Genomic DNA, 63,225 nt, shown 5'->3' with positions numbered 1-63,225 from the left:
GATTTTTTAAATTGTCGATATACCATTTTAAGATATTTTATGGTCAAAAATTAATTTGGATTAAATTTTTCATAAGTATATTAATTTAAGATTTTTCATGATATTAACCCTTTTTAAAAGGGACCTACTTTTTTCTCCAAAAAAAGGATTTACTTTCCAATTCCTTGTCTTTTGCACTCCCCCTATACATCTTAGGAAAATATATGCTTTGTCTAAGGATTATAATTCAACAACCAAAATCAAGGCAAATATCACACCACATATCCCAAAACAATACTTCATATTATATTTATTTTAAATTAATTTTCATATTACAAAAAAAATCGAAATCGACACAATCCTACTGCATTAAACTTAAATTAATTTTCGTGTCATAGGAAATTTTAAATTGCTATAGGTACACCCATGACAAATCTAACAAAATCTTAGCGTAAAATGGAGGCAGAATTAGGAATTTTATTAGATTTTTGAAATGGAAGAGAGATCTTAGGGCAAGATTCCGATCTCAATTCATCTTTTTTTCCAAATACGGTTTCCATAGAACGACATTAGTTATTTGAGACAAAAAGTTGGTTTCTTCGAGACTTCATTTATTTGGTGGAAAATATATATTATTAAGAATATGTTTTTGTAAAAATAATCTTTTATATCACTTAAAATAATTAGTCAATGAAAAATACTTTTATTATCAACAACAATTTATATTTAAATATTTTGATGGACGAATTTTTTGTTTATTCATTTTTTATGTAACACAAACAACCATTTTGATGAAAATATTTTGGAAAAATAAACAGAGCATTAAGGTGCGTTTGCTTGTCGAAAACAAAAATCTTGAATATACTTTTCTGAAAATGATCGCTTTTACCCCTCGCAAAAATAGAAAATATATATTTACCACCACGAAAATATTTAGATATGAATTATTATTTATGATAAAAACTTTTTTCGTCGGCTAATTATTTCAAATTATACAAACGATCATTTTAAATTATTCATTTTTTTGCAAATAATTAAGGCCGGCACTATATTCGCCATCGATCATACCGGCCTCGCCTTAATATGCACATAATTAAGGCTTTAGATGAGCTTGGTCACATAATCTTTATGCAGAAAAATTCTTATATGCACTCCGATCCTGTGAACCAACTCCATCTTAAATCAAATAAACCTTGTGAGTTCTATTCGGATCCAAATGATTCAACGGCCGAGACGAAACGGGTTCCGATGCTCTCGGCACACGCGATATTCTTCCCTGGGTGGTCGGGCCTCGCACGTACGTGGGCGGTCAAAGTAGTACAACCTCGCCTCGAATCTAATGCTTCGCAAGACATCCTCCCCGTGCGTCGCAGTAATTATCTCTTTTTTCCACCTTTCCCACCAACTCCGGCTCTGTCCAGTAGTCCCCACGAGTTTCAACATCGCAAGCAAGCGAGATGGGCAAGAAGCCAAAGCAATGAGCAGCTTCCTCGTTGCGCAGCACGACTCCTGTGATGCTCGCTGATGGGGGCTGGATCGGTCAGCATCATGTAGCAACTGGGTAGCGAAAAGGGTCGAGAGAAAGAGAAGAGAATAGATAGAGAAGAGAGAGAGAGAGAGAGAGAGAGAGAGGATGAGCGCGTCCCTCACGGTGATGACCTTCAATCTGCTGGATGATCAAGGGGAGGACAGCCCGAATTCGTGGCTGAAGAGGAGGGAAATGTGCGTCAGTGTCATCACCAGCTACTCCCCCATCATCCTCTGCACCCAGCAAGGTCTGCGTATGTCGGTGGCGCGAGAGTGAATCTTGAGTTGGGCTATTGATTGTTGGATCTGGGTCTCTTTGATTTTCCATTTTCTTGATGTGCTTCGCCATGGGAGTTCGTAAAATGGGCTGCTTGACAAAATCAAGAACGAGCAGCAGATTAAATTTCACATCGTCTTACTTCTTTTTAGGAGGTTCTTTGTTCCAAGAATCGAATGGCCAGCTGCTTTTTCTATTTTTGGATCAGAATGTTGTTTCTCCCTCCTTGGTTTTTCTTCAATTTCTGTTCTGGTTATTGATCTTGCAGGTGTAAAATCGCAGCTTGATTATCTACAGCAGTTCTTGCCTGGTAATTTTCGCGTCTTCTCTATTTCGAGAATATTAGATGAGTGAGCTAAAATCTTCTGCTATTACTTACATCCGTTAAGTTGACTAACAATAAGCTTGACAACGAGTTTTCTCGAAATTTCTCTGAAATTCTATCGATATAATTGCTCCGCTGAAGTGATATAATTTGGGCTAGCTGTGGGTTACATTCCGCATTACTATCTCAATGTCTTCCTGAACTATGGAACTCGTTTTGGCTGAAGGTCGACTTCCATGAGGTCATGTATTTTTTTCCCAAATTACCAATTTCACTGATCTTTAATATCTTTGAACATCTGAAACCTTAATGGAGGAGAAGGCAGGCTAGGAGGTTGAACAGAAAGCTTAAAGAATGTGAGGTTTTGATGTTTCTCCTGACTTAGTATGGGAAGAAAGGATTGGAATGTTTGGTTGATTTTACAGATAGAGCGCGCTCTATCCAGGTGATAGTTTGATATGATACTCTGCATAACTTACGTGATATATCCCTTAAAAATGGTCATGTGTCACCAGTAGACCTGTCAGTTTCAATGTTTAGAATCATTCCTCCAAGCTTTAAAACAAATCAAGTGCATTTATATGGGAGTACGTTTGTGGATGGTCTGGGTTGTTGTATAGACTATGATCCAAGTTGCGCATGTCATGCCCTCCGTATTTGGAATATGCTGTCTACGAAATCTTAATGGTATAGTCCATCATTCAAAAGGCTTTAGACTGCTTGTGAATGCACTGTTCACAGATATAATGGACAGGTTATGATCAATTTGGAATCTCAAGGAAAGGGTCCCAAGACACTATAGATGAGCACTGCACCATTTTCTACGACAAAGAGAAAGTACTATTTTCTTCCTCTTCTAATCTTACCATTAGAAACATAATTGTTTGGATTGTTGTAGCTTATTCTCTGTCTGTTTCTTTATCACAAAAGGTAGAGCTACTTGAAGGTGGAACTTTTTGGTTGTCAGATTCACCTTCTGTTCCTGGAAGCAAATCATGGGGTTCCGCGGTTCCTTGTATTGCAACATGGGCAATATCCTTCTCATAATGAACTTCTATTTTGACTGTCAGCCTTCTTCCTCCTCTAGTATATGCTTGACAAGTGAAAGATGAAAAGTTATTGAATGAATGAAGAAAGGTGTTTCCTTGACGTAATGCCCCCACACATTCCAATTGAAAGGTGTCGAGCCTCCGGGTTTTTCGTTTCAGATAGTAAATACAAACATGGACGAACTGATCCCACGTGCCCGCAGGAGAGGCGCATTGCTCACTTGGCAACATATTGCGTCTTTACCTCCTAGCTTGCCAGTTGTGTATTGCGGAGGATTCAACACCCAAAAGGAATCAACTACGGGGCGTTTTCTTCTTGGAAGATCTAGGTACCATTGATATCTGGTGCATTGATTTGGGCAAAGCTTTGTCATGTGCATCACTTCTGTCAACAGCAAAAGCTTGATGCTATGGCTAGCACTAGCTGTAATGTGTCTACAGAAATGAGAAGTGCCTTGATTGTTCTCTTCTGACTTCTGAGCTCCGAGTCTCCATTAGGATTGTAGAAGTGACATGCTGTGTGGAAAATTTCTTTGCCTTTTTTATGTAATTCTAATCATTCTGAAGCCTAAGCTAAATACTCAATAAACAATCGTAATTTTGAGGTCAAAATTCGTGCACCCATTATTATTATGCTTTCTTTTACAACAAAAGGCTAGTTTGTGTGAAATACATTTTCTAAGTTTATGTGGACAGATGGCGATGTATGTCTGATGCTTGCTGCTGCAGATATGAATGAACAAAATTTTCTTTGTGCAGCATTATAGTTGGCCTCAAAACACTTTTATAGATTGAATAGGTGCAATTTTGGTTTCCTTTAATGATGATGACTTCTTTTGGTGGGTTCTTTCTACTTGCTGCAGAGAGCATGGTGTGGTAGGAGATATGCGGGATGCATGGTTTAATGCACGAGTGCGGAAGAACGTTTCTCTTGTTCGCACTTACCATGGATTTAGAGGTATAATTTTGGCTCTCAAGTGAAAATGGGGCATAGTCCATGTATACTGCAAGTGAGTTTGTGGATGTTTTGAATAATTTTATCTTTGCCTATTAGGTGACAAGCAGGGAACTCTTGAGTACATCAAATTGATTTTCAGGGCACTCTGCCTCTGCTGGGATCGCCAAACTCAGGATCTGCACATAGACTGGATTCTTTTCCGTGGTAGATCTCTCATACCAGTTTCTTGTGAAGTGGTCAGTGATAACATTGATGGATGCTATCCATCATCCCACTATCCCATATTTGCCGAGTTTATGCTGCCTCGTAATATAAGGATGCTTGAACCTCCTGCACAAGAAGACTCATAGTCCCTATCTTCGATGGTTGAAATCTGTTTTCACCTTTCTGACTTTCGTGTGTTCCATAATTGTTGTCATATTTTTGGGTGAGGCCAATTTCTTCAGCGGCATTGTTTATTTAGAGGGTATCAGAACAGCCAAGTTGTCAAATTAGATGACTAGAACTTTTTGACTTGAATAGATGGAATGCGAGTCTTTTAAGAAGAAGGGAAAGATGAACTTCAGTCACTTGACTCCAGGGCAGCTGTTTAGAAGTCATCAAGTTGGAACTCACCCATGATACATAAGGGTTTCTCCCTCCTCTTGAGAAAAATGCAAAAATAGAGATGTTTATGAATAGAATGAATAGTACAACAAATGCCATGTCTAATAAGTCTAGCTAGATGCAACAAGTCTGTCTGGAGGGCTGATGAACTAGTCATTAAAATGAACTCCATTTGAAATTTCCACAAATTTCTCTAATATGTATACGGTACTTCTAGTTCTTTGTAGTAGATAGCTCGGTTAATCGAGCATGAGATGATAATGTTTGTTGTTTCCTCGTCTATCCCATCTATTGAACTTACTTGGAAAGTCTACGTTCATTAAAACACTCCCCAATATCGTAGGTACATACTGCTAGAACTTTTGTTTTGCACAAAGGCAAATGACATCAACGGCTGCTGAATTTAGCAATGAATTTTGACCCCAAAAAAAGTTACCAATGAATTGAAAAGTTGAAATGCCAAGACTGTTTCAAGGCATTTGCAACTCCTTTCATGCTTAATTTCAATAACTGGGACTGATAGCTTTATATACAAAGTAAATACCTTGTGATGGGGCAAACGACATGCTATTCTTGGTTGGGAAGCTCTCCAGGTATTCGTAGAATCGTAGTGGACGCTCATTGTCAGTGATTTTAGCATGATCTTCGGGATCTAACTAGGGAGGAGCCGGCGGAAGTGGCAAGCCTATGAAATGTGCGCGGCTCCTGGTTCCTTATGTAGAAACCATGATTGCTGGAACTAAAACATCCGTTAGTAAACATCTTCTAAAATCTCAATTTATGAACCGTGGTAGTTGTTGATGAGCCATTTCTAATTTTCTATGATGATTCTCCATAGAGATTGTGGTTACGATGAACTCGAAACATCACTTTTAATCCGTGTACCCAAACCGCTGGATTATCTGAAGGACACTTTCGTGCATTTTCAATTACTCCCTAGTAAAAAGGAGGAGCCGTTTGTGCATACTCATTTCCCAGATGGAACAATTCAGAGCAATGGCGGTCAGAGCCCGGCCTTGAGTTTCCAAATGTGAATTTTCTCAGGGCAAAGAATGCACAAAATCACCTCACTAAAGCAGATTGGACAGATAATTGAACACTTCCATTGAGTCTTGTCAAAAATGAAAAGCCCAAGATTACTAACAAAGTCGAATTTCTCTAAGTGGTCGACATTTTGCCCATATCAAAGAAGATCCTAGCGTCCTGCACAATCACTTACACAGATATTGAGCATGAAAAATGCGCGATCAATTGGCTGTCCCTCTCCACATTCATGCTTTTCGCTTGCTGTGGTATTTCGCATGGCGGACACATCGAACTCAGGTAAGCGTCACTTCTTTTCTTACAGGGTAGGAGGCACACAGGCCGAGGTCGACCGTTTCACCAAGCTCAAGACATTGCGATTTCTGGATGTTGCATCACGATCTTTAACTGATATACTCTGACGATGAAATCAAGTCCCGCACCAACCTAGAGTACAGAACTCTGCAAATCCACGCGCAAGATAGCACACAGGCAACAAGCTTCCCATTTTCTTTAGGCTTTGATAGAAATGAAGCCTCAAACAGATAATAAGCTTTGATTCCAGATCGAAAGACCAAAGGATAAACCTAAATTCAACCGGCAATCCATTAAATACAATGCCAAGCTATAACTTATGGAAGCATAGTTATCTTGAGCCTTCTGAGCATATAAAATCAGATACACAATCAGCATCACGTCTCGATCAAGTAGTTATAGTACAACAAATCTAATCTGCATCTTCGGCAGTGAAGTCAGGTTCGGGAGGCTTCTGCAGTTTCACCAAGTCCCTTGCACTCTTGGCGTTCCGATTCCGATGAACCCCGCGGAGTGCATTTGCCGCGAATCTGGAAGCTAAGAAGGTTGCACCAATGCTATAAGAACCACCAGTACCGGCATTTTTGCGTGTCCCATCAGACCCTTCAACTTCTTCCTCCTCCTCCTCCTCCTTTCGACGCAGTTCCATGCTCTTCCTCTTGGAGTATCGCCGCCATGCTGCCTGAATAAAGCAAGCGGCCCAAGTCCTCCATTGCTGTGAATAGAACCGGAATGTGTGTTGAACCTGCCTGCTATGGAGCCGACGAAATTGACTAGCCACAAACTTCAGCTCCTCAGCTACTAGGGCAAAAGCCTCCACTTCAGTTATTGCCTTGACAGTTCGTGTGGAGGATGGGAGGTTGGAGCCAGACTTGGGATCTAGGGCCCATGTTAGCAACTCCTCACCGCAGAAATCCCCTTCTTTAAGCAAGCTGCGATTGAAAAAACCACTCCTGCCACCATCGGTAGTTACACTCTCAAGGCGGCCACGAATTATAAAGAGCATCTCGTCAACAGGATCCCCCTCCCGAACTATGTATGTGCTTTCAGTAAATAAGCTGGGCTTGAGTCGCTCGCAAATTGCATCAAGTAGCCTTTCATCCATATTTTCGAAGAGAGGAACCTAAAAGAGTTGGCAAAGCAATAAATTGTATGGCAATAGGAGAAAAATTGAATATATTTTCATTCATTCCACATGGATAATATGAAAATAAAGTTTCAACGCCCTATATGATGGAATAGTTTGGCAATTAGCAGATGGGCAAAGACACACTAAAAGACAGTTTCCAGATGAGCATCAAAACCTCCATATTTTCCAAAGATATTGTCTCTCGCACCAGCAGTAATATTTGCAATGTGCCAAGATAAGACTCGGGATATCAGAGCAACACATATTTAAGATGACAGGAGCACTTTTAAACAACGCATCCTTTAAATTCCACTCATTTCACAGTTCATTCAAACATAAACTAATGAGGAGCCCCATAAATTACGTGCAGTATGAGTAAGGTGAACAAACTGTGATTCACAATGCATAAAAACAAATTTTACCGTGCAATACAGCATATTTTGAGCCCCAAATGTTCTGGTAACTGGAGACACTAGTAGCAACAAATAATGCAACATCCATCTAAATACATTATCACACTGAGTATATGAATGGAAGTAGCAAAATAAGTTAAACAGATCTTACCCTCCTAACCAGAGCCAGACAAAGATGGCGTTTGATATCTCTCCTGAGATCCTTTGGTAGACTTTGAACCAACGCTTCTTCATCCACCCCTCTTGTCTCCAACCACTTATACTGGTCATAGCGTCTAACTCGTTCCTTGAGATCTTGTGGTAGCAGTCGATGATGCATCCACTGTTCTGAATCTCGCCTCTTGACTCTCATCTCTTCAAGCCGGATAGTAAGAGACTGGAGATAGGTCTGTCACAATAAAAACAACTCACAATATAAGCATGTTGAAGAATTTGACACAAAACCAAAGTTCCGATTTTTCTTGAAATATAAGCATCTTCAACACAATTGTAGGAGCGTGAGTCACGCTACTTGTGTGCTGAATTCAGCTCGATTCCTTTCAAGTCCAAGTAACTCAAGTACTTAATCGAGTCGAGCTCTAAGTTAACATACTTCACTTGAGTAGCTTGCAATCCTAATCGAGTAAATGTATGTTAGATATTTTAATGACCTAATACATCAATATATATACAAACAAATACATATTGTTTAATTTTGGGAAAATGATATAAAATATAAATGGTCCCTGAACTTTGGCCCATTATATAATGTGGTCCTTCAATTTTTAATTTGTTCATTGTGGTCCCTAAACTATACCTCAATGTACAATGTGGTCTCTAAACTTTTGATTCGTTCAACGTGGTATCTGAACTTTTGGTATATGTGCAATCTAGTCCCAAAATTATATAAAATTGTTCAATATTGTCCTTATATTAATTCAAGTTTAGAGACAACATTGTACATTTTCATATAATTTAAGGATTAAGTTGAACATATACCAAAAGCCCAAGGACCACATTAAACGAATCAAAAGTTCAAAAACCACATTGCACATTAGGCTAAAGTTCAAGTTCAAGGTTCACATTACACATTAGGCCAAAGTTTAGGGACCACTTATGTCATCCTTTAAATTTTCAAGCATAGTGCATATACAAAATTCAGATCAAGCACATGCTCTAGTTTGAGTTTGATTGGAGCTTCAACTAGAACTTGTTAAATTGTTGAGGTGAGTTCGTACTCATTGAAAACTTACTCCAATCTGGCTCAAGCTTGAAAAATCAAGCTCAAGTTGATTATCAAGCCTTGAATATTCAAGTTGAATTGAGCTCAAGTATTAAACTATATCAACTCAACTCAACTTAATTATACTCCCACGCACAAGTTCAGCAACTCAGCAAGGATATCTTTTATCTTTTCTTATGTGAAAAGCAAGAAGAAAATGACCTTTTCCAATTCCTTTCACGATTGACTTAGAAATATTCCTAAATGAGCATAGTGGATATAGTGGTGGCACATAACAGGAATTAGCGGAAGGAAGACGAGTTAAATTGTCAATATGTCATAGCCCTTTACTGGGCATTGCAAATTAAAGTTTGCCTTCTATAGGTAAAATACACATTGTATCTTGTGTATTCAAATCATCCCCGCATCCTTTGTTCTTAAAATAACAAAAGCTTTATATCCTATGCTAGGTACCATTATGGGACATCATAACCTAGTTACCACAATGCCCCTACAAGCTGCAAGACTCCCAATAGTGTTCTTTAACTATTGAAACCATTCTGCCCTGAAGTAGGAAATTGTTTCAGGCAAATGAGCTGATTACTATCTCTCTCCACACTGTCAGACAAACAAAAGAGTGTTATTGTTAGTGTGCATTGGAGAGGTGGAGGATTTCTGCCCCCATCTTTTGGATCATGGTTTGTGGCATAAAAGCTAGAAAACTAGAAGACAGAAGCTATGTTACCCTACCTTTGACTAATTAGCTAAAGGATTTTTCATCTAAAAATTTTGTAGTGATTTTTAAAGAATTGTAAATCACTATAGCATGACTTTGAATGCAGCTAAAGTCAGATCAAGCTTTGCATTGATGGTCTGAGAAAAGTGAAGTACCTAGGAGGACACGTTACCAGTGTTCCCTCCAGTAATGCACTCCTATCACCTTCTCAGAGGGATATATTACTGTTTTATCACACCTTCTATGATATCAACAGGCAATTAACATTTTTTTTCAGCTAATTGTGAAGCTTTTAGTACAACAAGAAACAGAGGTATAAAGGAAACAAAGTTCGAGGATTTTATATGCATATGAAACCACGTATGGACTAATCAACCAAGAGATAGATCTTGTCAATTATTTCTCCAAAAAGAAAAAAAAAAAATCTTCATTTCTCTCTTCACTTCTCCAGAATTAACAAGCACCTTGCTAGTACTTTTTAGGATGCACATAGAGCCAGCAAATTCAACTGCATAATCTATAGCAGTCATTTAAATGTCCAATGTACCAGCCAGTGTCGCATCAAACAGACCATTACTTATCCTTAGTAGGCAGTAGGCACATGAGTAGCTGTAGTGTCCTTAATAAAAACAGGATAGGGAATCTAGATTGACAGATAAGATGAACCAACCAAAGCCTAAGATCAGCACCTACCACTAAAACAGACAAGTTACGAAAGATCCACAGTTACAACTTTCGAAAAATGACAAAAGAAATTATGAGTTTACCTGCATGTTACCAATCAGGAGAGCAAATAGGATGAGTCCCAGAATTGCTAATGAAATCGAAAATATCACTTCCCAAGGGTAGGTACTAGTCTGAAGCCCCTGCCCCAGTGTACTGCAAGTAATAGACCATCATCAGGAGGTGGTTTTATACAAGATATACATACAATTGACCTTCAGAGAACGGATAAATGCTTCGACTTTCTCAGACAAATCTTTCGTATGAAAGAAAGAACCTCAATAGGAAACTAAACGTCGGTATATTTGACAGAATCCAATTAACCAATGCAGATGGCTAAATGCACCAGCTTCATACATGTTGGCAATTTTTATCAGGAAAACAAGATAGATCTTCTTGATCAGCTTATAACAGAATAAAAAGTGGTTCTTTGATAAACTCCAAACTAGCTCTCCCTCTGAAAAAGCCACAGAACCTACAGAGGCATGGTAGCAGGTAGAGTTATTTCTTCTTTATTATCAACAAAGCAATTCAAGATGCCCAAGATTCCTCTGCACAAATACTGTGCATCTAGAAATCAACCAGAAATCTTAGCTATTGACATGGTAAATCATAGTCCCTTAGTTCAGAATTCGCCCGATTCATCTTTATCTGCAGGATAGTGCATATTTTAAATCTGGTTCAATGGCCAGATCTATTGTGTAGTCTATGTGCCACATCAAAGAGGTCATTTCATAATGCAAAAATGAGCAACATCAGAGAGAGAGAGAGAGAGAGAGAGACGACAGTAAATTCTCCATTTCTTATTGGAATGCAAGATTCAGATCTCTCGTGGTCATTATGGTTCCTAAGTACACAAATTCCAGAGACGTTAACATCATCTTACACCATAGGATTGCATTAAATATGAGGACTGCTTCCTGGAACTGAATGAAGGAACTAGGTTTAGGAAGAGACATTTAGATCTCTTGTTCTTCTATTCTTATTTTACAACTTAAATCAGACAGGAGAATATTAGAAGACTTGGAGTTGACATGTCACAGTTGAAAATTTTTCCTCTAAACTTGCTAGTAAATGGATTCTACTATAGTTAGGAATGTTTTCTTCCAAAGTATGCTTCCTCCGTCTCTTTACTCTTCAATTTCTTTTATTTTGTCTCTTTGGTTTTTCCTCAGCTGTCATTTTCAGATGTATACAACAGGCTAATTCCATGACTCTTTCTGACAACCACACTACAGTATAAAGAGATGCCTCCAATTTCTTTTCGTTGGCCAAAGGCTAGATAGAAAAAGGAAACACTATCAACTTAGAAATGAGACCTATTGAATATCTCGGCATGAGCATATCATTTCTGTGACAAGTCAAAACTACTCTAGCCTCGTTTTAAAGTCTTCTTTTTAATTCCATAATGAATGACATTGCATGATAACACAAAGATATGTGATACATATTCCAACATAAGATCACTGGAAGTCATCTGTTACAATAATTAAATAGAATTATGTACCTTAAATTTTGCAGCCCCCACCACAAACAGTAACAGTATTTCGAGATAAAATTCATGGGCGAAACTATTTCTGACGAAATTGCCGATTGGTAGATGCCATAATCAAATATTGGGTTGTCACCCTCACAATGAGGAGCGACCACGCTTTGACTTATGTTGCTCCAGGCACTATAACCAGGCATTCCTTCATTGCCACAGTAAAGAAAACCCTTCATGCAGCTTCCAGTGCACTGTTGCTGCCAGCATGTATCATTTCGTTCCACAGCCAACAAGTACCATAATGCCCCAACTATCTGAATAACTTTGAGAGTGAGTCATTTCCACCAACTGATGTTTTGTTAACATATAAGGAAACCAGATAACATGTAAACTAAGACCAATTTCAACAAAAGGTAGAATGATGGCCCAAAAATAAAGGTAGAGATATAAAGCAAGTAACATAGCAACAGCTTATCATTTCTACCAATTGAAGTTTCTTTCACAAATAGTGCCAACATCATAGTAGAAATGTGAAATACTTTAAATAGCAAAAGCCAGCAGTCAAGCTAAAAATGCACCAAAGAGTCCTGGCTAATCTTGAAAATAGATGAATTTTCATAAACTCCAACAATGGGAGATAAGCCAGTTTCACTGAAGTACAGCAAGCCATATCTGTTCATGACACTGTCCAAAGAGTATCACTCAAGAAATCAACAATCCATAACTATGTTTTTTCTTTTAATTAGTAGGAAGATTTAGCATCTTTTAAAGAAGATAGGGACATAGGATTGGCATCTCATCCTTGTAGTTTCAAAAAATGAGCATGCCTCCCTGTTTAGCGCGAGAGAGAATCCTGTTGTCACCCCAGGGTGTTCCTTCAAAAGCCCATGAAACAAACAAAAAAGGAAAACTAAAAATGATCCATGCTGCATATTGATCCTCAAGACCTAATCAGTTTCCTTTCTCACATACGAGTATACCACATTTCACTAAGATGCAAGCGAACCTAATTGCTAGCCCTCCTTTTTCTCCAGCCACCTCCTTTAGATTCATCAGGAATATCATCTAGCAAATTCTCAAAACTCCAAAATGAACAAAGAAACTGTTTGCCACAGAAATACATAATAATGAACCTAAAGAAACCTAAACTAGACAGAGCAGAATGCAGGTAGACCAAGATTAGATGAAAAGTCATTAAAACAATCCATCAAATAAAGTAGTAGAAAACAAAATTATAAATAAGAGCGAATTGGAATCACTCACATGACTGGCAAGCATATACAGTAGCAAATAATATGCAGCTCCAGCCCAGGCAGTCTCAGCCAAAACTCCTGCAGTCCTTTTTAGTTCTGAAGTCAACGGAAAGATGCGAAGAAATCTAAAAACGTACTGTGCAAACACGATGAAAAGCAAAGCCCTTTTTGTCCCTAATACATCTGTACCATTTGACCTCAGAAGGAATCTCCAGACAACAATCTGCATTTAACAAAAGAAAACAATGTACAGCACCCTACATGCCCATTTCCAAAATAACAATCTGCAAAGCCTACAATAGAGTTTTTCATCCAATATAATTTACTTGCAGTATAATAACATAGATATCAGCCAAAACAAAACAAGTTTGGCTGGAAAAAGAAAAAAAAAACTGGAGGCATATATTGGAACCAATCAAACAAAACAATTTAACACACAGCAGGAACCTTAGTTTAGAAATTTTGGAATCAAAAGTAAAGAATAGTGAGTGCATTCCTCTTATAGAAAATCAATGATGTGAACAAATTTTCCTGATGATGATTGTTTGTATTGCTTAGTAAATTAGTCAACGAAAAGTATTTGATTATCAATAACGAAGTATGCTTTGACCATTTTTGTTGATGATGAAAATATTTTTCGTTAATTCATTTTTATAAGCTATACAAGCCATCATTTTTAAGAAAATGTTTTTCATGTTATTGATTTTCAGCAAAACAAATGTGCCGTATGATGAGAAAAGTTTGTAACAAGGGAAAGTATATGCAGCCTCGTGGGACATCCAAGAAAAAGTACACAGCAAGAGTTTAGTAAGAACCTGAGGCAGGGGTAGAACAGCAAATAAATCGATGATGAAGTACCGCCGCAAGTACCGTTTAGCTATTTGGGCAGGATCTATAACAAGTTCACCACGTCCAAAAACCCGGGATGATGGAGCAATATAAGCAGTTCGGAATTGGAGGAACATGTGGATAAGATAGAAAGCATCGACAATGGTTCTCAGTGTGGTCACAGTGATGGCTAGTTTGCTGTCTATGCCAATACAGTTACTCGAAACGACAGGAAGATAAAAGAAGAAGGGATCCACATATATTGCCATGATACATGATAAGACAGAGAGTTTATTCCACATCAGTAGGAATTTATCTTGAGGATCAAATATCTTTTTCTCTGATGATTTCAGATCTTCAGGGAACACTGCCCTAGAAACTCCAAATCTAAGGGAACGACCAATCGACTTAAGTCCTTCAGATCCCTTTTGCATTCCAGTCTTAAAGGACTTAGATTTGGTATTATTTGTGTGGCTGACACGGCTAAACCCCTCAATGTTGAATCCACACTTCTTCATTCCCGTATCAGAAGATGATGATACTCTAGAGTCCAAATCGTCCAGCCTAGAAGTTTAAAAACAGCGTTAGCATGGAAGAGACCAACTATTCATTATCATTTTAAAGTATCCATTCCAACTCTTTTCATGGAATGGTAAAAGAAAAGAAAAAAAAAAAGAAAAAATCTCAGTAAGCATCTTTGAAATTGCCTCAAAATTCAGAAAGCAAAAATATGAACCTAGATGAATAAGCCACAGTTTTTTTCTTGATTAACTATCTCAGAGTGCTGAAATCACATATGCCCAACATTCAATTTTTTTCCAAATGACAATATGCTCACTCGTACATACAAAAAGAAAAGTTGATAATATTAACTTTCATCCAAGACAAGAAAAAAGCAATGTTCTGAAGAGCCCGGGCGATTAGTACTTACAGGAATGAGAACTTAATGATAAGCACTCAAATGTTTGCCCATAATTTACCAAATTCCACAAAATGCCTGATTGGTATGCAGGTATTTACCCTCAGCCTTCACCAATATATATTCAAAATTGACCACTTTTCTAAATATTTTCTTACGAAAAAACTATTAGCCATCATCCAACATAGGACCTTCACTGTACATTGCATTCAGATGGAAAATATGGCTATTTTGTGTACTACCTTACAAACTTCTCTTGTTGGCCACCCATGTAGTGAGATTTCAAGCCACAGTCGAACATTATGCAGACAAAAACCAGATATAAGTCACCTGAAGAACAAGAAAGTGGTTTAAGTTTCAGAAGGCCTAAAGTGGTATTACTTGCATTTGACAGAACCAAGAAAAAGAAAACAAAGATTACCTAAAAGGTCTTTTTTCATTAATAATGCATTAGACAGGCAGTTCCCCAGCCATACATAAAATTTTATCTCTGACAGTCATCGCCACGAGAACATCCTATAACTAAATCCATTTCAAAGGGACACTTAAAATATGCACATATAAAAACATGCCATGTAGCAGGACAGACAGCATGCTGTAGAAGCATGTCCTTAAGAACATGAAGCAATCAATTTCGTTAACAGCAAAGGCAACAACACAAGAGCATGTTCAGCATGTACTTCATTCCAAACACTTCAGGCAAGAATTTTCGATGAGAACTACCAAATGGATAGAGAAAAACCATTTCTAGACCAGTTAAAAGAGACCGATCAAGCCGATGTGCTCTAACATTTGAAAAATCTAGTGCACAGCTAACTGACCCCTTGAAGATCAATACTACCATGTGTTCTTAAAAACTAGAGCTAATCCTATGATACTGTCCTCTAAAGCGAAAATCAAATCCTTCAAGACCTTCCAGAAGATGTTAGCCAAGATACGCACAGCCATCTCCCCTAACCAAAGGGAAAGAAATAAACAATATTCCAAATGGAGAGTAAACCACAAGTGAACCCCGGCTTCACGATCAAGTAAAACATAAGTCCAAGTAGGTCATCTAAACATAGAAGCGCCGCACAATTCGGGGAATCGAACCCACAAAGTGGACCTAAATGACAAGCAAGTGCATCACTCGAAACTGCTAAGTTGCTAAGACAGTCGAACCCCACAACTCGCCCGAAATAGCCGGAACCGAATCCGTCTTTTTTCCGTTAAAATCCGCGACAACATTAGACAGAAATTTACACAGCAACGCCCATCAACACCGCCCCTCAACACCGCCCCTCCCGACCAGACGCACCCAGACGGCGGGCAGCGAACAGATCCTCCGCCGGCTCATCGCCGCCACACGATCGCGGCGAACGAACTTCACCGCCGCCTACCACCACCACCACAAAAAATACAAATCTTCACAAAACCCCCATCCTCCCCGTCGCGAACGAATTCGGCGTTGACTAGCGACCGCGGGCGAACTCGCCACGGCAACAGAACGAAACCGCCGAGAGGAGCGAGTCGACTCCGAAATCAGAGTCGCGGACAAGCGGACGAGCGCGCGCGCGCGTTGACCGACAGTTCATAATTCAAACGACGCGACGCGACGCGAAGAGAAGAGAAGAGAAGCATCGAGTGGAGAACGCCGATGAAATTGCGGACACGACAAGCACGAGTCGCGAAATCCGAGGAGGAGGGAGAAGAAGGAGAGCGTCACCGGAGTCGGCGAATCGAGCCGGGGAACTGCGGCGAAGATCGAGAGCGGAGGAGAGAGAGAGAGAGAGAGAGAGAGAGAGAGAGAGGGCGGGCGGAACTCACCAGTGAACAACTGTCGCCGGGTTTCTTTCAGTCCATCGGATTTTGGTGATGGAAGGAGGAGAGAGACGACGTGGGACTTATAGAGAGAGAGAGAGAGAGAGAGAGAGGAAGAAGAAGAAGTCAGAAATATCGTTTACTGCAGCCAAAAATAAAAGAGCCAAAAGTTGAAAATCCAAAAAAAAAAATGAGCTTTTTAGGAAAACTTATACAAATACCCCTAATTTGATCCAATTTGTAATTTAATCCCTAAATTTTTAATTTATTTAATGTAACGTGATTTTTTAACTATTAAGTCATTGATGTGATTGAATTTTTTTATACATGTTGAATTCGGTTCTTAAATCATATGAGAATGTTTAATGTATTAATTAAGATTTTTTTTGTCAATTTTATTCTACTTTTATTTTAATACTTACACTTTTTCAAATTCTTTTATAAGACGTGAGAGTCGAAATCTAACCATCACCACTCCACCCTCCAAGAATGTGAGAATTCAAATCTCCCACCTCATTTTTCCATATTGAAAGGGTGATCACCGCGGTAAACTCTAGTGGTAGCATTAATTAAGAGTTTAGTGGTTAAATTGTGCTTGGGTTAAAGTTGAAGGGTTACTTGCATTATTGTCTTTTTTTATTGGGTGAAATGGAGGGGTGAGGTGGGTAACTCGAAATGACGGGATTGCCCCTGAGTGGGTGACGGCGAAAGGGAGCGTGCTCGCGCGGTCAAGCGCCAACTGCCGAAAGCAACGTTTGTTGACGGAGAGACCGAGTTGCCGCTACTCCTCACGCGCTCCCTCCGTCGCGATCGTCGCTTTGCGACGTGGAAGTTGCGCCGGGGCTTCTAGCTTGTCGTGTCCGCTGTCCAGTTTTTAGAAGGAATAACATAATTTTCTGTTTTTTCAATCTTTCAAAAAAGGAGAGAAAAGAAAATAATCATATTAAATAATCCCTGAATCTCAGTTAGATGTATAATATTTATCCATGAATTTTTACTCTGTTTAATTTGGATTCGAACTTTATTTAAATGTGCGATATCTCCCATGAACTTTCAATTTTGTTCAATATGATTTTTGAATTTTCATAAATATTGAATTTAGTCGTTAAATTATATGAAAATATTCAAATATAATCGTTTTACTAATTCAAATTAACGAACAATGTCTAGCATTTTCATGTAGAATAATAATTAAATTGAACATATATAAAAAGTTCAATGACAACATTAGATATTAAACCAATATACGCAAATTATTTGTATTGTTTTCCGTGAGAAAATGGAAGACAAGAATAGTAACTATGACAAGTAAAAAATATTATTCTGACTTTAAAAAATCATGAAGGATTAGATAATTGTTCTATAAAGTCTTCGATGTTTCGATTTTAGAAAGTCAAAATGTGTGCATCCAAGACCCAGAAAAGGAAAAAAAAAAAGTTATAAAAAGTGAAGTGAATCTAGAAGATTCTTTTTGAATTTATGACGATCTAGAGTACGAGGTCAATTATATTTGACTGCTAAGGAAAAAAAAAAAAAAAAAAAAGAGGAAATGCTGAGTAGTCAGATAAATATCTGTTATTGAAAAAGAAAAAGTAAAAAAGAAAAACGAAAAAGATAATTAGCTTTTGGAGTTGTGATCGGGAAAAGCGTGGATTGTTCACGGGATTGAAGCGCCGTGGATAAGGATGAATGTGAAGTGATAGTGATGTCCATTTGAGTCTTTGACCATGTATAAGCTCCGTATGTGAACATGGCTTGTGCCTATATTGTGTATGTATTTGTCTATACATGTATTCATATATTGGGGAAATAATTTACATGAAAAGTTGACTGTTTAAACCAGACAGCTCGGATATGAATTTTGACATTAGCAAAGCAGAATTTGTATTAATGCAACTTTTTCTACATTGTTTGTCTTTGTAATGCTCGAAATTTTCGTGCTTATTATTATGGTGAAAATATTCGGACAAATATTTGCGAAAGTAGGTCGGGTCTTGAAGTAGGGGTGAACTTATTATTATTTTTTTTTAACACGACACTATATTTAGAATCATGGGAAAATTCTTTGATTCATTCATGCACTTGGCTTTTTTTTTTTGTTTTTTCCATTTTTGGCGAAAAAGTCTAATAAGTACCTTTTCACCATAAACGAAAACTTTCCGAAGCAAAGCATTTTCGACAATCATGAAAAATTTATATACCTAGGTAAATATTTTAGGCATAGCCCTTGATGAACGGCTTTTTTAATTTAATTAACAAAATTGCATCTAAACAGTAAAAAGGTGGCCTTAAACTTCTCTATTTTCACCCTCATACGATCAGCAAGAAGTCAACCGAACTCGTCAAACAAACCCCAAAAATTTTATTATCACGTGAACATTTCGATGTGATCATGGGCATCTCATCTATTAGATCCTTTTTTTCTCATCTGATTTATTGCATACACGCTTTGGAGATAAAATACCCTTTTTATTTTAAGTCCATCGTTAGCATCCCACCAACTCCTTCATAGCACACTCAACTAGAACCTTAGTTGATTGGTCTTGACCGTTTAGTTCCCAATTTCCTGAGAGAAAAAAAAAACATATGGTGTCCGGATCAATTTTTGCACATTCTTCCACACCGGCCCAATGCATACATGATTTTACTCTTGAAGTGTCTTGTACAAAGCTTAAACCTAAGATCATAAGAAGGAGAGCAAACTCCTCTGTTATTTAAGCTAATACCTTGTTGGCCAATTCCTAATTATTTTTTATCTCACAGACGGATCAATAAGCATATAGCCAATCAAATCAAAATAAACCATCGAAGTAGCCAATTACTTTTTCAAATTCAAAATAGACGGACAAAATCATCAATGGCCTCACCCACCATGACAAATCTCTCAATTCACCACATGATGAGGTACCGGCATGTTGGGGATGCGTCGATTTTGACGTTTCGGATGGGCTCCAGGGCTCAACACCCACCGACCGCTGTATTGCGATTGATCAGCACGGCCAAACGATCCAAGGGATGATGAATAGGTAAATTCCTTTCATTGGGACCCTGTCAAGTACCTAAATCTTTACGTACTTAGATGATGGGCTCAGGCAGTGCACATTCACACAACAGTCGCAGCTTCTGTCCTCATCTGAATGTGGCCACCGGGAATCTTGGAGCAAGTCCTCAACTACCAAATCACTGGAGATCGAGCGTTACGTGTGATAGGCGATCAAGCCCCACCACGGACCGGATGCATTGGGAGTTTCCTCCCTTGGATAGCGTTAGGATAGGATATAGACAGAACTCTGTTTCATTCTTGTCGAGTAAGCCCAATCTCGATTGTGTTTTGCAGGACTAGGGCCCATAGAGAGAGAGATTGAGTGCGAGTCCGTCCAGCCGATCACGAATATCCAGACCCCACGTCCGGACTTTGGAGAACAAGTTCCGAACACAGGAGGAAGTTGGAAGTTTCATTAGGTATGAAGAGCTTCAGGAATGTGAGTTCGAAAGTTCAGTGCATAAATCGACCGTCCATCGCACCGTATAGCACAATTATTGTATGTAAGCTAGATTCAGTTGCTGCAAGATGTATGAAGAAACCGAACAAGCATTACCACTTCTCGAAAAAAGAAAAGAACGATTACAAAATGGAAACTAATACATTCAATTGCTTTGGTTCGTATAGTTTTCAAATTCGCTATCACAGAATTTCCAGAGAACCTCCCTTCCATTCACTTTCAATATACCCAAAAAAAAATATTACGGTTTGTGATCGCAGCCTCCCATAATTCGATTCACAAGGAATGCATTACGTTTAATACACGTGCGCAATCATTTTTCAACCTTGAGAAACTTTACCATTTAAACTCAGGTATGCCAGGTTGGGAGAGCATGCCGGGCGGGGAAGGATGGGATGAAAGCTTCTATAGCAGTCAGTGATCTGTTCATGACTAAATCAAACCAGCTCTCGTGGTTGTAAGGTGAACAAGTCACAACATCGCGCCAAACAGGAAGAATGTTTTTAACTACATTTTTGTACTGCACAATCTGTCCTCTGCAATCGCCTGCAGAAATAACGAATATGCATACATTAGGTCTAATAAGATAGCAAAATCTAGGGCTGCATGAGGTTTTCAATGTATAATTTCCAATAAGATGAATTTGGATTGCAATACACACCCAGGCACACGCGTGCTAATCGAAATAAGTCAAGGGAAATCACTGGTATAAGTCAGAAATGACAACTCCTAAACTTCGCCCACATTGAAGGCCAGATATAACAAAAGAGGTTAAAACAATAAAAATGAGATTCGCCCTCGTGGTTTGCCAACCATTGGTTGACCACCTACCAGAAGCCCATGGTCGATGCCACACACCAGTGAGCTGGTGGCTGTTAAACAGTTGTTAGCGTGAACAAGGATAGGCAACTGATTCTATAAAGATGGGCATGTGTCACAGAGAGAGAGAGAGAGAGAGCAAGAGCATCCAAATGCCCTAGCATCGGCACTTGCCAGCAAGGGCTTGCCTGGCTACTCTGGATGGGTATGGCCTATGTAGATCTATGGCACAATGCATGATAACACCATTTGGATTTTGTTCACTTATTTTACCTAGGCATACATCAATAACTACAAATTCATTATGTTGAGAGACTTCAGCAACAAAAATGCAGTAGGAGTGCAGTTATCCATCTTTCTAATCTTACATGTCCACTACAGTCAACCCATGACTCGGTAGGATCTCATCCAATTGATATCAAGTATGACGAAGACATAGCTTCAAGCTTGGAATAGGTAGAAAAAGAAGTGCCATTTGGAAAAGCTGAGGGAATAGAAGTTTTACAAGAATAAGAAGAAAAAATAAAATCAGTAATTATCTAAAAAGAGAAACAAGTAGACATTTGGAATCAATGTTTACCCAAAACAATCCTTGGTGCATGCATGAAGCACCCATCAAAACCAGGCTTGTTCACTGTTTACCTTATCAACAGAAGAACTTCCATGCACACCAGCATTCAGCAAAAGTTTAACAGAAAATGATGATGAAAATCACAAGTAACTAACTAGGTCAATAAGCAATCTGCATCACAGTATTTGATTTCAATTTGAAGATTTGATCAGCCATATCATCTAAAAGCTGTACCAGATTGTCGAGTATATATATGTATATGTATATATTTGGTAAGTAGGTCGTGGAAATAAGCAAAACTATAGGCAACTCGTACCTTTTATCTCTCCATTGTGCAAAAAAATGGAATAAATTCTCAGATTGCAGAAGGAACTGAACTTGTCTTACTAAGTTCCTCATCCTTGAGAATTCAGAACTTTTGCTATAGTACTTCTAGCTTCATTGCGCAAGGTTTCAGCATCACCACCTTCGATTGGCTTATGTATAACCACTTTCACAGATCCTGAATTTACAATGCGCTCGTGTCCTGCCGGCATGATTTTGCCAGTTCCAATCAGGGTCATAGGTACCACAGGTACTCTGGTCTTCGCTGCAACACTAAATGCACCTTTCTACATGTCAAGATAAACAATGCATCAGAAAATACTTTTCCATCTTAGTAGATGTCAAGAAGTCTACTCTTCCTTCCTTGTATTAACCAGAATGTCATTATCTCTTAAGCAATTTATACCAAAAAGAATGACATAAATCCCATATCCATGTTGAAGAACATATAGAAGATCGTCCTACAGACTCGACAACCTTGGTCTCCATTTATGCATATAGAAGCAAAATTCAGTTCATGTCAACTGATCTCATAAAATTAGCATTTTGAGACTATAAAAAAGGCAACGGGGCATCACCTTGAAATCACCTAATTTTCCGTCTTTACTCCGCGTTCCCTCAGGAAAGAAAAAGACAGATGCTCCCTTCTTAACAAGATCCATGCACCGTTTAAAACATTCCTACATGTAGGGAACCAAGATTGTCAATAAACTGAGATAAGAACAATTTTATCCATAAAACCTACATATGCACCAGGTAAAGCATTGCTACGAGCAGAAGACAAAAATATTCTAAAACAACGATATACAATAAAACCAAGATCAACATTCCATACCACAAGTCTAAGACTGTTACCAACAAACCAAATAATACAAAGGAACACTTCATCAACAAATGAAACGAGAGAATTTACCAATTGGCTTCGGCTGTCCATTCGTTTCAAAGGAATAGTACCCAACAAATACATTGCCCAGCCAATAATGGGATAGAGGAATATGCTGGTCTTGCTGATGAACTTAAAGCTTCTCCCTAGGGTGAGGAGAGTATATATGTCAAAAAAGCTCTGATGGTTGGAAACATAAACAGCAGGAGTGTCTGGTGGAGGAAGATTCTCCCATCCCTGAACTTCAATTCTAACAAACGGAGCAACACTCAATGTAGACCAAATCTTGGCAATGAAATGCTGAGCTTTTCTTTGATATCGGTCAAAGAGGAGCACAAAAGGATGTGCCACCAGCATTAGCTGAAAAAGAATAATTGCGGCAATTGCGGTGACAGTGTAGAAGCAAACTCCTCTCACTTTACCAATTACTTCATGCACTGCGATTCAACAGGGAAAACAGAATAGCATTGAGATTGTAATTTTCAAGTTGGGGGAGGGGGTGGCGGGAATGGATGATAGACTTCAAACAGACCTGGCAAGGGAAGAGCTGCACCAGAATTCCCAAATTCAGCCAATTCAGATCTTGCGACAGTATACCTATAAAATCTACTCTGAGAGTACCACCTATCATAGTAATATGGCCTGTTGAACTCAACTTTCCGGGTAGGATGATGCCGTAAAACAGGGATTTGCTTCTTTGAGTGGTGGAAAAAGCATTTTGAAGAAACTGAAACCAGAAGTAGCAGATGCTGGGAATTAGGTGTATGCATATTTACTGCAATGCAAGTATGAAAAACTCACCAAAGAATTTGAGAGCTTACTACAATGATGCAAGAAGAATCTAAGTCTTGAGGGGTAAAACAAAACTCATGAAGAATTGAAGTGATGTCTAACAATGTGAAAATGCAAACGGCACCCACATCAACCTGAGACTCTTTATGCTACTCTTCTTAGTCCCCATCACTTGACAATCAGAAGAAAAAGCAAACCTCACACCGAATCTTCAAGAAATATGGACTTTCAAAATAAATTTAACTTTAGTAAGGCATACATGATATTAATCTCATATCATGTATAGAGCAAAAAATCTCAAAAAATTGGCTTATGTCCCTATAAAATCAAATATCTCTTACTTCATCTTTTTTCCTTGGATAAACACTAAGGATCAGCAGTCAATACTCCCTTCCATCTATGTACTTTCATCATACACTGTCCTCATCATACAACTCTACTGAGTTGTATCATGTCACATGACCACCTCTAATTCTTAAAAACCTAAATACAAGAAATGAAGAGAAAAATATAAGCAACCACTAATGTCCTAGAAATGGTTTTTAATGAAATTTAAAACCTTCCTCTATAGTGCCCCATTTATCCATTAGATTTCCGTGTCATCTACTTCAACAAAAAGAGGCATAGGGTTGCTGTTTTCACCTTTCTCCTCCCTTTGTGTGAATTTCCATCTGAACCAAAAAGTACCATGTGGGTAATTATTTTGTCCCGCAGAAGTTCATTAGAAAGATAGATACTTCTAGCAAACAGATATTTTAGGCCAATTGAAAATCTTTTATGGGCATGGCACCTTTTCAAAAGGCACTACCATATCAGTGGCGCCATGTTCCCACAAACTACTCAAGTTCCAAACAGTCACAGTTGAACCATTTTTTGAAATTGAAAGAATGAGAAGATGTAGTTGATAGCACGGCACTCCAGAACAGACTGCTGCAGAAAAGCCAAGGCGACATCATTTTCTTAGTGGCATCATGGATAACATTCTATATGTTCTTACCCAACTTCTTAGTCATTCAAGAAATTAAAATAATAATCACCTAGCTGATCCTATCCAATCAATCTACCATCTAAGTGCCACCCCACAGGTTTATATATTTTCAGGAAAAAGGATATTATGGTACCATGGACACAAAACTTTGTCCCCAGCTAGTGTAAAAAATCATTCTCACTTCTCACGTTTATTGTCCTTTCAATACATCCAAAATCATCACTCATATGTGTGATTCTTAGAACAGACCCAAACATATTCACTGGAGGTTTCCAAAAGGAATAGCCAATGATGAGTGCAAGGTACAAGCAATAGGAGGCCCCGGAAGGAAATCTTTGAGTTGCTCGAACAAATCAAGATTCAGAAAAGAGAGATAAAGAGGTCAATATATGTTGAGTAGTGCTTTCATTTTCCTCTCTCACAGTAATCCTGAAGCATGGCTTAACCTCCCTTTCTGAAAATGCAGCACTAGACACAGGCACCACACAATCAGACCAGATAACGATCCGAGATTGTAACTTTCAGCACCCTGATCATGGCAAGGTCTACGAAACAACACTTTCTAGGTAAGGCCCTAAGGAGGACGTCTATAAAAGAGCAAACTAGAAATGAAACACCGCAATGAACCCATTCATTTCAATGGAACCCATATAATGATACTGATAATGTAGTTCATTGTTACTCTTTGCACTGTACATGCTAAAACATGAATACTTACAATTACTGGAACTTCTAAGAATCAAAGGTCTATAAAGAGAGTGCCCACTATTAGCTCCTTTGTGCACAGAGAACTGCAAAAAGATTCAGACAAAAAGAAAATTATCAACTGCGATAAAGATGAGCGGAACGTAAAGGCCATAAAAAAATCCTGGTGTCATCATAAACCTCATCTAAACTGACAAGCAACAGATGCAAAACAGAAGATGCTCAGCAGCTCATCCTTTTTCACAACTCAGTCTGTTCCTATTCCTCTTATGTTTTCACTATAATCCTACATGTACACTGCTGTTACGCCTTCTGCTATTTGGCAAATCATCAATCTAATGCTTAAAGCTTCTAAAAAATCATCTCATAGTCCAGTCAACCAACACTCCGCCGCAGTCCCCAGGTTCACCCTCCTCTTCCGAACGAAACGCACAGGCGCGGACAAAAGTGAGACTGAATCCAACGCACTTCGCGGGAGGAACACGAGCAGCCGCACTAGATTCGACGATCGAAAAAGGCGCCGAGTTTGCTCGGTTTTCAAGGAAACGAAACGGAGATTCCGAAATCAATCGCGAAGAAAGCACGAAAGAAAGAAAAGAAAATAGAGAGAGAGAGGCGCCTCCGAACCCCCGGGAGGTTCGATCGCGAAAACGAACGACGGAGAGAGAGGGCGGCGGAGATTACCGGCACGAGAGGCGGCGGGGAGAAGCTCCTCGAGTCCCCGAAACCTGAGTTCCGCACTTCGCAAGAAACAGAACGAGAGAAAGAAATCAGAAACGCGCGTGAAAGCACAGAAGACGCAACATGCACGCCACACAAAGAGAGAGAGAGAGAGAGAGAGCGCACTGCGACAGAGCCGTAACGAGTGCTGCTGCGGAGGAGGAGAAGAAGAGGAAGCGACTTCCATGGCGGAAAGCTCTCTGCTGGACGGCGGCGATCGCGGCGGCTGATCTCTCTCGCTTTGAGTTGGTGTTGTTAGCGCGGCGACGAGGAGAGAGATGAAGTTGGTAGACTGAGGCGAGTGATCCTCAAGCGATTCTTTTTGCCAATTTCAAGGCGTCCCCGGCATCTTGCACTGACTTTCTTCATATCCACTCCCACTTTTTTTTCTTTTTTTTATTCCCCTTGATAATGTATTTAATTTTCAAAACCCCTTTTTTTTCCTCACTTTGATTTTACTTTTTCCACACGAAGTATGTTATAAAAATAGAAACCCAGCTAATTTGTAATGTACTCCTTGTTCATTTATATGATATTCAACTCTAGCAATAAGTAAATGTTTATAACACATGAAGACATTAATCTAACATAAATTCATGTATCATCTTTTGCGTAACATGACCTTACTAAAAAAGTATTTTAAATTGGTTTGTTATGATCAATCCGAATTACGCATACAATGAATGAGTGATTTATGGAACAAGAAATTATTATCAAAAGCTAAACAATTCAATAATATGGTTGCCTCCAAAGAAAATTGTCGTGATGCAAAATTTTCTATTCTAAAAATTCCTTCTATTGCTAAAAGTATGTATGTATGGTGGGGTTTTGCTTCCTTATCCCTCTTATTTATCTTCATGTACCATATCTTACCTATAGTAAAATGAAAATTGAAACTGATATATCCACGCTACATTTGTCTTAAACTAATTTTTATACCGCAAAAAAAAAAAAAATTGAAACTAGTACAACCGTATTATATTTATCCAAAATTAATATTCATTTTATAAAAAAATCCTAAAATGATACACCCGTGATAAATCTATCATCTAATAGTGTCGAGTTTACTCCCAATATCGAGCAGGTGGCATGGGGCTCTTGACATCAGGGAGCTATCGGGTCGCCGAGCAGAGCTGCCCCAGTCCGCTTTCGGTGCTTGTATGCCACGCAATTCTGTGCCTTGTGCTCATGAATTTCATCACAAACGTTTGCCGGATTAGCAGTTTCTCCAGCACCGGTAGCACTAACAAAGACAATCCTAGACGGCTCATTTTGCTTTTTCGCTGCATGTACACATTCCTCAGTCAAGCATCTGGGAGCCAGAATACAAGAAGAGCATCCTCCAATGCTTGCCTGGAGCTATTATTTCATGAGAACTTAGCAATCTTCTGGTGAAGCAGATTAAGACCCACGAATTGGCAAGAGACCCAAAAACTACTTCCCGAAAAATGATTGCAACATGCATTGTAGAAGATACCCGGGGAATGAGGCCAGTTTTTTAACCTCAAAACTGAACGTCCCAGAATGGAATTTCTCATTCTGAAAAGCACAGCTCGCTGTTCACAGGACATGGAACTAAGCAAATGAAAATGCATACCGCGTCCTTGGTCACGAGACTGCCCTTGAGAGCTTTCAAAGCTGGTTGCGGATGAGCCTTCTCCAGATTTGTTGCTTCTGCAACGCTGGAGAAGAACGTCCAAGATCACTTTGTAGCATCCAGCTTGCTAAAACAGAGAGAGACTACCGTCAAAATAAATCGAAAGCAGATTCAGAAGAAAGTCTCAGGTTATTCTCCATCCCAGATTTCTGCCGTGCTAATCTGAAGCGAAGTTTCACCACAAGATCTCTACAGCCTGTCATCTGTAGCAGGAGAATGGGAAGGACTTCATCACATAATTGTTGACCGCTTTCCATTTTTCCTTCATTGAAGGGATTTAGTTAATAACTCCAAAAAAATGGCTTCACGGAATGAGAAGCCAGAAGGAAGCATATTATGGCCAGAATGATTATGCCCGTCTAATTGACTCTAATGAGAATCCCGAAAGATAGCTTAAGTTGCCCAAAAAAGCACCAATAAAGACTACGCATACACAGTAAAAAGGTTGATGAATAGTAGACTGCAACTATTGGCCAAATGATGACAACACAAATGATAAATGACAAAATTAAGCAGAATTGATCTGTCAAGTAAATACTCCCTTGCAAGGTCTGAGGTGTACACTGATGCTAATGCTTTTACAGACACAGAAAACCGCACATAAAAACAATTAGGAAATATCCAACTTATCTTCAAAGAAAAATATGAAGTATCAGATCTTCTTGAGGAAATGATAGGTTCGGTACCCCCTATTATACAAAAACAATGACCTCAATGAATGAATCGCTTTCCAGGTATAGTTCTACTCTACATTGATTACAACGGTTCTAAGCAAAAACTATGGAATAGCTAGAGCTCGTCATATTGGGTGTCAGACAGTTCGGCGAAAGGAAAAACTCTCACCGAGCTGGACCTTTATGCCGTCTACTATCTTCTAGCGTGTGCTGTAAGATATTCCAACTATTGGACACACTGCAATCACCTCAAACTACCATTTCCGCTTCTCTGACATCCAAGGGAATCCCTACATCCAATCTCATGGTTGGTTTGTACTGCTCTGGCACGTTTGCACCAGCCTGCACACATATCTCAACCACCACAGGCGCTTTTCCATAGAAGCTTATTAGCTCTCGTTGTAATGGACGGCCATCAGCATTGGGAACATGCCATACGTATCTAGGAGGTATCAAGTCATCGAGCACAGCAGATTGCCATCCATGCTGCCCATTCCGTTGTTGGTGCTTGTGTTCCCGCAATTCTGCGCCTTGTGCCCAGTTGGACCCACGTGCACTTCTGGACAGTATCCACAAACCCTCACGGGGTACACCCTCATCAGCTTCTTGGATCCATGCCTCATCTTCTCCCATGCCTGCAATGTTTCCTCTGCCAGCAAGAGCTTTTCTTCATCATCAGATGGTGCCAGTGTCTGAGAATCAGGTAGTTCAGTCAGCATTGGAATTATGGGAGCTTCTGGGATGGGGTCAGGGAGCTCGCTTTCATCCGCATCAACAAATTCTTTCTTCCCGATACGAATTATAGGTTTTCTCCTCCTTTTCGTAGGTAAATCGGGAATTTCAACACCAGCTTGGATGCAGAGCTCAACTACAGCAGGGATTCGAGGAATTGAAAACCTCTCATCATGAGAGATACGCTTCCCAAGTCTATCAAATAGGTGATAAGCTTCAACTGGTGGCAATATATCTTCAATGGTGGCGTTTGTCCACCCATGATGGCCCTTGCGCATAGATGAATTTGGACCTTTACATGACTTGAATGGATGCCCAACAGGTCCCACATGGATTTCACCGCACCACCTGCATGGGTTATGGTGGTACATTATTGACCAATTTAAAAGTCCATAAGGAAAATTAGATATGTCAACCAATACTGGAAATGTAGGCTACGTGATAAATAACTTGGCTCATCAAGGACTAGATCCATTTAATGGCTTTAACAGTAAAGTGCCACAGTCCAATGACCATACAGATGCAACTGTAAGGCTTAGAAGTCAAATCTGCAGTTTCCTTGCAAGAAGTAACTATTATGTGAAGCCATTCAATTTCTACAGTCATCAAGTGATATGGCCTTATTTCAACAACTATTAAATAGTTCAATAGAGTTTCCCCCGCAAAAACACCATCTACAGCAACAGCTATTGCTGAATCATCTAGAAAATTTCTGTGAGCCATAAAAGGATCTCCAACAGCCACCAAAAACAAAGATGAACTAGGACATTGAAAAGTGTAAAAGAATGTAAAACTCAGTCAACATGCCACCTATTTCTTGAGTGAAAATAGTGGTTCTATTTGTGTCAGAAATGTGACTTCGTGGACAGGAAGAACATTTAGTGACTATCTACAAGCAGACATGAAACTATTGTGGCAAGCAAGTGAGGCAAGAAAATCCTTTCATGTAAAGAAATGAAGGCTGAATTGTCTTGTGAAAAACAAATTATAGCCACAGATGCCATTAGTTTATGTCATCAGAAAAAGGATCTTCAAGACCATTAAATGTGCAAGAATATTACCCACAAGCAAGGACCGGTACTACTTTCAAGAGTGTCTTGAGATTGTTGATTAATGTAATCCTTGCATTGAAAACATTATAAGCCAATGGTATAAGGCTTTTAACGACCAGCCCATTTTTCGGAGGTGAAACAGGTTTTCTGGGCTGATCTTTCCTCTTCTTAAGTCTCTCCCTTGCTGCTCGCCTCATCTCAACAATTGGTACTTTGAAGGGTTTCTTCTCTTTTCTTGAGTAGGTGCGAGGAAAATCTGCATTTTGAGGATGATCATTCCTGATGGTCACCACATACTGTTGATATGACCTATCTGATGAGAGAGAAGATGTTGAAGGAACCGAGAATCTCTGACAGTAATGCTGCAAAATATAAAAAAGAAACCATGAAGCAAAATTTAACAGCAGTTTTGTTTCAACTCCACTGAAGGACCAGCGGCACAAAGGTTAGGGCAACCACATGATCAATAACTTTCTGATGGCATGGTTCCTAGATTCACTAGTTGGTACTTTTATCTTCTTACTAGCAGTTAATACATGTTTCCTGAAAAGGCTGCACCCAAAGTGGAAGTTCCGTCTGATGAAGGAACAAATGTTATCTGAGCTTAAAAGTGATTCAGGTTACGAATATGTGGTGACACAAACCACATGGACCAAGCATAAATAGGATTCTAGCTGTCCAAAATTACTCAAGTAGATCATCATCACGCCAGGCAACAATCAAAGCTTATTTGACACGATTGTTTCTCCTAGATTTTAATTCCGGCAAATGTTCTCATTGAACTGACAGTTCAAAACTCAATCAAACTAATATACCCTTGAAAGGGAGTTTAGAAAAGAAGAATCAAGTCACTCACGTAGAAACAGATTTGCAGGAAGTCAACTGAATGGAAAAGATAATGTTTCAACACGGGCTTGTTTGTCAGTTTCATCTGTTTCAGAAAAATAACCATTTAAACAACTAGATTTTGATTGATCTTTGGTAAGCACGTAGCATCTAAAATGCAGCTTGCTCTTTAAGCAAAAGAACTCAGAAATCTCACATAAACAAAGCAGTATCCCAAACATACTCCAAGATATTGGTAGTGACTTGTACATATAAACAAAAGACTACGAGTCATGACCATCAACATCCATTAGTTAGACTCACTGAGCCTTCGGCAAGTACTTCCTTGCTGAATGTAGAAACTAATGAAGACTGCTTCTAGAAGCAATTTCATAACCAAATAAGCCAAATATAATTATAAATAGGGTCAAATGATTATGATAGATAAGAAAAATAACTAGCACATGCTAAAATTAAAAGCAACAACTGGTTGTAGTTGGATAATGGTATCGGTTTGCTGAAAGGTGGATTGATGACTGCAAATGTGGGATGTTGCATGATCATATATAGCAATAAGAATTGACAACTGGATGGAAACTACAAGACCTGGTAGGACTACCTTGGTCATATGCAAGCAAAAATTAGTTCTTAAAAACTAGTGATGTGCTTAAATTAACTGAATCAGTTCTCAAAACTCAGTTTGTCCCTATGAATAGTAAGCTCGATGCCCTTATAAATGGAGATATGAGCTGGCCGCATCATCAAGAACGTAATACTTACCCTATGACTACACCTACAATGAGTAGGTGATTCGCATACAGATCTAAAACGAATGGTGCAGAATCAGATATTTAGAACAGCCAGCAACTTCATAAAGAAACAACTAAGCAGCTTCGATGAAACATACCTTCAAAGAACCAAGTGCACCAGCACCAGAGAAACTACTTTTAAGAGAATTTGCATTTGTAGGAAAGGAGATCCTGAAACCCCTGCTTTTGGAAGACGAGGAAATCTGCACATGAAACATTTAAAAAAAAAAAGACCTTTACACAACTAAGATGGCGCGCTTTTTCAAATTAATCAGTTAATGCAGGGGAACCAAAGGTAAAACATTGTTCCACGTTTGTTACAGCTCGAATCCTTAAGTCATTGAGCCATCTAATCACGTGGGATTCCCATAAAATATTCAGTCACTGGGCCACACATACAAAAGCTACTTCCCTCTGTGAACCTTGCACCTTGTACCATTGGAAAGGAAAATTCAGTTTTTAACTTCCATGCACCAATATAGATCCAAATTTCTCCAGCAAGAAGAACAGCACATTATAGAATCACAAAGCATCTCAGAGCGACCACGTCGACCACAACTCACGACGCCTCTTGCTTCATCTCGGACTACACAGGACCCGACCAAAATTCCAACAATTCGAACTCAACATCCAAGTGCAGGCTCTTTAGCTAGAGCATGAAAATCGACCCATTGAGCCGATTTCGCACGACCGCCCCCCGCCCCCCGCGGAGAACGACGTTGGGACCCTCGCCCCGGTCGCACCAAGCAATTAGCAGCAAATGATCAAATGGGTACATGAGCAGCATTGCCAACAGAGATTAACGTCGATCGTCATATGTCCAACAGGCACAGCAGACGGACCGAGCGAGGGGAGAGTTGGTTACCAGTGGAACGGAGGTGGGAGCCGCCTTCACCAGATGACTGCAACCGGGATTTCGCACTGCACGGAGAGAGAGAGAGACACAGACAGAGAATGAGAAATTGCAGAAGAGCACCGGAACGCTTACAAGAACATGTGAGAGGAGATGGAGAGAGCGCTCACTCAGGCGGCAGTGGACTGAGTTGAGGGGAGGAGCGACCTCCATGGCGGCGACTGGTCAGCAAATTCTCTCTCTCTCTCTCTCTTTCTGTGCAGAGATGGTGAGAAGCTGGAGGAGTCCCGCTGAAGGGGCAGCGATCGAAGTGGGAATTCTCAAGCGTTCATCTTGCGCTGCGGGTCATCTTTGTCTGCACCGTGCCCGCTGCCGCTGAAGTGTGCTGTGGATAAACGAAGAGGGATAGGCAACCGTGACGAGGATATTTGTTGTTAAACAAATTTGTTTTTCAAAAATTAATGGAAAATAAAAAATCAAATATAGTAGAGGGTGTAAAATGAAAAAAAAAAAAAAAGTACGTGCACCAAAAGTCTTAAAATTTGTGAAAGTGCTATTAAATCTTAAAATTTATTATATTTATACAATTAATTTCTTCCGTTAACTTGGTTCAATTTGGCTAACAGAAATTACTGAAATGATTTTTATTTTTATAATTTTATCCTACACGGCAATTAAGTAGCTAATCCATGGACTATAAGACTAAAAGAACGTCAATTTGATCCAAATCTTATTTTCAATATCAATTTAATTTAAAATAAGATTATAAAATAAGCTAACTTTCTTTCTTTTTCTTTTTCTTTTTTTCAAAAAAAGGGTAAAACCAAGTCATGAGGGTTGCAAGCCCTCACCAATATTGCCCCATCATCACCGGGAAGGGGCGGCAACGGTGAGGAAGGGCTAGTGACACTCGGCTAGATTGGGGGCAGGGCCTTAGGCCCTCGCCTATAGCAGGCAATGGTCATTAGGATCCAACAATGGTGGAGTAATAGCAGGAAGGGCTTGTAGCCCTCATCACTGGGTTTCTCTCTCTAATTTAGTTTATTTTGGGTTTTATTTAAATAAATCTTCTATATAAAAAATCAAATTTGGACCAAAATGATATTTTTGGCCACGAGGGTAGTGTATGGTAAAGTTTCTATTTCTTCCGAATTTTGTTCTTTTATTCCCGGAACAAAAAAAAGAACAAATTCATTTGACAACGCAAGTTGTTTTTTTATTCACGGAAATAGAAAGTTAGCCAGGGAATAGATTTGGAGTAAAAATGAGAAGCGAAAAAAAGTTGATTCTTGTTTTGAACAATTTCTAGAAATAGGCAAATTTTCTTTTTTATTTTTCTTTTATTTCTCTCTCTTGTCGCGGCGCGCCGGCTCGGATGTCGCCGCCGATTCCGGACGCCGGGCCACTGCCGCCGCCGGTCGTCGACACCGCCGCCACCGCCGGTCGTTGCGCGACCAATGGGGTGTGCGAGTGGCGATCGGCGGTGACGATCGGCGGCCGGCATTCATGCAGCAGTGGCAGCGAGGGGCGGGCCATGAGCAAGAATAAAAAATGAATAAATACAAAAAAGAAATTGTTGCGTTACTAAACACATTTCTATTTTTTTCTATTCCAAGAGTAGAAATTTTGTGCGGTTATCAAACGGGTTCTTTTACTTAGAAATTGTTTTCTAGGATATAAATAGAAAATAATTATTTCTGAAAAAAAAAAAAACTCTTCCCGCCTAAAAGCGTTATCATTTCGCACCCGAGATGGCCACATAGGAGAAAAACATAATAGCAAAAGGTTATGTCAACATTTTTTATTAGTCAAATTGGACAGAGTTAATAGAAGGACTTGATTGAACAAATTTAACAAATTTTATGATTTAATTGTACTTTTTGTGATAAATTTAAATGCTTTCAATATGCATATTCCAAAAAATAAAAAATTAAAAAGAGAAGGGAGAGGTGGCTCATGCGCTAGCGAGGGACCGTTGTCGCTTGTCGAGCTCAAGCAAATTCGACAAGAATGTCAGTAGACTCAGTACCACCTCCACCACTTGCCATAAAAACTAGAGAGCGTGCACGTCGCAAGTGTGCTAGATGAGGTCCATTGCAACCTCACCAGGTGCTAGCAGGCCGCAGCCCCTCCTAAACCAATCTAGATGAGGGCGGCCCTCCCACGATAAGGGCGACCATCGCTCAAATCTGGAGCAATAGCGAGACCAACCAGATTTGAGGCAAGGGCCGAGACCATCGCGAGAACAGCAAGGGTCAAGGGCCTTTGCTATCACGCGTTTATCCGACCCTGCAACCTGCTGCAAGGGCCACAACCTCTCTCACAATTTAATCCAAAATCAAGGGGTCCGATTAAGCAAATGTCAATTATTCAAAGGTATCTGATAGCTTTGTTCCTTCAGTTTTAGTGCTACATGGAGCGTAAAACCTAATTTGAGTCCAATTCCGATGTCGCATCTACTTTCTTATTTCTTTCAAGTGAAAGCTTTGAATTTCAGCTTTTTCCCCGCTACATTTGTCCTGCCGTTTAACATGTATATGTATCGTCCTATCAACGACACCACCATATGTTTCTCTCTTCACTTTGGGGGTGGGTAATTTTAACTCAAGTATCCTAGATAAAAAACAATATTTGAAAAAAAAAAGGAAACAAAAAACGGTTAACTCTGCGGCGGCATCAGGCTACAAGCACCGTCGTGAGTCTCAAGCAACCATAGCCTTGGTGGTCGTGAATCCCGGAGGACAATTCAGCAACAGTAAGAAAAGCATGCGCATGGAGGACAATTCTGTAAAGCAAGAAGACTAATGATGCAATATAAAACCCATACAAATTAGTAGCCGCAAGCGACTGATCACCTCCCAGAAGAAGTCGGACCACAATCTACCACAAACACGAAGGACAGGGCATACGACAAGCGTCTCTGAACAAAAGAGGAAAGACGACAAGCACAGATTCTCATGCAAGAAGGGTCTTGACGATCGATTTGACATTGAGTTTCTTCAAGTCCGTGTACGACTGTCCACAGCCCACGAACATGACTGGTGCTCCGGAAACATAGACCATCGACAGTGCAGCTCCAACCTTTTCAAAGAGCAAGTATGCAAGAGTAAGTATGCGACACGTATGCGAAAATGGTAAGAGAATGGATATGGATACAAGTCCATTTAAGGAAACTGAATGCAACCAATGGGAGTTGAGTAATTCTTTACCTTATCGTCAATAGTATCGAATTTTGTGAGCAGGATTCCATCAATTAATCTGGGGCTAGGAGAAGTCGACAGGTCGGCCAATTTCTGAAAACAGAGGCAAGAGGAGTCAATGCCAATCAGCAAAAACATGGAATGACCTACCAACTCACAAAGCAAGGAAACAACTCCAAAAGCTCAACTAAACTGTAGATTTGCCTTTGAACTAATAGCCGTTTAACCTAGGTCCTGCAGTCATATCCCTAGTTAGACTAATGGGATAGTCCTTCCTCATCATACTTCATTCATTTCATACGGCATTCAAAGAGAGCCATCAAAGCTTCTATAATAACCCTACCTGATTAAATTTCGAGAGTTGATCAACAGCATCATTCCCAACCAATGCTTCACCCACGAACAAAACCAGATCTGGATTGTTGAGGTTTACAAGTTTTGAGAGAGCTCTCATTAGTGGCTCATTGTCCTGCGAATATCAAACACATAATTAATAATTAGTGGCTCAGAAAAGTAAAATACATGAATCATCAAATGAATGAAATAATAAATATTACAAGGTCCTCTCCATCATCTGGTAGGAGAAAACATCAGAGTCAGCCATGGCAAAGAAAAGGTTACTTCTCACATAGTATTTTATTGGATAAATAATGAGTAGCGATTTGATGCTCATAGAAGTTTTATTCTATATGCAGTTCCAGTAAAATCCTGAACAGCTTCTGTCCGCTAGATCCAATCAGTGAGATAATTTGGTACTTCGACAGGACAGAAAAACTTATATAGTTCTTCCCTGTCTTTCACTCAAAGAAAAAATTCCCTCCTTTACACTGCTAATCAGCAATGATTGTTTAAGACCAAAAGCTACACAAGCATTTCCCGACAGAGGGAAAAGATATACCATTTATAGATGGAGAAAGAGGAAGGAAGCAATCCAGTGATCCAGAATGGATAAGTGCTGATGACAGTGAATTTGGCCATTTTTGTGTGATGGTGTTCAATTTTAGACTCCACTCTGGAAGATTTCTTCAGAGTTTTTTCTTTACTGGTAAGAAGTCTGGAGTGACTGGCAACTTGTGCACTCCTATACTGCGATATGGACCAGCAATAAGGGAGGATATGACAGGGAAAAACATTAAATTTAATGTCCACCAACAGTCCAGGTGATGTCAGTTGACCTTTTGCAAAATTATCAGCATTATTACCTGCATTCGACCGGCAGTATCCACAAGAACAACATCAGAACCATTGCGAGCAGCTTCTTGAATTGCTTCTTTTGCAACAATTGCAGGATCTTTCTCATATCCTTTCTCAAATATAGGGATCTAAAAGCAACAGAATGAGAATAAGACAATCACAGACCTTAATCAAATTAACTTGTCCACATAGAATGATAATGCACTTTGTTCCAGAAGCACAGAACTATATAATCAAGTACCTGGAGTCTACGAGCATGAGTGCGCAGCTGTTCAACAGCTCCCGATCGAAATGTATCACATGCAGCCATCATGACGCTAACTTTGTGCTGGAGGAGCCAGTAGGCAACCTGCATATTCATTTAAGAGACAGGCAATCGATTTAGTATGCCACCACTTAATATGCAAATGATATAAAAAGTTACAATTAGCTTTACCTTCGCTAGATTAGTAGATTTTCCAACACCATTAACACCAACAAAGACAACAACATAAGGCTTATTTTGCTCTTTCGCTGCATGGACATCCCTCAATATGTCAATCGAGCGCCTGGGAGTTAGAATACGAACAAGAGCTTCCTCCATTGCTGCCTGTAGCCATTATATCGCAAGAACTTAGCATCTTCTGGTAAAACATATTGACCTCCTACTAAATGGTAAGAGACTACAAAAATGAAAACTTGTGGTAAATGTTGAGAGATTGAGAGATGATCATGACCTGCACAGTAGAAGAAACCCTGGTGAATGAGGCCAGTTTTTTCCCTTCAAGACTTGCCGACACGGATTCACATAACTTCTCCGCAATCTCCTCAGCCTGCAAATCTCCAAGCATGAATAACTCCTCAAGAATAACACAGCTTTTGTCCACAGAAAGAAAGACATGTGACTAATCAAACGAATAATGCATACCACATTCTTGGTCATGAGCCTGTCTTTAAGAGCTTTCAGAGCTGGTTCCAGATCAGCCTTTTCCAGATTAGCCTTTCCTGCAATACTGGAGTAGAATACCCATGATCAATGACGGTAACGTCTAACTTGTCAAAATAGAAAGAAGCATGATAGAAATAAGTCTCAAAACAGATTCAGAAGAAAGTCTCACTCCACCTCGATGATCGGCATTATGCCACCAAAACAAAGTTTCAAAACAAGAATTCTGTGGTATTCTGGGAAGGACTATAAAACCTAGAAGGCATAAAGTAGGCAAAATAACACTTATGAAATGTAAATCCTAAAAATAATAAAGGTAGGGCAAAAAGGAAAAATGAATATTTCGGTAGACAGATTGATTAATTGTAGGGAGGAACTAGGAGCTTAAAAAAACAACCAGACTGATAAATGGCTTGATTAATTAGAACTGATCTACTTGGGAAGTGGCTTATAGTCAATTTCAACATGTTCCGTGCTGGAATGCAAGGTCTAAGGAGCATCCAAATGTTAAACTTTTGATTGTATTAACCAGCCAATACAAACAACAAAAATTAATCATGACGACATGTGTTCAAATCAACTGTCCTCAGAGAGTTTTGCAAAGTGTGATAGTATCATGTATCCAGACAGATAATTTCAGGAAAAGAAAGCGCAGTAAGCAAACAGATATCCCATGGAAAAGTGGTTGAAAATGCCAAACGAGAATACAACAGTTTCATGGTTTCGACCTTTTGACTCAGCAATCTCTTTCGATGACGACATCCTGAAAGAATGAATAAAGAAGCTCACAAAAAAAAAAAAATTCATAGGTTGGAACATAGCAAGGAAAACATCAGGTAAACATCATGTCATGGAATGTACCTCTGAAACATGGATGAAAACCATCCCTTCTTCTTGGCATCAAGCTTGGTCTCCTTTCCCACCTCCTCATCATCTTCAGATTCACTATCACTGCTCACAACCTCCTCAATGTCCATCATGCTTTCACCATGCACCTCTGCCACATCATGTACATTGTCGTTCCCATTCCCATTTGCATCCACAGTTGGTGTAAAATCCAACTTCGTCGGGGGAGGTTTATCGTCCCAAACTCTATTTTTCTTTGTTATTTTTTTCTTGGTGTCCTCCTTGGAAACCTTGTTATCAACAGTGTCAGTTTTCTTTCCACCTTTAGACCTAAGCTTCTGAAGTTTATTTACATCGAAAGCTCCATTGTTGGAGCTCGCATTCTCTTTTCCCTTGACAACGGTAGTCACTTTAGAATCTTTGACTCCAACATGATTGCCGTTGGCATATCCATTCTCCATTTTATGCCCTTTATGCCCTTCACCTTCACCATCACCATCGCCCCCATCGTTTGCCAATCCACCTTCACTCCTATTCTTGTTACCTCCATCATACCCACCCTTCTGCCCATGCCCTTGCCTCTTGCCATTACTCACCGGCTTACCCACTGGCTTCGATTTCTTCAATTCCTCAGCTCGAGCCTCAGCCTCCATCTTCAGCTGCTTAAACGTTCCATCAAATTCACGGTACACAGTCCTCTTCGGATCATAGATCTCCGCAAACTCGCGCTTCACCATGGAGAGCAGATCGTCCACGTACAGCAAATGGAGGATCCGCTGATAAACGGCCACGAACACGAGGCCGAGCTCATTGTGGAAGGTCCACTTGAGCGTGTAGGCCGCGCCGGGCGCATCGTAATTGAACGAGGCCAAGCCGGAGCGCTCCTCCAAGAGGCAGGACCTGATCAGGGTGTCGATCGGCGATCCCTTGAGCGCGTTCCCGATCTCCTTACACGTCCAGAGGATCAACCCTCCCCTCGTGAATATCAGCAGCTGCTCTAACATCCTTAAAAAAAATCACCAACCCGCCCCTACCTGCAAAATCAACGAGACGAAAAGCGGGAAACCCCACCATTACGATCACGAACTCCTCAATCGTCCAATCAAGACACAAACGAGCAAGAGCATGAGATCTTTTCATGGACCGATCGATCCGGCGGAAACCCTAGAAATTCGAGATCGAGGCGAGGAAGACGGGATCGCGAGATCGGCGGAGAATCGGACCAGATCTGCGGAGAGATCGAGGAGGAAGAGAAGAAGAACTGACCTGATGACGATCGAACACGGAAGAGAAAGAGAGAGAGAGAAAAACCGCGGCTTTGCGAAGAAGACGGTGATGAAATGGAAAGAAAAAAAAAAGAATGAAATCGAATTCTGGGGAACGCGGAACCGTGCCTCGGGCTTTTTATATGTGCCGCTTCCTGTTTTTCTTCTATTTACTTTCTTTTTTAAAAAACAAAATCCGATTTTTTTCCTTATTTTGTCCGAAACTGTTGTTCTTCAGGGGAGGGGAGGGAGGGGAGGGAGGGAGGAGTGGGTCAACGTTTGACTGCTGGGTGGAAAAAGCAAGGGGACACCGCTGACCGTTGGAGAGTGCCCTCCCCACGGTCAACGCGGTTGGCTCCCCAGCCGCCAGGTGCGAACAGGAGCACCCGTTTTTTAATTTGATTTTTTTTTTGGTCGAATTTGATTGGGATGAAATTGCTCGGTTATGAGTATATCCCTTTATCTATTAATCGGGAAAAAAATTGCAAGTGAAAATCTGACCTATTATTGAACAACAGCTTCTTTTCCACCATTGATTTTTTCAATCGAACCATTTGATTTATCTAATCGGTTTTCTCGGACAAGTTTGAAGCTCTTGCTTGGGAGATTTCCTCACATCCCATAAGTTGATTAAACACCAAAGCATAGTTAATCACAAATTGTAAGTTATTTTTAGAAATTGTTGATGTCATTAAAAATGTCCATTAAAGGCACTTGAATATCGTCATTTAGATTTATTTCTTTAAATATCACAGAAAATCGGATCTTATCATATTAGGTGTCGTCATTATTTAATTAAGGAATATCCATCTTGCATTTAGAAGTTGCAATTAGATTTCCTTGAATCTTTTTTATGGCTTGAATATTGTCACTTCTGATTTATTTCCTTACGTGAACTAGAAGGAGATGGATCCATTTTCCATTGCCCATCTCTTAATATATGAGGAGAATGAATTTTATTCGTATGCCAATTATAAGTATCATTTGGTAATGGCCAAACGAATAACTATTCCTTACTCATTTTCATAACAATACCTTTAAATTATGTTTCATTTGCGACCTAAAAAGAGAAAGAAATCAAGTTTCTCTTGACTGAAGAAACAAGTTTGCTCTCGTACACTCATTAATGATAGCCATTGATTAGTTTACACTCACACAGTCGAGATTAACATTTGGCCATATTTTTGAAGGGCGGCATAATTTTCACTCTCATCATAGCTAAAAGACTCATTTTTTCAGTTAACTTACTGAAATACCCTCATTTCTGCTTTTCAATTTATTGTTTTTTTTTTTTTTTGGTGCCTTTATTGGCTAATTAAAAAAAAAAACGCCTTTATTTCTATCATCTCTCTTATTAGTTTCACAATACAAGTGGTCCATCACACTGATAAGATATCATCTCATTCACATTTTGTTATCACATTCTCTAGATAAGGTCATATTTTTAATCACAAAAACTACATAGAAAGAAGATCACAAATTTCTATTTATGCTGGTTTATGAACACACAATAGATTGACATTTTATAAAATATTTTGAGAGAAACTATATTTCAAAGTTCAAAATTAAAATCCAATCTAATTATCTAGCTAATCTTGATTAAAAATGGAAGAAAAAAATTAATCCAAATATGGAAAAGGTTAATGTGTTAGAAGCATGACCAAATGTTAAACATATGTTAAATTATATCTAGATATAAACAAAAGATAGTCCCAAAAAGGAAAGAAAAGGGAACTTCTTGATGTTCGACTCCTACTATGAAGAATGTAACTAACATCAGTTGTAGATCCAATCTCATAGCCGATGGGGGAAAATTGTTTGAAAAGTGATAAACTTATTTCATATTGACTAATTCAATCATAAACCTTAATTGTATCATACACATTTTGACAATTTCCTAATTGACCCATTAGGTCAATTTTAGCGAAAGACAACAATTTGTCAATTAAATCCATTCGATTAGTTTTAGCTGTAAATCACTAATGTAGGCATAGATTATCCTACATGACATCGCCTACGCTGTTTTGGACAATTTTTTGTTATTATTATTATTATTATTTAATGCCAGAAACGTAGTGAAGGCCTCACCTAGGGCCATCACGGCAAGGGTGAGGGTCGCCTTGCCCGTGGCCGGCGAGGCCGTGATGACCTCACCCAAGGCCTTTGTGGGGCCGCCAGTAGCAAATTTTTTTTTTTAAAAAAAAAAGGAAAAGAAAGAAGTAGTTTTCCTTTTAAGCCAAAGGTAGTCTGCATTCTTCATGTCCGCGACCTGAGATGAACACGAATCAGCCGCATTCTTCGAATTGGCTTTTTCCTCGAGACACCACGAGCCACGAGACATGTAACAAGTTAGCGGTGCAACGGCAGGTTTTACGGCATGCGTAATGAATTCACTAATTTCATTGAAACCGCGACTGGCATTCAAATGGTTACAAAAATCTATGGCTAAAGTACAAATTGGAACAATATGCCTTGACTGTATACAAAATTGGAACTCGACTCTGAGCCGCTCCCCGGCAGGAGAGAAGCTATCATTGCTTAAACCCCTCGCCCATCCCCGGCGGCATTCCCAAACTCTGGGCAAGATCACTCATTCTCTCCTTCATGGCCTGAGAAAGATACACAAACAATTCAGCTAAGAAGATGAAAACATCACATCTCATGTGGGTGCATATGAATTTCGTTCTTCTCACCAGGACGCTCTTCTGGTGTGCATCTTTGTAAGCATCGTTGACTAACTCCGACAGCTTCTGCATTTGAAAGCGATGAGAGTGTAAGCATTACAATCGTCCATCGCCTTTTTCAATAGGAGAAGCTAGACAGGTTCACATTGCATACGTATCTTCCCACAAGGTAATCAGGCTTACTGATATCAAACTAAATCCTGTATGGCATGCTCTAAATTTCATCAAAGTACAAGCAGATGCACGGACGAACAGCACCTGAAGGTAGGATGTATGTTTCTTCAAAAGGGAATTCCCTTCGCCCAAACATACACATGCGCACGCACGCACCGGGAGTTTCCATATCCATAGTGAAATAACATTTTGCGAAGAAAATTTCTCTATCACTAGAGTAATGATAGTAACAAAAACTCTAGGTGGAGAAGCAATTATACAACTTAATCTCACCCCACTTATCTCCCCAACCAGAGCATAAGTATCAATAGAAGGTCAAATATAAATACACGTGGCATACAAGAAAGCTAAGGCAGCTTCTGCCATACTGGTGAATTGGCCTATAGTTGCAGCAGTTCAACTCGAAAGAAGGCCTTTGACCAAAAAAGAAAGTTAAAAGAAGGTCCAAAGCCCAGCAAGCAGCACAGAATCTATATAGTAAGCAAACCTCTACTCTAGCCATAGGCCCCGGCATTTCTAAAAGCAGTAAGCTGATGCCCCGGATTAAAGGTGGAAGTTAAAGAGATTGAAGTTACAGGAGTCAGAAACAACTTAATGCAAAGAAATGAAGTGGGAGGCAATAGAGCATGTGGGATAAGAGCTACAGCCACCAACATCGTTTAGGAAAGAGAACTTCCATAATGTCCATGCACAAGCAACTCATGTAAGAGACAAGACCACCCAAGTTTTTCATGGCTACAATTTCCTTCCAGGGAGGATTTCTAAGTAGATGGTTCATTCTATCAACTGTGAAGGGAAGTATTACGTAGGCCATCCCAGGGTGCATCCACAGCTTGGGACGACAACAATATAAGGCACACTATTATCTTAGAAACACTTAAAAATGTCAACATGTTCATCATGCAAAATTTTTCTTAGGAAAGAAAAGCGCCTGAACACCAAGTAACTCCAGAGAACTGCATGAATAGATAGAAAAATTTCGACCTGCTTTATTATTAGAGCGATGAAGCTAGTTAATGGAAAATTTAACATGAAATATGGTAAAATAGTTTTGCAAAGGCATATGAGATGGCAGAGATTGAAAGACAGAGCTAGCAGAAAACAAGATGACAGAAACTGTCTGGCCAGTAGTTCGGGACTTGATGGTACATTAGGACTTTTTTCCCAACTGATACAAACCATTGCCATATTCTTGAAGTAATAATAACATAATGCAAAATGGAATGGAGAGTGAATTTACTAGGGCACAAAACTAATTAAGATTAAAAGAAAACCCTATGGCTTCATCATTGAATCACCATCCAAAATCCATATCTAATAACATATGAATTCTACCAAGGAGAATATTTTCTGCCTAAGTGGAGCCTTTTTGGAGGCATGAAAGGATAGATGAAGAATCAATGTCGATAATGGAAAAAACTCATGTTGTGACTCTTCCAACATGATGGGATCAGTAAAAGTGGGACTTGTTCCCATTTGATTCCTTATCAAAATACAAGTATTCTTGTATTGATGATAAAATGGGGTCACAGAAAAACTTCAATTGGCAGAGAAGATGGTAATCATAAGCAATTGCCTTTCTTGACAGATTACATAACTATCTAGAAAGGGCGCCATGGAGACTTCATAAAAATTCCTGAATACAGAATCTTGCCTAAGCAGTTCTTCAAATCTAATTAAATGATAAGAATGGAACCCAGGCGGAGTAGTACTTGAAAAAGGAATAACTAACAAGACCCAATGGAAGCAGCCATTATATAACAAACAAGACCTCAACCCCAGCAAACTGCAGAGAGTTCAACCTATAAGTACCGTACCTAGTCTAATCACAAATTTGCAACTCAATTAGACTGAGGACAACTAAGTTGAATGGCTAGTGCAATTTTCACAAAATCTTGGAGCTTGATATAGACTTAATGAAGTGAAACTAGTGAACAGCAAAATCCAATGTGATCATTTGAGAGAAATCTCCTTAAAAAACCACATTAACCAATCTACTAAACGATTGTCACAACAATACAAATTGAACAGTAGCTTCAGAACATTTTGCACTCACCTCAGCTCCTAATTCCATTGCTGCCTCAGTAATCTCGACGCGCACAGGTTGCTGGTTTCCAGTTAAAGTAGCCTGTACAAAATTAATTATATTTCATTGTTCTTATGTTGAGCCCTTTAAATATGTCATAGAATGGAAAGCTTTGGCAATATGAATTACAACATAAACAGACGCATAAAATTAAATGAAACCAATATATTAGCTTGCTTGAGAAATTTCCGAATAGAATTTGGTTGCGTTTGGTTTAGCATTTTGAAAGCCCATTGGAGAAATACAAAGTAGTTTAGCTTAAAGGATTTTGGGCAAATGCAAAAGCCGTTAGGCAAACTACACTTTGAGAAGCAACTTTGAGAGGAATGACATTTGATACAAAACACATTTGAAAAGCCCTTTGGGTGATTAATATTAATTTATTAATTTTTATTTGTTTAAAATTGAAAAAGATAACATATGCAACTTTCTAAATATAAATTTTGACAATAATACTAAAAGTCAAATATATATAATTTTTTTTTTTTTTAAAAAAGACCAAACCCTTCACCGGTCCAGCAAAAGGCTATGGTCATTGGCAAGCCAAATCTGGCGCTAGTGGCCATCGATCGAGGTTGCTTGAGGTTGGGCGAGCCTTGGCATCGGCGGCCATCGGTCACTGAGTGCAGCCACCTTGGGTGAGGTTGGGTGAGCCTTGATTAAAAAAATAACAAGGGACGAGGTCGCGCGACAATACTACTAGAAAGCGACCGCCACCTAGGTTGTCCGAGGTCATCAACAATACAAGTCAAAATTAGGCAAAACAAGTATTACTATAAAACTAATTACTAATGGAGCAATGGCCACCGATGAATTCAAAATCTTCCCGCTTTTAGTTTTTTACCTTATTTGCCATTAGAAATCACACATAATCCAACCTGGCACCTTGGATTTCTTGTCCCAGTTTATTTTCTTCTTATTTCAGATCAGTCAGAAAAGCTTTTCTCTATACTCACACAATTGCAAGTTCTAATTTTGGAACCAAAAAAAATTCTGTCTTCACTTTCCCAACAATCTCAGTATGACCTCCCGAGATTTTTTCCCCCTTTTTTCTCATGGACAAAGCAAATAACATGTTCAAAACCTCAATATAGAACAGCCAAACCATGCAAGGCATCCATAGCACCTCAACAATTTCACTAGTAAGGCAATGCATTTGTACCCAGGAGGTACCAAAAGCGCCTTTCACCAATTAACTGACTTTAACCCCTAGAGAGAGATATTAATTTCTCTGACAACCCATTTGTCTCTACTCCACTCAACCACCTTGATCAGGTATTCACTAAACTTCCCAGGTCTATTTTCTATATTAAGTCTGGTTAGTCACTAGTCAGTTCCATATGACAAAATCTTAGTTAAGACCTCGACATCCAGGAATCCAGATTGGTTTTGTTGTGAGAATTTCATCGTCTGGGAACTCCTTTGGTTGAATTCTGCTTGAGATTTTTGTGTGTATTTAATAAGAGAATAATTTACTGATAAGCACAGATGTATGACCATCGCATGTGCCTTCCTGGTCTGTTGGAGCATGGCAATACAGACCATGCATGGCCTTTGTTGGCCCTACATGTGTTCACGACTGCTTCGTCTAAGATAAGGCATATGGTAACACAGCATCACAAAACCATGTGAGGAAAACAGTAGTACCTTTATTAATTCACCTTCACAGTAACCATCAAACTCCGCTCTGTATATCAGAATGGACAAATATCAAGGATATTATAAGTTAAGCCTAGATGATGGAAAAGCAAGATATCAAAGGTAATAAAATAATATAAGACAACATAAAGAGGAAATAACATAAAACCTTACGCTGCAAGTTCCTTCTGCACTCGCACAGCCTCAACTTGGACAACCATTTGTGCCTTTTTTACTGTCTCATACAAATTTTGCATATTCCCAAGAATCCCTGCCTAAAAATCACAGAAATATGCACATAAATTATCACAAAAACTACAACACACAAAGACACACACAGACACACACACACACATGGAAACTAAAGATTGAATCAGCATTGATAAGCTCCAGATATATTGCACAAGGATAATGGACCCCACATTCCTACATTCAAAAACTGGTTTAACTGAGCTGAGCCTTCTAATCTGCTTATCGTTCTAAGCTGCTTAAATCTACTCAAATGTAGTCCACCTACTCATAGTGAGCTTAACTTAATACAGCAGAAAACATCTCACCTACAAGGAAAATTGCAGAGATTATATTAAGATGCAGAAAACTTGAAGAAAACTACACTAAGAGACCTACAATGTCCAATGCACTAGATAAGAACATCAAAGATATTTCAAACTAGTTGGCAAGACAACTCAAAATGTGGTCAAAGCAACTCTGCCAAAATCATTGCCTTGACTGTACATTAACAAGCATATTTAAGGACAGTCCTTTAAAAAGATAGTGGAAAACCTTTTGAGGAGCATCATCATTGTTATCCTTCTTTCCTCCAAATAGGCCATGTACACGAAGAGTTCCATAACCTTTGTTGACACTTTTATGAGCAGACCAGAGCAAAATTTGCCTGCCACTACCAACAATATTCACGCTTGAGTTGAGATTACCTGAAAAGCAGCAGAAGGACCACAAATAAACAGCTGGTGTGATGAAGGAAAGCAGACATAACATCAGTGGACTACAGCACACTCCAAAGGTTGGAGAGTGAGCAGAAGCAGAAATCAAAAAACATCTACCCTACACATTGCTTATGCTTAACCTTCCAGCAAATTCCATCATCACATTTGCAGCAAACTTACAGAGAAATCCAGTTGCATCAAACTCTAGCAATATTAATTTAAGTAACAATACAATAAAGAGGTAAATATTCAAATAGATTATGAGCATGTTTACCATTGTAAATTAACAGGTGTCCATTGGCTAAAAGGAAAAAATAAAAAATTCAAAGTTCCTAAGTTTAAGTCTAATTAGGAAAATACATTTTATATGCCAATTTGACAAAGGGAAAATAATCATTATTATATAAGTAATATGAGCATAAATGCACAAATGCCCAATGGAAAAGTTGTCAGCATTTTATGCAATTTCCAAATAAATACTAGTTTAACTGGGGGAAAAAGTAATATCAGATCATGAACAAAAGCCATGCACACTTGACACTAAGTAATTCAAACACTTCCCCGTTCAATGCTCACAACTTAGCCAAGGAATTCACTTACTCAGCACCCTCTAACCTATATCTCTCTTAATTACATTTTTTGTACTTGAACTTCAAGCTGAAACCTATATATCGGTCCAATCCTGACCGCAAAAGCATTTCAGCAAATGTGACAGCAGGAAAATGGAAAAGGAAAAACCATTTTAACTGATCTTCCTAGCAATCTTTTATCTTTTCCATCACATAAACTGGTTAATGTCATTTTAAACTTCATTTTACTGAAATCTGACTCCCACCCGATACTTTCACCAAATAATAGGCCAAATTAAAAGATGAACCTCAACCGCCAATTCAATTTTCATTTTGGTAATATGTCTCCCACACGCGTGCGCACAAGTATTCAACCAAGAGGAGCAGAGCCTGACACACAGACCCGAGTTGATGGAAGATGACACCTTAGTCACTTCCCCATTCAATTCTACTTGACTGTGTGTGTCCATGGGCGTGCCTAAGAGGCAAGGCAGCAAACTACAAAAGCAAAACGCTGTATTCAGACAGGTGTTGTTCCGATGTGTAGTAGGTCCATCACCAACTGGCTGTAGATGCATTACAATTAAGCATCTGCTCTTGTGCACAACTTTACAAGAACAAGCAGCCCATAAATTCACCCCAGCCCTCTAGCTCCTTCCCCGACCAATACAACTACCCGTTTCATATCCCAACAAAGCATGGCAATTTGTTTGCTCACTATAAATTGAGCATTGTGTCGACATGACAAACACTAAAAGTATGTAAGCCGCCAAAGGCACTAATATTGGTAGCCAAACTCTTCATGTCCAATACCCAAAAGGATACACTACTTGGACTTGTCATCAAGTGTTGACCTTTCATCTCTTGGAACATTTACGAATGCCCAGAAAGAAGAGACACTGCTTAGACTTGTCATTAAGTTTCAACCTTTTATCTCTTGGAACATTCATGAATGCCCCACTTTCCCTCACACTTCTAAACTGACCACCTACCCCTTCCACAACTAATCTGAGATAACCCAAACAAGATCATATGTAGATGCACCATTAGTAGCAAATTTCTCAATTCTATAATTCTGTACCAAACACCCACAAACCCCGAACAGTACTATACGAATCGGTACTGAACATCCCCTGTAATTGTACGTGCTCCCATAGCAATAACATATTTTGGTTCAGGCATTTGTTCATATAATCTCACTAAAGAAGGAGTCCTAGCCGTAAACGATGGATACTAGGCGCTGTGCGTATCGACCCGTGCAGTGCTGTAGCTAACGCGTTAAGTATCCCGCCTGGGGAGTACGTTCGCAAGAATGAAACTCAAAGGAATTGACCCGCCGTTCAAACCACATCTTCTAACGGCACCGAGTTCCTAATCAATCGCGCAACTCGCAAAAGCTAAAAACCCGCACCAATGGCCAGTCGAAAACCCATTCCTCACTTCGCACTATCATGAATGGTCACGAAATCTGATCGAATCAAAGAGAGCATCAAATTCGTCCTCGCAGACGGAACGCAATTCGACCCCCTAAAGTAAACGTAATGGGCACAAGAGCAAGTGAGGCAGAGGGAGAGAAAGAGAGAGAGAGTTTACAGAGAGAGACTGATGAAGGAGTCCGGTCGTGGGGGCACAGCTTCGGCAAGTGATGAGCCAGAGACATCGAAGACGCCATGGCTTCTGCGCGTTGAGAGAGACGGAAGGAGAGAGAGAGAGAGAGAGAGAGAAAAGGGTTAAGATTGAGGTTTGGGACGTTCGAGGTTCTTGCTCCCCTTTCTTTCCCCCCTACTTTCACCCTCGGATTGCAGCACCTAAGCTTCGTGACGGACCAACGGCATCGTGACACGCAACCCGACAGATAAAAATAACACGGTACTTTTCACTCCGTGAAAGAGAATGAGAGAGAGAGAGATCGATCCCGCCTTCGGTTCAGCCAATGAGGAGCTGCCACCTCAGCTAGCTGTCAGATATTTTCCCTTATGGATTTAGAATATCCGAGGAGAAGCATGTGGCATGTGTAGTCTGAGATTTTTTGGGGGGATCCCCTCCCGTCGACGAAAGCGATTTATGACCGGTCTTCAACTGAGAGGATGAAAGATGTGGATAATATATTTTTTATTCCAGCTAACCATGTTTATCAAAATGAGAAGCTCATAGTCAAAGTAAGATAAAAGTGTGAAATGAGTAAATGCGAGGTTGAGTAGAGATGAGAGAGATCGAAGAGTGAATTATAAAAATAAATTGAGTCTAAATAAATTGTAAATTCATTTATAACTCATTTAATATTCATATTGTATTTAATATAACTAGTCCGTTTATAACCCATCAAACACTCATATGACTTGGGAAATGGGTTTATGACCCGTTTTGATTGATTTATTTATAATTAATTAGTTTGCATATGATGATCTTCATAATTTGTAACTCTTCATCTATAAAAATAAATTTGATTGGATAAAGCTTGGGCCCTTGTTTTGGCTTTCTGAATTTTCAAAAGGTCCTCGACAAAGATTAATACACACACACACACACACACACATATATATATTTAGTAATCTTTCTTTCGCTTAGAAACTTACTAAAATTTCGCTTTTAGCCATAGGTACTTGCAGGTCTTGATCTTGTTCATGGATGAGAAGATTGTCATCGTGGTTGGCGAGAAGGCAATGAGGTCGGGCTTGGCTAGTTAAAGAGAAGGTTTCGATTTTGAATGGTGTTGAAAAGATAAATGGTCATATTGTATTATCTTAAACAAAATGATTACAAGAATACATGTTATATATAGGTAGCCCTCTCAATATATAATACTTACTGACTATTTTACTCTTATCATTATTATTGCCTAACACTCCCCTCAAGTTGAGATATAGATATCAAATAATCCCAACACATTACATAAAAAATCCGCTCTATTCCCCCATAAAGACTTAGTAAAAATATTTGCAACTTGATCCTCCATCCTTGTGTGTTGAAGAGTGTTCTCTTCTTTCTAAACCTTTTCTCATTTGAAGTGACAATCAACCTCAATGTGCTTAGTTTGCTCATAGAAGATAGGATTATTTGCAATATGAATAGCCGATTGATTATCACAATATAATATTGATGGTTTTGATGTTGACATCCCAATTTCTAATGATAATATTCTCAACCAAAGTAATTTGCCTGTCACATGTGCCATTGCTTCATATTGTGCTTTAGCACTTGATTGAGAAACCACATATTATTTCTTACTCTTCCAGGCAACTAAATTACCTCTAAGAAATACATAATAACTTGACGTAGATCTCCAACTAGTAGGACATCTAGCCCAATCTACATAAGAGAAATCCGTAATATTTAGATGGCCATAATTCTTGAAAATTAGTCATTTATCTAGTGCTCCTTTCAAGTATTTGATAATCTGAAGCATAACATCCCAATGAGTAGTTCGATGAAAACACATGAATTGACTTACAACACTAATAGCAAAAGTTATATCAAGTATTGTGACAATAAGATAATTCAGCTTACCAACCAATCTCCGATATTTTACTAGATCATGTAATTATCCATAATTTGCATCAATTTTCACATTGGGTTCTATGGGAGTTTCAATTGGTTTTGCACCAATAAGTCCAACCTCATCAATAATGTCAGGTACATTTTTTTGTTGGATTAGATTCTTTCCCGTATGCAAGTAGACAACCTCGATATCTAGGAAATATTGCGGACGTTCCATATCTTTAGCATTAAATTATGTTTGTAGAAATTGTTTAAGTCATTGAATACCATATGAATCACTATAAGTAATGATAATATCATCCACATATATCACCGGAAGAATACACCTAGCTAAGGAGACAAAACTGAAGACTAAATGATTTACTTGATACTGTTTTAATCAAAACTTGATAACAATATCATTGAACCTACCAAACCAAGCACAAGGAGATTGCTTGAGTCCATACAAAGTCTTATTATCAAGTTCTCTCCCTAAGCAACAAACCCTAATGATTGCTCCATATACATCTCTTTAGCCAAATCACCATGTAAGAACACATTTTTGATATCCAATTGATAAAGGAACCATCTAAAATGTGCTGCCAGGGAAATAAAGACATGAATGGATGATATTTTAGCTACAGGTGAGGAAGTGACATCACAATTAGCACCATAAGTTTGAGTGTATCCTTTAGCCATCAATTGTATCTTCAATCAATTAAAGGTGTCATCAAGGTGAACCTTAACAATAAAAACCCAATGGAAACTAATGGGTTGCTTTCTCATAGGTAAGTTAGTGAGTTACCAAATGCGATTCTTGATGAGTGATTTTATTTCATCTTCTATGGCTTGTCGCCACCCAGGATGAGCAAAAGTTTTAGCAACATGCTACGCTAAAAAATAGAGGACAAGTACGAGACAAAGATAGAGAAGGTATGAGATAAACAATTATAAGATAGAAAGTTGGAAATATGGTGACAAATATGAAGATAATCAGACAAGCTAGAGTAAGGTGTATAATGATCCATAGAACGATCAACGCAATAATGTGTACCTTTTCTAGTAGCAATGGATGGATAAGGATCATGATTGGGATCAAAAGATGTCATAGCAATCAATGAGGGAACTTTACATCTATGATAGGTGTGGTCAACAAACTGAAATCTTGTGGATGATGCTGGAGGAAGTAAAATTTGTGGAAGTGTCAATAAGACACACTCGTCATCATGAGGTGGCACAGTAGGGATCATCTGAGTATTTTAGTATGGTTGGTCCTAAGAAAATGTCACATCTGCTGACACAAACACACGACAACAAGTAGGATTATAATATTTGTAACCCTTATGAATTTGAGAGTATCCAACGAAGACACATTTTTTAGTACAGGGGTCCAACTTATCAAGACCTAGAGTTCGAGAATGAACAAAACAAACACAACCGAGGGCACATAAAGGTCTTGAAAGGAAAGATGAGTTGGATTTAAAATGGAGAAAGGTGTCTCCCCTAACGGAAGTTGGAAGCCAATTAATTAAAAAGCAGGCCATAAGAAAAACATGGCTCCAAAAAGTTTTCAGTAGATACATGTGAAATATAAGACAATGAACAATATCAAGAAGACGACAATTTTTTGCGCTTAGTTACACCATTTTGTTGTGGTGTATATGAATAAGAAGTCTGATGAATAATACCATGAGAATAAAGAAAATGTTGAAGATTAGAAGCAACAATGAGATACTCTTTGGCATGATCTAATTGTAGAGTTCTAACAAAAATATTATATTGATTCAATACCTCAAAATAGAATAAACGAAAGTAATGAAAAATCTTAGCACGGTCTTTTTTTAAAGATAACCAAGTCATTTAGGAAAAATCATCCATGAATGTAACAAAATATCTAATAATGAATGTATCAGAAATACGACAATAACCCCATACATCTAAGTGAACTAGTTGAAAATGGCTAGATACATGACTTTGAAAATGAGAATGAAAATAAGCTCTATGGTGTTTACCAAACTGATAAGCTTCGCACTCAAAAGTATTCACAGATTCAGACTTAGGAAAAAAATGTCAAAGAATGTTCGGTGGTGGGTGCACAGCATGATAATGCATTCAATACACATCGGGAGATGTGCGCTTCACAATTGCTGTAGTTATAATCTTCTTGTCAAGATAGTATAGGCCATTTAATTCATGTCCCCTACCAATTATTCGTCCGATACTCGAATCCTGAAAGACACAATGAGAAGAAGAAAAGATTACCGAACAATTTAGTTATGTAGTTAATGAACTAGCAAAAATCAAATTGTATGGAGATTTGAGTTGAAGAACCCATGCTAAAGAAAGAGAGGAACTCAAATGAGTCTCTCCAATACTAATAATGTGGGGAATTGAACAACTAATTAATATAACAAAGTTAGACATCCTAGGAGGTGTGGAATGTAATGAAAATAGAAACTCAATGGTGAGTAGCTTTAGAATCTATAATCCAAGAGTCAAACACAGTTGAAAGTAAACAGGATGAATTATCTTCTGAGGTATGTGCTAGAGTTGTAGTGAGAGATGAAGTTCTTCTCACCTAGTGGGAGCAAATCCAAGCATTATGCTTAACACGTGTTAGTATAACTGAATTTTCTGTATTATGCATATTTGTAGGATATAGATGAATCGTTGAGGAAGAATTTTCCACCTTGGCAAATGTAGCATGGGTAGGTTGCAACTCAGGATGAAATGTGTAATAGCAAGCTTTTGAATGTCTAGCCCTCTGATAATGAGTACAATAGTAAGACCACAATCACCAATATCTCTACCATAACCATCACGATTTCCACTTTGAACAAACTCACATCCATGACCTTGATAACCATGATTGCGAGCTCTACATCCACTAAGGTCATGAGTAATCATGGCCTTGTATTTAACGTTGTAGTTGAGATTTTGTCAGTAGGTGTTGAGTAAAACGCTCAAGAGAAAACCTCATCAACTGTAGAGAGGGAGCTTTTAAATGAAATTTGTTGATGAAGGGAGGAATATTCAAACTTTAGTGTTGTAAGAAACAATATCACTTGAAGATCTTTCTGGCGTTTGACTAAAACATTCAGATTAGCTAAAGTTGGAAGATAAGTATATAATTGTCAACAAAGTGTAGTAACAACATAATATTCTGATAGAGACTAATCTCCACATTGAACATCAAATATGGCCTCTCATGTGTCACAGACTTGTGTCATATCATTCTAGCTAGAGTAAAGTAAAGCAAACTTCTCCCAAACTTTTTTAATAGAATTGCAATGAATGAAGTGTGGGCTAATTTCAGGATCCAAAATATTCCATAACAATGTACAAATCATCACATCTCCTGCAACCTAATCATCTATCTTACTCTTATCTTAAATGTTGTAAACGTAAGATAATGATTTTGTCTAGTGGTAGTAAAATAAACTTCTACAACTTTAGATCAAGAAGGATAATTGGTTCCATCCAACTTGATAGATGTTAATTAAAAATGAGTCAAAACAATAGATAATCCAGATTTAGAATCCATCAGTATTCACTTCCCTAAACTCCAGTAACACAATTAACCAAATATGTTGAACACAAGATACGATTGAACCCAAGAGTAATGTCACAATAATCAAGCACTTAACTCTAGTTGTGCAATTAGCCACAATATAATAAACACAAATGAGGGTCAATCGTTTCACCATTGAGTCATAATAATTTACCGAGAGACCATAAAATCATATAATCGGTATCATACAACTACTGTAAACCATCCGGCACTCCAAAAATTACTAAGTGAATATCAACCATCACTTCAATGACCAATATGTTGCGCTAAGAAGTCATATAAGACTATTGAACAACATCTTTCATTATCCCTAGTTCTGTTTTCCTTTCATTTTTTGTTTTAATTTTTTCTGGAAACCCTAATAGTTAAACACCTCCAACCTCCTTAGTCGCATAGTCAAGCATCGGTTAGATCTCCAAACATACGAACACTAGATCTACCCATCATTTGTCCAAATTTTCATCATGAAAGAAGGCTAAGCACATACTAATGATAGATTTTGGTGATCAACATTCGTTTGAGATACACCTATGATGGTGAGGCTGGTTGTTGGTCATGTCCAAATGTGGTGGTTGGGCTCCAACGACGATGATGGTGGCTGGAAGGCGATGTTGGTGGTTGGGTGGTTGTGGTGGTGTGAGGTGATGGTTCCAGCAACAATGAGGGTGGTTATGGTGGTGGTGGTGAGGTTAAAAATTAGGATTTTTTTTTTTAGCTTGATACCATGTTGAAAGAGATAAAAAATCAAGAATAGATATAATACATATATATTGATAACTCTCTCAATATACAATAGCTATTGACTATTTTACCCTTATGATTATTATTTCCTAACAAATGGGTTTCGACCCAATTTGGTGAAATGTGGACGTGGTACGGTGAGTTATATGAAGGCTAATACACTGGTGGTGAGGAAGACTAATTCTAGTGGTAATGATTGAGTTACTGATGTTGTCAGTTCAATAAGGAAATATTACTTGTGATTGTAGAGGTTTGCAATTTGGAATGCTAGATGGAATGTGATTGTATGGAGGTAGGAAATTTTTTGAGTGGAAGTTGTTGTTGAGAGACTTCTTCACCTTAGATTTGCCTTGGCCTATTGAAGGGTTTGATCCTCACAGACGATTGATTTGCTTCATTAGGTTTAGTTCCACGATAGATGTTGAATAGTAGCCATGCCCTTTGCTTTTTTTTTTTTTTTTTTTAAACTTCAAAATTACTTTGTAAAAAAGTACACTAACAAAAAAATGGTTTGGGCAGAGGAAGTAAGTTTCGATTGGGCAGAGGAAGTAAGTTCCACGAGAGAGCGATGGTTGGGCAGTTAATTTCATGGGCTTGTCTGGCTGTTAAGAAAGAAAGTTTCGATTTTGGATGGGTTTGACGAGTTGGGTTTAGATGGTTTGGTGAAACATGGACGTGGCGGTGTGAGTTACGCAAAGGCTAAGAAACTATTGGCGAGAAGGGGGAATATAGCGGTAATGATTGAGTTCTAGTTCTTGATCTTATGGGTTCAATGAGGGCATTTTGCATGTTGTAGTAGATGTTTCAATATTGAATGCTGGAATATGATTGTCTGGAGATGATAGGGTGTGTTGAATGTTGGAATATGATTGTCTGGAGATGAGAGATTTTTGGAATGGAAGTCATCATTGATAATAACAAAAAGTTTCTGGATTGAGTAAGCATTGAAGTAAAATTAAGCAAGTCTTAGGCTCCATTAATTTCGCAGAAAATAACTTTAAAAAAAAATATTTTCTAGATTTTTTGGCATTTGGTCCATGGAATCTAAACTAGTAAGGAAAAATATTTTCCACCAACAGAAAAAAGTCTTTTAAAATAGGGAAAATGTTTTTCACTTTTCAAGTAGGGAAAAACATTTTCCATATCTTCTTTCACCAAATACTTTTCCTTTTATTTTTAAAATTTTTTAAATTGAGTTTTTAGTTATTTTTATTTTTTATTTTTATTTTTCTTCTTCCTTAGCTAGTCATCAACCATCGCGGTGGCCGATGAGCTCAAGCCACACTAGATCTAGCGTCGAGTGAGCTCAAGCCTCGTCAAAATCTAGCAAGCTCCAGCCTCATTGGCCTCTAGCAAGGCTCAAGTTCGCTTGTGGCTAGTCCTGTGGCTAGCGACTAGCTGAAGAGGAAGAAGGAATTTTTTTTTAAAATTTTTTAAATAAAAATAAAAATAAGATAATTATTGAAAGGAGTGAACGGAAGAAGAAATTTTCCTTACCAAATGACAAAAAGTGTTTTTTTAATTCATTTTCAGACTTCACCGAACATGGAAAATATTGTTATTTTTTTTTTTTGAAAATATCTTCATGGAAAACATTTTTCAGAAACGTCACATTTTTCACAAAACAAATGGAGCATAAATCTTCAATGAGATTATCATAGTTAATCAAGGAACCAAACCAAGAATATGCAAAAATTTATCGAGTTTTCAAGTCCAATTCTATAAATATAACCTCACGATTCCTGCGCTGAAATATGATAACCATGGAAAGATACAATAGTATTACATTTTTCAGAACACAGTCATACATTCTCCTGTGTACAGCTGCCCACAGTAACGGAGACAATATCCCTGGACGAGCTCTAGGTTGCCTCTCCGTTCTAATCCCCCACCCCGACATTCCAGTTGCCGGAATCGGGTCGTCGCTGGAGCTTACCGGAGCACCCAATGGCAGTCCAGAATTGTAAGATACTCAGTCATAGGTGGCGATGGAGTTTCGATTTTTCGAGCAGAAGTTGAAATGAAGTGTCCTTGCCGTTGCAATATATGTTCATCCAAAAGCATAGCACTTCCTGGAAAAACATTTTGCTCAACGATTTCACTGCCACTTCCGTCAACTGCATTGTTGTGATTCATTGTCCTAAAGGAAGAATTGATGTTGTTCTGTTCATCTTTCATTGTGGAGACTTGTATATGTAAATCTTTTTGTCAGAGGATTAAAAATAAAATATTTATAACGTGGGTATTCACTGCTCATAGTGCCATAAATAGAATAGCTCTTAAGAACAAAATACAAGCAAAAGGATAAGATTATCCTGGAAACACATAAAATATTTTCTAGTGAATGAGAAAATGATTATTTTGACCAATATATCCTATTTACAATAAGTTACGTCCCATAACTGAAGTAAGGTCTTATACCATAAATATACGATAAAGTAGCTTAAATTTATTAACAAACAAAACTGTATGAATAAAAAATGAGAAAGCCAAAGCTATGTGAATCGGAAGTTTTCCAACCTAAGAAACAAAGAATGACATATCCTGCGCCCCCCACCCCCACCCCCCCAAAAAAAAAGGGGAGATAGAGAGAAAGATTACAGTGATAGGAAGATGATTATTATATTAATGATGTTATTGATGCAAAAGCATATATTGTCACTAAATGGTGATTCAATCCAGAATGTAATGATCATTAATAATGTACTGGTGGAGGGGCTAAGTTGGAATATAAATGCTTTAGTAGTAAATATAAAACAAGAAAAAAATAATTCAATTGCTACAGACTTTTCTTTTTGATGCCTATACATTCTTTTAACTGATTTTATCACTAGAGAATGAGTAAGACAAGTGATTTATATACACATATGGGATTGAAATTGAGAATTTTGGAAACGGGATCTAATTTTTTTCTCTAATTTTCGCATTTATTATGCATGCAAAATATATTTCTTATAGTTAACCGTGTATCATAATAAAATGATAATTTTCAAATTGGTTGCTGATGACAATTTTGTTAAAACTCGTAGGTAGAATAAATGTTATTGAGATGAAAATAACGAATTATATTCTTATAAATTATCTTAACTGCTCAAATTACTTCGTGACTCATGTCTAATGAATGTTTTTTTTTTGGAATAGAATGAACTTACTAGTTGAATATACCTTTTAGAGATGGAGGACCTTTTCTTTAAACAGGTTAGTTCGTAAGATTGATTAAATAGTCATGGATTTAAATGGTAAAAGCCATAAAAAAATCCTAAATTATACCCACTGTAAAAATTTTACCCCAAACTTTTTTTTTGTGAGACTAAAAATCACAAACTTATATCTTTATGATACATTTACCCAAATTCGTACAGTGTGATATATTTATCTCAATTTTTTTCTTAGTGACACTAAATATCCCAAACTTTTTTTATGGCACTTAAAACCCCAATTTTTTTCTATGACACCAATTTTTTGGGGTAAATGTGTCACACGAATACAAATTTAAGGTCTTTTATGTCATAGAAAAAGGTTTTGGGTAAACATATCATATGAGTATAAGTTTATGGGTTTTTGATGTTACAAAAAAAATTTGGGGTAAATGTGTCACAATTTGTAAAGTTTGGGATATTTTTTATGGCTTTTTCTTGTTAGAAAATGTATTAACTTCATTTGATTTTTTTACTATTGATAATCGTGACAAAATATCCTTTGATATTTAAATTATAAATTCAAAATAACGATGTTTAATAATAAACAAATGAAATGGTTTGAATAAACTTTAAAAGCATTGAAGTAGAGACAGTCCATGATCCTTTAGTAAGGCATATAGACACAGGCAATACTATATGGAATAAAAAAAATTGAGAATACATGTACTTGATCTGAGAAGCACCAGCCAGAACTAAACCTTATTCAAAACCAACCTACGAAAAAGGGTTATTCATAAAAAAAATGATAAATATATGTAAATACTTATTTGGAAAGGTAAAAGGTGAGGAAATAACTGCAGAGTCGTTAAAGAACATAATAAAAGCTATATCTTGTATTATCTAATATCCGTCCATATCATAGAGAGAGAGAGAGAGAGAGAGAGAGAGAGAGAGAGAGAGAGAGAGAATAAGGACAAAATAAGGCTGCCGATCGATCATTGCATTGATTAGATGAAATAAATCATATAAGTTTAACTTACATGTCTAATTGTCTCGACAATCAAATATAATAAATAAGATTAAAACATCCAAATAACATGGTTACATTTAAAATAGCCCATGTTCTCTGCGATATACGATCTATTAGATCGCACCATTCATCCATTCATTGACACTTAAGATTGATGCTTCTAATACAATCTCTATATCACTGTAAGCAATATTTGTAGAATAAAAAAAGGAAAAACAAGACTATTGCTTGGAAAAAGAGAAAGCAGGAGATGGAATGATAAAAAAACAAATATAAAAATTACAAACATTGATGCCCTTATGAAAATATAGATTATAAAAACCAAACCAAATGGGCATTAACGTAGCCATTGATCAAGATCAAGGGACATCTAGTTGCGACTTTACTTAGCCCTTGAGCAAGCGATGTTTTCAATCCTTGAGAAATAATTTAGTTAAGGAGATGTGTTTATGAAATACTTAGGTATTCTTCATATGCTTTCTTATTTGGAATTGGTGCACCTCGAAGAAGACACTGGAGATGTTTCCATAGGATTGAGTAAGAAAGCTATCTTCACACATCTGAGGTTGCAAAAATATCAAAGCCAAATCCTGATATACACTCCCTCTTCTATATGTGTCTGGTAAGAACCAGACAAACTTTGTTTGATATATATCCTGATAATTTGTGTCGAATACATAATACTTCCTCTTCTATATTAATTTAAGTTTCATAAATAGATTTAATTCAAATGCTAAATGGTCATTATATAGTCAACCTTGCATGGTTAAGCATGTTATTATATGTCAAAGCAACAAAGGAAACAATCATGATTAATATAAGTATAGAGAAATAATAACCTTTATATGAATTTTATCATTTTTTCGGCACAATTGTCGTATTCTTCGTTTCTTAGGTTTGAAAAAAACCGTTGAACATAGCTTTGGCCTTCTTGCTTTCTATACCCCAGTTTTCTTTGTTGCTGGATATGAAGTTACTTTATTATCTATTTGTTTTTCAAGACCATACTTCAATTACAGGGTGTAGTTTACTGCAATATTGAGAAATTTGTCCAAAAAATCCTAATTCTATTGCACTTTTGCCAATTCAATCATAAATATTTTAATTGTGCTAATTGAGTTTAAACATTTTTATATTTTGCAAACTGAATCTATCTAGCCAATTTTAATCATAAATTGCTAACGTGGATACTGGCCATCCATCATGGCATGGCTAGTGTTAACTTGGACAATTATAATATTTTTTGAGTTTATATATATATTTTTTCTTTTTCTTTTTTTTCCTTTACTTTTTTTTTCTTTTTTTGCATTATTAAGGACTATCATGGGGCCATTGGCCAAGGCTCGACTTGCACACCAAAACTGGATGAGAGCTCACAACCCTCGCTTAGCATCACCCAATGGCTGGCGAGGGTTCATTGCCCTTGTACGTGGTTGGCCAGAGCCGTGAGCCCTCACCTCACATTTGAGCAAGGGTTGTGTGTGAGGGCAATGAGCCCTCGCTAGTCACTAGGTGAGAGTCATGTCCTTTGTGTAGTGGTGGTTGACAAGGGCTCTCAACCCTCACTCAAATCAGCTCTCGCCGGCCATGGGGCAAGGGCGGGGTCACGGCTCTTGCCTAGCTTTAAGCGACAAGGGCCACGGGCCAAATGAGAATTCAAACTTTAAAAAGATGCAATACTCTTTTGGCAGCAAGAGGACGAGGGATATGAGAATTGCTTCACATAATTGGCAGTAAAAATCTATCCCAATTTAAAGTTCTCAATCTTGAATATTCCTTTTCAATGAGATATACTGACTAAATTTCCAATGAGGTTAACATAGGTAATTAAGGAATCAAAGTGAGGATTTGCAAACATTTATTGAGTTTTTAAAGTCTAATACTATAAACACAACCTCGTCAGTCTGATGACGGAACACGATAAACACATAAAGATATAACAGTATTCATTTTTGGAACATATCTCATACATTCTCCTTCAAATAGCAGTCCATCAATGACGAAGACCTCTAGCTTGCCACTCCCTTCTGATCGTGGATCCCGTCATTCAATTGCCGCAAAAATATATCAATCGGGGGGAGTTACCGATCCGTGTCCATGTAGCCCATTCAAGTCCTCTAGTGGAACATGATTTGGGTTCAAATTACTAGAGCCAGTTTCACATGGAGAAGAAGCTCCATAGGAGAAATTCTACTGCATCCTAAAGGAAGAACTGATGTTATTCTCCTTATCTTTGATTGTAGAGACCTATAAATATAACATTTATTGTCAGACTATGATAAAATATAATAAAAAAAAGCTACATATATGTGGGCATACGTTGTTCGTAGTGGCATAAAAGCTCTTAAAGAAAAAGGATTTGATCATATGAAACAATTATCTGTTCCTAACAAAGATGGTGTGCTCTATGAGAGGACAATCGTCCAAATGAAGCACACTAAATGTCAACAACGTAGTTTGAGTCCTGTGGACATCTTCGACATAAGAAGTCGGCTCTAATATAACATTTATTGTCAGACTATGAGAAAATATAATGAAAAAAGCTACATATATGTGGGCATACGTTGTTCATAGTGGCATAAAAGCTCTTAAGAAAAAGGATATGATCATATGTAACAATTATTTGTTCCTAATAAAGATGGTGTGCTTTGTGAGAGGACAATCGTCCAAATGAAGCACACTAAATGTCAACAACGTAGTTCGAGTCCTATGGACATCTTCGACATAAGAAATCGGCTCTAATAGTTCATACCTTAATCTGGTTCCATCGGAGAACAGGATTAGACTACATGGCTACAGGTAGGCAACACCCGACGATCATTTTACATCCAAATATCGGGATGGGCGATCTGAAGGGAGAGGCAAGCTAGAGCTAGTCCCTAGGTATCGTCTCCATCATTGTGGGCCGCTATCCAAATGAGAATGTATGAGGTATTGATCTTTATGTGTTGGTTGTGTTTCGCCATAGGACAGCCAGGCCGTATTTATAGTACTAGACTTGAAAGCTGAACAAATTGTTCCATATTCTCAATTTGGTTCCTTAATTAACTATGATAATCTCATTAGCAATTTAGTTGATATATTTCCTTGAAAGGAGTATTTGAGATTGAGAGCTTTAAATGGAGATGGATTCTCACTACCAATTATGTGATACATTCCCAAATCCCTCATGTTCTTGACGCACCATATTAAACTTTTGATTCTCCTTTCTATACTGGATATGAACTTTAATTTTCAAGCCATACATGACAATATGTAATTGCATAGATCTTTCTAACAATTTC

The 63,225-nt window shown here is 38.4% G+C and overlaps 6 protein-coding genes across 9 annotated transcripts; 1 reads left to right on the top strand and 5 right to left on the bottom strand.

Annotated features, from left to right (window-relative positions):
* Positions 1–1,349: 1,349 nt before the first annotated feature.
* LOC104437524 lies at positions 1,350–5,001 on the top strand. The gene is made up of 7 exons (XM_010050496.3): positions 1,350–1,754; positions 2,052–2,093; positions 2,863–2,945; positions 3,039–3,140; positions 3,272–3,486; positions 4,021–4,115; positions 4,212–5,001. Exons 1-7 carry the CDS (start codon positions 1,613–1,615, stop codon positions 4,463–4,465), a joined length of 933 nt encoding a protein of 310 aa, XP_010048798.2. The 5' UTR covers positions 1,350–1,612; the 3' UTR covers positions 4,466–5,001.
* A 1,234-nt stretch (positions 5,002–6,235) lies between these two features.
* Positions 6,236–16,685, bottom strand: LOC104437523 (probable cyclic nucleotide-gated ion channel 5). 3 transcript variants are annotated; one of them, XM_010050492.3, is made up of 8 exons: positions 16,554–16,677; positions 14,990–15,077; positions 13,816–14,392; positions 13,011–13,223; positions 11,769–12,061; positions 10,306–10,417; positions 7,753–7,989; positions 6,236–7,182 (listed from the first exon to the last, which is right to left on the bottom strand). In XM_010050492.3, the coding sequence occupies exons 2-8, from the start codon at positions 15,046–15,048 to the stop codon at positions 6,472–6,474; spliced, it is 2,202 nt and encodes a 733-aa protein (XP_010048794.2). In that variant the 5' UTR covers positions 15,049–15,077; positions 16,554–16,677; the 3' UTR covers positions 6,236–6,471. The 3 variants fall into 3 exon arrangements, with proteins under 3 accessions (XP_010048794.2, XP_010048795.2, XP_010048796.2); XM_010050493.3 differs by lacking the exon at positions 16,554–16,677 and adding an exon at positions 16,453–16,536; XM_010050494.3 differs by lacking the exon at positions 14,990–15,077 and having other exon boundaries at positions 16,554–16,685.
* A 3,438-nt stretch (positions 16,686–20,123) lies between these two features.
* On the bottom strand, positions 20,124–26,188 carry LOC104437488 (1-acyl-sn-glycerol-3-phosphate acyltransferase BAT2, chloroplastic). Of its 2 annotated transcripts, none has more exons than XR_001985879.2 (8): positions 25,979–26,187; positions 25,817–25,872; positions 25,146–25,218; positions 23,180–23,374; positions 22,678–23,084; positions 22,343–22,444; positions 21,757–22,051; positions 20,124–20,596 (listed from the first exon to the last, which is right to left on the bottom strand). XR_001985879.2 is itself a non-coding variant. In XM_039310203.1 (8 exons), exons 1-7 carry the CDS (start codon positions 26,037–26,039, stop codon positions 21,836–21,838), a joined length of 1,110 nt encoding a protein of 369 aa, XP_039166137.1. In that variant the 5' UTR covers positions 26,040–26,188; the 3' UTR covers positions 20,124–20,596; positions 21,819–21,835. The 2 variants fall into 2 exon arrangements, 1 of the variants encoding a protein (XP_039166137.1); XM_039310203.1 differs by having other exon boundaries at positions 21,819–22,051; positions 25,979–26,188.
* Positions 26,189–27,990: 1,802 nt separating this feature from the next.
* Positions 27,991–32,836, bottom strand: LOC104437489 (APO protein 2, chloroplastic). The gene is given in 7 exon segments (XM_039308033.1): positions 27,991–28,698; positions 28,701–29,263; positions 29,977–30,329; positions 30,824–30,898; positions 31,700–31,804; positions 32,467–32,522; positions 32,625–32,836. Coding segments are annotated over 7 exon segments (1,461 nt in total). The 5' UTR covers positions 32,668–32,836; the 3' UTR covers positions 27,991–28,432.
* A 2,399-nt stretch (positions 32,837–35,235) lies between these two features.
* On the bottom strand, positions 35,236–40,045 carry LOC104437520 (signal recognition particle receptor subunit alpha). Its single transcript, XM_010050490.3, has 10 exons — positions 39,886–40,045; positions 38,635–39,653; positions 37,756–37,840; positions 37,565–37,660; positions 37,285–37,437; positions 37,090–37,197; positions 36,857–36,976; positions 35,998–36,123; positions 35,664–35,747; positions 35,236–35,535 (listed from the first exon to the last, which is right to left on the bottom strand). The coding sequence occupies exons 2-10, from the start codon at positions 39,621–39,623 to the stop codon at positions 35,410–35,412; spliced, it is 1,887 nt and encodes a 628-aa protein (XP_010048792.1). The 5' UTR covers positions 39,624–39,653; positions 39,886–40,045; the 3' UTR covers positions 35,236–35,409.
* A 2,217-nt stretch (positions 40,046–42,262) lies between these two features.
* Positions 42,263–49,685, bottom strand: LOC104437519 (nucleoid-associated protein At4g30620, chloroplastic). The gene is made up of 7 exons (XM_010050489.3): positions 49,576–49,685; positions 47,250–47,401; positions 46,641–46,741; positions 46,476–46,515; positions 44,799–44,870; positions 42,578–42,634; positions 42,263–42,493 (listed from the first exon to the last, which is right to left on the bottom strand). The coding sequence occupies exons 1-7, from the start codon at positions 49,652–49,654 to the stop codon at positions 42,416–42,418; spliced, it is 579 nt and encodes a 192-aa protein (XP_010048791.2). The 5' UTR covers positions 49,655–49,685; the 3' UTR covers positions 42,263–42,415.
* Between the last annotated feature and the right edge of the window lie 13,540 nt (positions 49,686–63,225).

This window comes from Eucalyptus grandis, chromosome 3 (assembly GCF_016545825.1).
Source record: "Eucalyptus grandis isolate ANBG69807.140 chromosome 3, ASM1654582v1, whole genome shotgun sequence".
Classification (NCBI taxonomy): Eukaryota; Viridiplantae; Streptophyta; class Magnoliopsida; order Myrtales; family Myrtaceae; genus Eucalyptus; species Eucalyptus grandis.
Note: the sequence above shows the minus strand (reverse complement) of the source record. Positions and strands in the feature narration are given on the sequence as shown.

Coding starts and splice junctions, on each gene's coding strand:
- LOC104437524 (XM_010050496.3), top strand. CDS start 1,613: ATGAGCGCGTCCCTCACGGTGATGACCTTCAATCTGCTGGATGATCAA. Junction 1,755..2,051: donor CATCCTCTGCACCCAGCAAG/GTCTGCGTATGT, acceptor TTGATCTTGCAG/GTGTAAAATCGCAGCTTGAT. Junction 3,141..3,271: donor CTTGTATTGCAACATGGGCA/ATATCCTTCTCA, acceptor TAATGCCCCCAC/ACATTCCAATTGAAAGGTGT.
- LOC104437520 (XM_010050490.3), bottom strand. CDS start 39,623: ATGTTAGAGCAGCTGCTGATATTCACGAGGGGAGGGTTGATCCTCTGG. Junction 37,438..37,564: donor GGGTTTCTTCTACTGTGCAG/GTCATGATCATC, acceptor TAATGGCTACAG/GCAGCAATGGAGGAAGCTCT. Junction 36,124..36,856: donor ATACTGCCGGTCGAATGCAG/GTAATAATGCTG, acceptor TGATATTCGCAG/GACAATGAGCCACTAATGAG.
- LOC104437523 (XM_010050492.3), bottom strand. CDS start 15,048: ATGTTCGACTGTGGCTTGAAATCTCACTACATGGGTGGCCAACAAGAG. Junction 10,418..11,768: donor TGGGGGCTGCAAAATTTAAG/GTACATAATTCT, acceptor TATTACTTGCAG/TACACTGGGGCAGGGGCTTC. Junction 7,183..7,752: donor GTCTGGCTCTGGTTAGGAGG/GTAAGATCTGTT, acceptor CAACTCTTTTAG/GTTCCTCTCTTCGAAAATAT.
- LOC104437488 (XM_039310203.1), bottom strand. CDS start 26,039: ATGGAAGTCGCTTCCTCTTCTTCTCCTCCTCCGCAGCAGCACTCGTTA. Junction 23,085..23,179: donor TGCAGCTCTTCCCTTGCCAG/GTCTGTTTGAAG, acceptor GTTGAATCGCAG/TGCATGAAGTAATTGGTAAA. Junction 22,052..22,342: donor GAAAATTAGGTGATTTCAAG/GTGATGCCCCGT, acceptor CTTGACATGTAG/AAAGGTGCATTTAGTGTTGC.
- LOC104437519 (XM_010050489.3), bottom strand. CDS start 49,654: ATGGCGTCTTCGATGTCTCTGGCTCATCACTTGCCGAAGCTGTGCCCC. Junction 44,871..46,475: donor GTGAAGGTGAATTAATAAAG/GTACTACTGTTT, acceptor AATTTTGTACAG/GCTACTTTAACTGGAAACCA. Junction 42,635..44,798: donor CAATGGAATTAGGAGCTGAG/GTGAGTGCAAAA, acceptor TTTCAAATGCAG/AAGCTGTCGGAGTTAGTCAA.